Source organism: Callospermophilus lateralis, chromosome 7 (assembly GCF_048772815.1).
Source record: "Callospermophilus lateralis isolate mCalLat2 chromosome 7, mCalLat2.hap1, whole genome shotgun sequence".
Taxonomy (NCBI): Eukaryota; Metazoa; Chordata; class Mammalia; order Rodentia; family Sciuridae; genus Callospermophilus; species Callospermophilus lateralis.
In genome coordinates, this window is record NC_135311.1 from 10,569,434 (window position 1) to 10,641,522 (window position 72,089).

Consider the following 72,089-nt stretch of genomic DNA (forward strand, 5'->3'; position numbering starts at 1 on the left):
TCAAAGGACTTTTGCAAATACTGAATGTGATAATGAATGTAAAAATCTAGTGTTGTGCTTGTCCTATAGTAGGTAGGGCTTTTATTACAGATCTTATTATTATCATTATATTATTAACATAAACAGAAAGTGAAACTAGGTTTCAATTTCTAGAACAATACAAGCTATCTGACTTTTACAAGTAGACTTAAAGACAGCTGATGTTTTTAACAACAAGGCAAATATAACTTGTAAAAATCTATCACCTTCCTGCTTTAGTACCAATGCAAAACTGAATTCTGATGTTTAAATGTTTTTCTTCCTCTGGCTCAAAATAAAATAACAAATTCTTCCAGTTAATAGATATTTCAAACCTATGCAATTATTATTGGAAATCGAGGTGAAGATGGAATAGAGGGGAAAAATTCTCTGTCTCCCCCTAATTTTAGGAACTTGATGTTTATCATGACTTCAGACCTCGAAAACACAAACTACTAAGTGATTTTGGTGTTGATTTATATGTGGTCAATTTCCTATCTCTCAGCATAAGGAGTTGCATAATGCTTTTAAAATTTAGATTTGCAAGATAAAATTCTGGAGATTGATTTCAAAACAATGTACTACTGAACTGGGCACAACTGTTATTGAAACTATACTAAAATGGATTTTTATTAATCAATTATTATTGCATTACTATTCAATTATTTATACATTTTCCAACAATTTTTTAATGAAAGTTACATGAGCCTCTTTTGTTCTGTACATGCAAACACTGACTTTTCTGTTTTCTACCGGTGGCAACCCCAGTACCCTAACCTCATCTGACTCCATGCTTAATTCTGTTAGTACATAAAATTAGCTAATTCCTAGTTCAAAACAGATACAGAATTCAGAAAAAAAAAGAACAACACTGGTCAATGTATAACCAGACAGAATCTTTCTACCATGAAAAAGCAACCCAGCAAGTTTTGGAATTTGAAATGTACAAATCTTAAGCATCATGAATTTCAGTATGATCAATGCTCTTACAGACTTAAGTCATCAAAATATAAACTAAATAAAGTTATTTCCAAAATTATCTATTTTATGTCTTAGGAACAGGCTACTTATTTGCAATGTTTAAAATTATGTGCATCTTACACATAATTCAGTCAATGAAACTAAACACTTGTATAATACAATATTCCCACAGTAGTAAAAATTATCTTCTCTTAAAAACCTTGCTCCCAAGAAAATTAAATATGTATATAATATAAAAAGATTGCTGTTTTTACCTGGGTGTGGTGGTGCATGCCTGTAATCCCAGCAGTTTGGGACGCTGAGGCAGGAGGATCCAGAGTTCAAAGCCCGCCTCAGAAAAAGCAAGGCACTAAGCAACTCAATAAGACCTTGTTTCTAAATAAAATACAAAATAGGGCTGGGGATGTGGTTCAGTGGCCAAGTGCCCCTGAGTTCAATCCCCAGTACCAAAAAAAAAAAAAAAAAAAAATGCAGTTTTTATTTTCTAGACTATTTCTTTTGCTGTAAGAAACTTCTCAGTTTGATATGTTATTATGCATTCATTTTGTCTTTGTAGTCTGAACCTTTGGTGTAATATCCAAAAAAGTCTAGGCCAATGTCAAAAGTGTCTCTTCTTTTCTTTAGGAGTGTTAAGGTTTTGTGTCTGGATGCAGTTTCATTCTTTAGCAGTTGGGAATTTGCTTTTGCTAGAACTATTTATTCAAGAGACGATACTTTCCCCATTGTGACCCCATTACAAAAATTAGTTTACCATATATGTTTGGGTTGATTTTGGGCTCTCTATTCTGAATTTATACAATTATCACACTGTTTTGATTTCTATAGGTTTGTAGTGTGATTTTTAATTTGGGAAATGTGATGGTTCTGACTTTTGTTTTTTCTTTCTTAGAATTGCTTTGGTTATTCTGTATCTCCTGTGGTTCCATAGGAATTTTAGAATTGTGTCTTTCTATGAAATGTCATTTAATAGGGATTTTAATGGGGACTGCTTTGAATCTGCTAATCACTTTGGGCAACGTGGTACCTGTTTACCAAACCTATGTATTGCCCTGCCCTTCCCAGACTCTGGCAATTGCTCTTCTACATTCAGATTGACAGGGAGCCCCTCACCATCAGATAGGACTCACCACTGCATTTCTGACATGGTCTTTAGCAATGTGAAATACACTCTTCTGGTAGTATGATTTTGACCAGATTATTGTTCTCATATTTTAGACTTGTTTGAAATTTTGGTGAGTGTGGGACCAGTGTTGTGGTATCTTTTACATTCTAGTAATTCTTTTGCATTAGTTTAAAAAATGAGCAACACTCAAGATTACTTTATCTCAATTAGACATTGCAGGTTTTGAAAGAACTCCCTAATTTCTTTTTTTTATATTTATTCTTAAGTTTTTTTTTTTTAGGTGGACACAATATCTTTATTTTACATTTATGTGGTGCTGAGGATCGAAATCAGTGCCTCATGCATGCTAGGTGAGCACTCTACCACTGAGCCACAACCCCAGCCCAGACCAGAACTCTCTAATTTCAATGGAAAATCCACCCAACAGAAAATCTCTCCAATGCAGATTCTGAAGAAATCAACTCTTATTAAACTTTGAGAATTCATAAGTTGAGAATAGGAACATAGTATTAAGTTGAGGAAAGATTTTAGGTTTTTGTTTTGTTTTTTTGCTCTCTAATTTGTGGTCAAAATTTAAAGAAATATATTTTTATATTTTATTTAGAGAGAGGGTGTCACTGAGTTGCTAAGTGCCTTGCTAAATTGCTGAGGCTAGCTTTGAACTTGATATCCTCTTTCCTCACCGCCCTGAGCTGCTGGGGTTATAGGCATGTGACCACCATGATTTTTGGCTTTGAAGACTGCATGGCAGTAGTTAATACTCAGTGACTTTGATGAGATTACTGGGGTAAATAATTCTTCTATGAATCACTTGGATTCCTGGAATTCATTTCCTGATAGTTCTCCAAACCCCTGAGAAAGACTTACGGTGGTAATAGCCACCAAGTTCTTACAAGTTTAAAAATTATTTTCCTCTTTTCCTGTGACAGATATTTGGGTTTGTTAAAAGAATTCCTGAGACACACTGATTTACATGTTCCAATGATGCCGTGGAGAGACAGAGCCAAAGGAAAGGATTGTTAATTGGTTTTGGGTGAAGAAGGAAAATTAGCAGGAAAATATGTCAAATTAAAGATTCAATTTCTATTTCTTAACTTCTCTGGTTCTCATATATTCAGTTTTAGGAAATGTGATGGAGCCTGACATGTATTTTCCTTCATATGTAAAAGAAGAAAATGTGTGGAACAGAAGTAAATGGAAACGAAATAACATTCAATTGATATGAAAAAAAATACCTGGACTAAATCATGGAAATGGGAAACATAATCATTGAAATTAAAAGAAAATACAGCAGATAAGACATTCTCTATCCTGGTAACAATAAAGAGATATATAGAACTGAGGAGTATTAAAGTGGAATCTATTAGAGGTAGAGGAAAAAATTATTTTTTAAGACTAGATGAAATCATGGCATTTGCGGGTAAATGGATGGCGTTGGAGAAGATAATGCTAAGTGAAGTTAGTCACCCCCGCCAAAAACAAAAACAAAAACAAAAACAAATGGTGAATGTTTTCTCTGATATAAGGAGGCTGACTCATAGTAGGGTAGGGAGGGGGAACATGGGAGGAATAGATGAATTCCAGATAGGGCAGAGGGCTGGGAGGAAAAGGGAGTGGGCAGGGGATTAGCAAGGATAGTGGAATGTGATAGACATCATTATCCAAAGTACATGTATGAATATACTAATTGGTGTCAACATATTTTATATACAATCAGAGATATGAAAAATTGTGCTGTAAACGTGTAATAAGAATTGTAATGCATTCCACTGTCATTTGTTTTTTAAAAAATCAATAAAAAAGAATAGATGAGAAATTATGACACACACACACACACACACACACACACACGCACACTATATTGTAAACTGCAGAATCTGACCCACAGATGTTTTATGTCAAAAGAAGCTGGAAAAAGCTTAGTAGATAATTATTATAATTTTTAATTAAAATTAAAATTAAAAATTACAGTATATATAAAAGAATATATATATATATATATATATATATATATATATTTATATATATACTGTACAAAGCGGTATATGTAAAAGAATCCTAAACACATAAAGCAAAAGATGATAAAATTGTACTATACATGGAGTTCATCATAAAGGAGTAGATTTTAGCTGTTTCTGAATGGTATACTCTATGAAATAATGGATATGTTAATTTGCTTCACTATAGTATCCTTTTTACTGTAATATATATTCTCTCATATCACATTGTATTCCTTAGTTATGTGAATAAAGTTTATTTCAAACAGTGTCTTGGGAACTAATGAAAAATAAAATGCTTGTAAAACAGTAACAACTCAGTTTATGAAGTTTCCTCATCAGCAACTGTAAATTCTTTAAAGAATAAAATAGAAAGTGGCACCAAAATATGAACTCCAAGTAATCTGTTATTGAAGTATGCATATTATTCAGAGAGAAGAATTTCACTGTATACTCTTGTAAAGCGTAAAATTCAGCTAAAAGGAAAGTAAATTACAAGAATGAGGTCCTGTTATAATGACAGCAACAATGGCCCTTGGTCCTTCAGTCCAGACAACCTTGGGTTTGCTAATCAGTCCGACTCACATGTATTTAAACCTATCTGTGTCCAATTAAATGGTGGGGCAGATGCATTATCACTGAATATAGGCCACTTAACTGACAACCTGTAAAATCCCCGGAGGCTGGGCAACATCAAGCCAATGACTCTTTTTTCAAAGATTAGTTGATGCTATACATGTAGCTTTATTTCTGGTCTTACTCTTTTGCTCCTTGGATTTGTATATCTGTATTTATGCCAGTGTCATACTTTTCTATTATCTTAATTTTTAATTTGCAACTGAAAATAATTTAGATGCATTTACATAATCATATAATTAAATACATGTACAGATTGTAGAATGATTCAGCTAGGCTAATTGACTTATTTGTTACCTTTAATTACTGGGTCTTTACATTTTGAAATCAGAAAATATGATGTCTCTATTTTATTCTTTTATTCATATCACTTTAATTATACTTTTGTGGTTTCATGAGCAATATTAGGATTTTTTTCTAATTCCAGGTCATTTTTAAAATGCCATTGGAATTTTGGTGGGGATAACATCAAATTAACAAAAATTAGAAAATTTATTTGGTTAATTATGTGTATTTTAATAATGTCAAATTTTCCAATGCAGGAACATGGGGCATTTTTTTTTTTCATTTATCTTTATCTCTTTTAATTTGCTTCCTCAATATATCCTATTTTTCACCTTGATGCTTAAGTTTATACTTAATTATTTTATTATTTTTCATGCTATTGTAAATGGGATAACTTTCTTAATTTCCTTTTTATCTGATTTATTATTAGTATATACAAAAGCAATTGATTGTTTTAAAAAATATTTTTCTTTAGTTGTAGATGGACACAATGACTTTATTTTGTTTCATTTATTTTTATGTGGCGCTGAGGATCAAACCCAGGGCCTCACACATCCTAGGCAAGCACTCTACCACTGAGCCACAACCCCAACTGGCAATTGGTTATTATATAATGATTTTGCATTTTATAATTTTAGTGCATGGAATTTTCTCTGACAGGTTTTTTTGAGAAATTTTTGTGTGTAAACTCATCAAATTTTATACATTAAACAAGTACAGTTTCTTATATGTCAGTTTTACTTTAATAAAGCTGTTAATAGATTAAACCAAAGAGATTTTGAAATAAAAAAGAATACATGTATGCACATATATATGTATATATATGTATGTATGTGTGTTTATATGTATGTGGCAGTCAAGAAATCTCAGTTGAATGCATGAGTAAATGAATTGGCACATTAATGAATAAGGAGATTAAAATATACCTGTCATAAACTAACATGTTAAATGATATTGAAAGCATGCATATCATATTGTTGAATATTATTACTTGGTTTAAGTCACAAAATTTTTAAAAATGTTGTCTCATGAGTCATTTGCTTTTAGTTTAGCTTTCTTAGATGCTGTGGTCACTACTCAGTCTGTACAGGGAACCTCAGTGTTGGCCTTAGACACAGTTAGATACCAGCCCACTTATGCAACTGCCTTGCAATTCTATGGCAGGCCCTTTATTGGCTTCAGCTCTGCATGAGTTTTATTTTAGATTCAAGACATTTTCCTTCTTTGCTTGTAGAACAGGATTTTAAGATATTTATTGTTGGGGGATTTGGAGGCAAGGGCAGCAAATTTTCACGTTTAATTATTATTTATGATTTTTGTTAATGTAGGTATTACCTAAAGTCCTAGGCTCTCCCGACTAGGAGAGTTAAGAATGTAAATATTGAAAAATTTGTTCCTACTCAGATTTTGTTTGGCAAAAGTGTCATTCATGGAGAGAGGAGTCCTCCTGTGCTGCGTGTAGTGGCCTTTGTAAAATGAAGTACTGAGTGCTCTTCTGCCTGGTATCATCTTCTTGTCCTAGTGAATCTGTTGGTAGCTGGAGCCAAGCTTAAAGCCAAGCTGAGACATTCACAGTAACAGTAACGGTGGAGTGAGTGTGGCTTGGACAGGCAAGCTCTGTCCCTGTGAAGAGAATTCTAACAGCATCCTGGCACAGGGAGCAGAACTCTCGGAACCTCCCTGTATCTGGTGCCTCTGGCTTCTCATCTCTGCTTGAGTGTACCTTGCAGGCACTCATGCTAATCCCCGAGGCATCCTCTTGGGGCCAAGTGTTGCTGCTTCCTCTTGGCTGTCAGTGTAGGTGGTGGTGCAGGAGGACGTGTCCATTCCATGTCTCTGCATACCTCCCAGGTTTCGCCCCTGTGTTCCTAAGCTCTGCTCATGCAAGTGAAACCACAGCACACGGAGGAAGCTGAACCTCGCTCGGGTGTTCTATCTTGGGTAAATGAAACACTTACCAAGTAAAAAAAATACTGTGTGAATGACAGCTGATGTTAACTCCACGCTGTTGTCTGTGTCTCTTATCTAAACAGTGGACTAGCTTAGATTATATATTTAAGTCTGAGAATATCATTAAGAAATACATAGTCTGACATTTGGACAGTAGTTATGACTTTCTGATTAGGCAGTGGGAATTGTAGATGAAAGCTGTTTTTTTTCTACTGTTGTGAGCCTTTCATTTCTGGGAACAGAGAAAGCTCCATTACTTATTTTGCATAGTAAAATCAGTTAGCAGCAGACAAACCTTGATACTTGGAATTGGTTTCCACCCTGTTTCTCCAAGATGATGTGAATATATATGTGAATTTGTATTTTTTCCTCATTAGTGAAAATCTAAAAATTATCCTTAAACCAAGATGTTGGTTAGGATCTCTATTTTTCATTCAGTATATTTTAAGCATATTGACAAGACTTTCCAAAGGCATGCAAAGATAAGGTAGGAGTTAACACCTCAGAACAAACACCTAAGAAATATTGAGGGAAAATGTGGCAGGTTACTTCTACCTACAGTAATGACTTATATGGTGATAGGAACGTCCTAAATGTCGACAGAAGTTGTGAATTATTGCAAAAAGACAAGATCCTACTACTTATAGAATGTTACCCAAAAAAGCTATTTTTGACTTTAGCTCTTAGAGTTCTGCTTGTCTCATGAATATCTGTTACACTAAAGGTCAGGAGGGAACTTGGAGAAAGTAGTACAGTACCAAATGCTATTTTTACCCTCAAAAATTGTATGGTATTAGATAATTTTGTTTGAACTCTAAACTGCAGCATTTATCATGTTTGAATCTGGGATTTAGGAGGTGTTTAACATGTTTTGCCTTTAGGTAAGTGACTATCAACACAGACAGAGGAGCACACACACACACATACACCCCCACACACATACACCCCCCCCCCCCCCACACACACAGTACCAGACTTGAGTATGAGATCGGGGACACCAGACACAGAGGACCAGTTAAGAAAAAGGAGACACTGAGAATATTGAGAAGGGTTCACAACAGTGGCAGAGAAGAGGGGGGAGGGGAAGGGACGGGGTGAATTGAGGGGAGAAACCACCGAAAGAATCCTCACAGATTGGAATCTGAGCAATTATTTAGTACTACCCTCTTATTTAATAAGGTGGGCGTAAGGTTCAGGGAGGTAGGGAAATGGTGTTTCAAAATCTCACAGGGGCTCTTCTGAGGTCAGATGAAGGAAGTCGGGGTGGCCGGGGAGATGAGAGGTGGAGTAGGAGTCCCCAGATGAGTAGGAGGCACCTTTAATTCTCTGGTGCAGAGTTTGCCTGAGGAAGAGATTTGTCAGTTGGAAGAGAGGAAGTCACTACCGAGTGCTGAGAAACAGGGTTTCCGAAATGAGAGTTCAAACATCAGCCGAAAGCCAGAAGTCCTCCCTCAGTGAAATGCTGCTGCTGCTTGTATTAGCAGTTCTCTACCCAGGTGGGGACAATCAGGGAGGTAAGCATGACTGTGGCATAAACTGCTGCAGAGGACCTGGTTGAAAGCAGGGTGCCTTGCCCAGGTGCACGTGTACTCTGAGGTCCTGCCCCCTCCTGACTCCAGCCCTCTTCCACCTACAGGTGGGGCTGCCCTCTGAGGCCCTGGGGGCTCTCAAATGTGCCAAAGCGTTATGTTTCTGCAGACCCTGGGATTTTGTTTGCTGCATGATTTCTCTTTCCCTCCTGCCTCTCCCTTTCTCTTCACTCTCTTTCCTTCCTTTCTTCACAGCCTCCCAGGAGCCAACCTCATTCCACCTCATCCAAATCTCATCCTTTGTCAACAGCACCTGGATACAATATCACGGCTCAGGCTGGTTGGATGGCCTGCAGATTCATGGTTGGAATAGTGTCGCAGACACTGCCATATTCCTGAAGCCCTGGTCGAAGGGCAATTTCAGTGATGTGGAGATATCTGATTTGGTGGAGCTATTCCGGGTCTATACCTTTGCATTCATTCGAGAAATGCGGGCCCACGTCCGTGAGTTCCAGTTGGAATGTAAGTCCCATCCTCAGACCTGGCGGCTTCTCCGTTACTAGTTTTCTCTTGGTTGAGGGAAATGTTCTCTCTGGCCCTTTCCTCTTTTCCCTTCTTTGCCCCAGTTATGTGCACACTCTTCTATAGAGCAGGCTCCCTCCACACCTCCACAAAGTCTCCCCAACTCTGGCTGCTTCTGCATTTGTGATAGTTGAAGGCAGTTGCTTTGTGACCAGTCCCTGGTTTATTTCCCATGAAACTGGATCCTTACTTTGCTACTGGCTGTTTGAGTGACCTAAAGTGTGGCTCTTCTTTTTATCCATCCCTTCGACCTTCGGTCCACATGACCCTCTGCTTCTCTCTAGAATGCTATTTTGGGGATTGCATGGTATTCTTCCTTGTCCTCTGCCTCTCCTGTGCCCTCTTACCCACTACACATTCTACCACGCTCTTGATCCATTTACGACAAGCAACCCTCTCTCCATGGCTCCACTTTCTGAAAGCGTCTGAATGGTGTAAGGACTTTGGTTCATTATCTAGGATTCCAGGCTTCTATCCTCACCCAAATCCAAAATCCTTGGTCCTTCCTCCCCATTATCTCTTTATTGCTTGTTTGTAACTTTCATCTGTTTTCCTTCTGCACAGACCCCTTTGAGATCCAGGGCATAGCAGGCTGTGAGCTGCACACCGGGGGAGCCATCCTGAGCTTCTTAAGGGGGGCTTTAGGAGGCCTGGATTTTGTGAGCTTCAGGAATTCTTCGTGTGTGCCTGCTCCAGAAGGGGGCAGCAGGGCACAGCTCGTATGCGCCCTGCTCAGACCTTATGGAGACATCTTCCACATTGTGAAGAAGCTGCTGTATGAAACCTGCCCCCGGTTTCTCCTGGGTGTTCTCGAGGCGGGGAAGGCAGATCTGCAGAGGCAAGGTTAGTGCCGCTCTGTTTCACTTTCCACCACCTCTCCTAGGCCCAAACTCGTGAGTTTCTCAGTCCCTCTGCTATGGGTTAGTGTCATAATGTGACACCATCTGTACCCCTTTCTGTACCAGTGAAGCCTGAGGCCTGGCTGTCCAGTGGTCCCAGCCCTGGGCCTGGGCGTCTGCTGCTGGTGTGCCATGTGTCTGGCTTCTACCCAAAGCCCGTGTGGGTGATGTGGATGCGAGGTGAGCAGGAGCAGCAGGGCACTCAGAGAGGTGACATCATGCCCAATGGTGATGAGACGTGGTATCTCCGAGCAACCCTGGACGTGGCAGCTGGGGAGGCGGCTGGCCTGGCCTGCAGGGTGAAGCACAGCAGCCTAGGAGGGCAGGACCTCGTCCTCCACTGGGGTGGTGAGAGTGGGACCCAGGCTGGAGATGGGGGGAGGGGGTCTGCTATAGCACAGAGGGACTGGAGAAGGGTGGTGTGATGGAGAAGGATGGTGTGATGGGGAGGGAGAGGAGGAAAGAGAAAAAGGGAAAGAGGAAAAGAAAGGGAGGAAGAGAAAGAGAATGAAGCACACAGTAGCTGGCTAAGGAAAACCAGGGGTGCGGGGATGAGACGTGAAGTACCATCTCGTGTCCTCTCCCAATCGGCAGGAGGCTCGGTCTCCATTGCTGTGATCATTTGGACGGTGATGGTGCTCTGTCTGGTCATTTCACTGGGCCTTGCCCTGTGGTTTTGGCGGCATCGGTAAGTTTAAGTGTTCTTTGCCCTGCACCCTCTCACTCCTCCCACCATTCCATCTGTCTAGAGCACACTTGTCTCTATCTTTCCACCAGAACTCCCCTCTTAACCCTCATCTTCTGTGTGGAGCTATTATTATTATTATTATTTAATGTGGTAAAATCCACAGAACGTCAAATGTACCATCTTTACCATTTTTTAAGTCCACTCGCGCCCTTGCCAGCATCCAACTCCAGGATCTTTCCTTTTACAAAACGGAAACAACAAAGAACATCAATAAAGAACAAAAACCTGCTATTCCTTCCCTTCCCGAGGCCCTGCTAGTGACCGCTGCACCTTCTGTCTCTGAGAGTTTGTGTTTTCTCTGTGCCTGGGATACACAGAATCATGGAATATTTGTCTCTTTGCCCCTGGTCTGTTTGACTTAGCAGTGTGTCCTCAAGTTCCATCTGTGTCATAGAAGGTGCCAGAGTTTCCTTCCTTCTTAAGGCCCAATAATATCTCATTGCATGTATCATAACCCACATTTTGTTTATTCATTTATTTATAGTTGGGCTGTTTCCACATTTTTGTCATTGTGACTAACAATATGACAATAGTTGTCATTTTGAATGATGAATGTGGCCATACACATAACTCGTGTAGAGCTGATTTTTGGTCATTCTTTTGACAGGTCTTATCAGGAAATCTGTCAACCCTCGTCATGTCTTCTCTCCCATTTAGAATAAGTACCAAGAAGTCCAGAAACTTCAGATGTTAGCCCAGCTGACAATCAATCTCGAGATATTGCATCCAGTGATCATGGATTTTGATCAAATAATAGTCCTCGTAGTTTCAAAAAATAATCACAATTAAAAATAGTCAAAAACTGTTGATTATAAGATGGTATCGATCGTAGATTTCATCACTTAGGTATCTATTTACACTTCTTATGATTGTGTAAGTTTGGTACATTGTGTTTTCCAAGTGTTTTGTTGTACGAGTGATTCAATGTGCCTAATTTATTGCTAACAGCTTCTTCATCTCTTTCTATTATTACTGTATTAATAATTATTTTCCCTTCCCTCTGGTATGGAAAATTTGTTCTCATTCTCTATGTTTTTATTTTTGTGTGTGTGTGGTTCTGGGGATTGAATTACTCAGGGCCTTGTGCATGCTGGGCAAACACCCACCACTGAGTCACACTCCCAGTGAACTTTAACTCTTGTTCTTTTTTTTTTTTTTTTTTCTCTTATCCTGACAAGGGTGCATCGACACATAAAGTTTTCAAAAGAACTAACTTTTGGTTTTGTTGGTTGTTTCTCTGATCTTATCATTTCCTTTGTTATTTTCTTCCTCCTACTTTCCTTGAGTTTAATTTGCTTTTGTATTTTTTTTCCTAATTTTTTGATGCAGTTGCTTAAGTAACTTATTTTCAACCATTAGTTTCCCATATGTGCTTTAATGCTAAAAACTTCCTTGAAGCAGGGCACTAGTGCAAATCAGAAAGTCTGACGTGCTGGGTTGCCTTTGTCAGCTTGATGTTGCCTGTAACGTCTGCTTTTTGACACATTAGGTATTCAGAATTTGTATTTCAGAATTTCTAGACATGGAGGAATTTTCTGGTTGCATTTTAAATCACTGATTTTTAATTTAATTGTGCCAGGGAAACATTTTGTACACTTTTAGCTATCTGAAATGCATGTTGCTTCACAAACAGAGTTTGACAATGAATGTCCCATGTTTACTTTAAAAGAATGTATACTTTTCGGTTTTAAGAGTTTTGAATTCCAAATGTTTCATTAGGTCATGTTTATTAAAAATGTTTAAATCTTATTTATACTTTGTTGTTCATAGAAGTCTATTAAAAATTCTACACCAAAATTGTGGATTTTAATACACCTCTTTCTGCACCATAGTTTTGTTTTATAACTTAGAGAATGCATCATCACATGCATACATGTTTAGAAATGTTCTATCTTCCTTGTGATGCACTTATTGATTGAACTTGAATAATGCTTACTTGCCAATATAGTGATTATCTAAAATAAGTGCATCCATACAGGTTTCTAGTGTTTTTGAAGTATATCTTTTTCCATCTCTTTAATTTGTAAATCTCTGTTTTTGTCACTTGTAAGCATAATATAGGTATGTTGCTTTCTATTCACTTTGACAATTAATGAAATTAATTGACATTAATGAAATTACTTATATATTTGGTTTTAAATCTACCATCTACTCTATATGGATGTGGTGTTGCACACATGTAGTGCCAGTGACTAAGGAGGCTGAGCAACTTAGTGAGAACTTGTCTCAAAAAAAATCAATCAATTAATAAGCAAATTAAAAGGGCTGGGAATGTGGGTAAGTAGTTAAGCACCTTTGGGTTCAATATCCAGTAAAATAAATAGATAAATAAGTAGATAGATAGATTAATTAATTAATTAACTAATTAACTTTCCACCTACCGTTTTGCTATTTTATCCTTCTTTTTCTGACCCTTTTCTGCCTATTTCAGATTAAGTATTTCTCACTACAGCATTTTCTCATTTCTTAACTTGTTGATTTCATGATCTTTTAGCATTTTAATTGGCCACCTTAGAAACTCTTACACAATCCTACATGTTTAGATTTAATAGAAATTGATATTTTAGTGCTAACTAAGTTAGCACTAAAGGAGGAGCTAACTCAATGACAGAACACTTTAATTCCATTTATCCTTCTTCTGACTATGTCTTATGGTTGTTAGATATTTGAATTGTTTTTCTATGTTAATTTAAAAATCTAAATAGAATTTAAATGCAGCAAAGAATAAGTATTTAATTTTTATTTATTTGTCCTTTCAATTGTTCAGCCTTACAGGGTTAGTGACTAGCAATACTTGCTGCTTTTCATCAGATCAGGAAGTGAAACTATTCAAATTTGGATTTTTAATCACTTATTAGGGCAACTTTATTTATTTATTTATTTATTTATTTTTCTACTGATGATTCATCTTAGTCCTAGGGCCTAGGGATTGAGGATGTAAGGTTTTAGGGGTTGCAACCTCATACTGAATGTATTGACCACTGTGTGTCTTCTATGGAGGCTCCAGCTTCTAGTTATTTTCTCCTGGGTCCCATGGCTCTGCAGAAAGTTCTGCTCAGTCTCATCTGTGCTTTTGGAATTCCCAGATACCTGTAGATGAAGGAATGTGGCTCTGGATGCCAGGAACTTCCTTCCTTTCTTGAATCATGGACCTCTAATCCTTCACTGTCTTGATGACCCTCAGATATTTCAAAATAAATGATATTTTTCAAAATCTATCTTTACTAGTTATACTCAGTAAAAAAGTTTTCCCTAAATGATATTATTCACCATGACCAAATGTGAAATTTTAACTGGTATTGTAAGTCAATAACATGGTGCTTAAAAGCATCCCTGGGTTTAATCCCCAGTAAAAAAAAAAAAAATAGATTAAATAAACAAGAAAGAAAACTACAAATATGTGAGGTGATGAATAAATTATGAATATTTTTAATTTTTTTTATTTTTAAAACTATTTTTTAGTTGTAGATGGACGCAATACCTTTATTTATTTATTTATTTATTTTTATAAATAAATAGATTTTTATGTGGTGCTGAGTATCAAACCCAGTGCCTCACATGTGCTAGTAAGTGCTCCACCACTGAGCTATAACCCCAGCCCATCAATATATTAATTAATCTAATTTTTAAATGCCACAATGCATTCATGTATTGAGATGATTCATTGTACTCCATAATTAATACAACTATTATTAAGTCAAACAAAATATTTTTAAAATTTTGTGGATTTCTTCCCCCCCAAAGCCAAAATTTATTAGAATCAAGACCTGAAAAGTTTAAAGATCTAGTAATCTAAGGAGCAGATGAAAGTGATCAGCACCTTCAGGTATATCACACATTACAAGGTTGGCATCAGTGTTTCCTGGAGTTACTGAGCTCCTCTGTGATGATGATCTTGGTAGTAGCAGTTCAGGTGATACTAGCAGCTCATGATTGTCAAATGTTTCTTCTGTGATCTTCACCGAATTCCCCATTTAATCTTCACAATGATTCTTTGTGAAGTTTTCATTTCACAGACATGGATAGCAAAAAAAATCCTGGAATTGGTCTTCCCGCTCTAGTTACATCCATATAGAGAAAAACAATTTAGTTAAGGCTATTGTTTCAATTCCTATAGAAAGTTTCTCACACAGTGTTATAACAGGGATAGAGATGACTGTAGAGCTGAATTCAGGCCAAGGCTTGGGGAATCAGTGTGCACGGGAAAATTAGGGAAATGGATAAACAGAGACAGAGAAGTAAGTCACTGATATGGTCAGGCGAAAAGGTGACCTACAGATGGTATAATACCCAGGAAAAACCCAAAGTAGAAAATAAATATGTATTTGTCCTCCCAGATATAAATAAATTGTGAATATATTAAAAACAAGAAAACAGGACTACATCTTTGTTACAGAAATCTAACCCAAGACATGAAGTTTAATGTGGGCTGGCCTTTGTGCAAAGGTAAAAATAAATTTACAGTGGAAAAAGCTGGAATACAGAACCTTCACCAAGGGATCACGTTTAACACCATCAGTGGTAAGTCTTGTGGGTGTGACGGGATTTTGAGATGATGGATGGGAGGGTTTTCATATGGTACTCTCCCTTCCAATCCACACCTCAAACCAATCATGAAAGAAACATCAGACTAACCTGAAAAGATGGGCATTTTACAACATCTGGCCAATACTGTTTGCAATTATCAAGTTCATGAAAACTAAAGAGGAGAAACTCTTACAGATCAGAGAAGACTAAAGAGAAATAACTAAATGCATATTCATATCTTAGATGAAAACTTTGAGCAAATGCTAATGATAATGTTTTAGTTTTAACAAATCTACCCGTAATATAAGATGCAATCTTAGGGTAAACTAGGCGAGAGGTATATGGCAACTTTCTATATTCTCTTTATGCCATTTCTTGAATTCTAAAATTAAAAGAAATTAAAATATAGTAAAGTCTAAGACAAAAGGAGTGGTGAGGGAGAAGAGAGACGAGAGATACAGAGACAGAGAGATCTCAGGCCAGAAGTTTCTAAAGTATATTAACTGATAATGTGACTAACACATTACCTGCCAGATGAAGCAATATTTAATCTAAAGAAATTTATTCTAAGATATAAATTCAGATCATTGTAAATAAAAAGCCTTTGAGTGGGAGAAGTAGAAAGAAAAGTTTACATTACAAAGAGAGGAACATTATGTTCAATTAACCAGATACGAGAAATTTAAAATTTGAAATTCAGTAGTAAATCTGTTTCTGAAATATTTCACACTGGGCAGCTTCATGGACTCCTCCAGGTGGGTCACCTGTCTTGGCTGGAGTTGACTGGAGTAGTGGCACTCAATGGTAATGAGAAGCCAGCTTTAGGTGATGGCAACTGCGCCCCCTAGTGCACTTCACTGATAGTGCAAGGAATCAAGGAACAATAATCTTTAGTCATTGAATATAGAATATCACAGGGTGGGTAGTGTGGATGGAAAAGAATAGGACTTTGTGATGGATCCTTCAGAGTCCTCAAATGAAGAACTGCTGTCACTGTGCAGGTGTATTGGGTTTCCTCTTGAGCTGAGCAGTGTCTGTCTTGAGGATTCAGAAACAAGGGGAAGGCCTGGCTGGTTTAATATATATGCTGGGTGCGTATGTACCATAGAAAGCCAGGACAATGTGGATAAAAATTCAAAAGATACCATTTTGAGCTTAAATATTGAAAATGCATTTTCCCAAATTTAGATCAGTTTAATTAATTCAATTCAATTCAATTCTGTACTGATCATCACAGAACAGTTCAATCATGTTAGTAGATCTATGAGACAGCACTACTATAATATATGGTAACATAACTTAACACTTATTTCCTGTGGAACAAAAATGTAACAGATATAGGAAGAATTGCAGGGATTTCCATTTGGAATTTTAGCTCCAAGGGCCTCAGAGCTCCTTTGGATCATGTGGACCCTGATTATGTCAATAGCCTTGACTCTAACTATATATTTCAATTGATGACGTAAGATGTGGAGATAAGGACAGAGGGACTTGCACATGGATTTTGAAGAAATGGAAGTTCATGGACTCATTAGTAAAATCATGAAAAAAATTGGAAGTAATTCTATAAGGCTTTTGAGAATCTGAAGGTGATATAACAAGAGGTCAGGGAAATTACCCAAGTATTGTGGATTAATACTGACAAAGAGGCATTTTTTTTAATAACACTTCACTGTGCTGATCAGGGACATTATTTCATAATTCAAATGTGTGGAATTGCTATCTAAGGGAACATTTCCTATGGAACATAAAAAAGAGAAGGCCATTGACCTATAGGATTAAATTAAAAAAAAAACCCTTGAATATGTAAAGCCTCTAGAAATTAATCACAGAAAGGATATTGAGTGTAGACAGAAGTTGGAAGGTTGAAGAAATGCTGAGACTAAAATAGAGCTTCTGAAGAGGTCCAATTGTGTGAGCACATAACACTGTCCAGGCACTTACCCTCTACATCTTTATCTTAAACTCTTTTCTTTCCCTTTTGTGCTGGACATTGACCCCAGGGAAGCTCTACCACTGAGCCACTGAGCTAAATTTCCCGCCTTTATGTTTTTTTTTTTTTTTTGAAACAGTCTTGCTAAGTTTCCCTGGCTGGCCTCGAACACGTCATCTTCCTGCCTCAGCCTCCTGTGTCCCTGGGATTAAGGTGTGCACCACTGCTTCTGGATTTTTTTTTTTTTTTTTGGTAACCTTAATGAAAAAATAAAAATAGATGTTAAAAAGAAAAGACAGGACTTTATTTAAAAAATCTTTGACAATTAAAGATTTATAGGTTGATGTTATTTGATATCTTCTGTTGTTAACATTTTGTAGTTTTGTTAAATGTATTCTAATGTCATAATTATACTCCTTTTGATGGAAATACAGGTTGTCAACAGATGATTATAGCACATTTTCAACAGTAGCTGCTAAAAGATCTTTTCTCTAAGTTTTTTTTTTTTCTTCTTAGTTGTTGATGGACACAATATCTTTATTTTTACTTATATGGTGCTGAGGATCAAACTCAGGGGCTCCCGCACGCGAGGCAAGCGCTCTACCACTGAGCTACAACCCCAGCCTTTCTCTAAGTTTTATTCTGGTAGTTTTGCTGTTTTAGTTTTACCATTTAAGTCTTCAGTCAATTTTGAATTAACATTCATATCTAGTTTGAGATAAGAGTCTAATTTATTTCTTTTGCATATAGATGTGCAGTATTCTCATTACCATTTGTTGAGATGACTCTTTTTTCCTAGTGCAAATTCTTAGCATGCTTGTGAAAAGTCAGCTCACCAAGAATGTGTGGACTCATTTTTGGTCTTTTACATTAAATCTGTAGATCACTTAGGAAAGTATGGACATTTTAACAATATTGATTCTTCCAATTCATGGACGTGGGATGCTGTTTTATTTATCTGTGTGTCAATTGTTTTCATCAATATTTTATAATTTTTAGTCTTCCCTTCTTTTGTTAAGTTTAACAAAACTTAAACTAGGTTTGTTCCTTTTGTTGCTGCTATAAATGGGCTTGTTCTTTACATTTCCCATTCGGAAAATTCAGTATTTATATATAGAAACACTACTGATTTTTGTACGTTGATTTTGTATCCTGCATCCTTACTGAATTTGTATATTTAATGAGATATCATCTTTGCCTATTAGAATGGCTACTATCACTCTGGCATGGTGGTGCACCCCCGTAATCCTAGTGACTCAGGAGCCTGAGGCAGGAGGATCACAAGTTGAAGGCCAGTTTTAACTTAGTAAGATCTTGTTTCAAATACAGAATTTAAAAAAAATGGGGTGGGGATGTAGCTCAGTGGCATCACACCATGGGCTTAATACTTAGTACTGGAAAATAAAAGCTATTGTCAAGAAGGCAAAAAGATAAAAAAGATGCTGATGATGTGGGGAAGAGGGAAACCCTACATGCTGTTGTTAAGAATGGAAATTGGTACAACTGTTATGGAAAACAGTATGACGTTTTCTCAAAGTAGTAAAAATAGAAGTGTCTCATGCTCTAGCAGGTTCCCTTCTGAATTTATATCCAAAGGGAATAAAATCACTGTCTAAAGTCATATCAGCACTATGATGCTCATTGTTGGATTATTCAAAATAGCCAGAATAAAAAGTAGTTTTAATGTCCAATAACGGATAAACAAAGAAAATGTGGGATATATAAATACATAATTCACCTATATAGAATGGAATATTTTTTACCCTTAAGAAAGAAGAAAATTGTGCCATTTGTAGGAACTCAGATGAACCTCGAGGACTATTAAGCAAAATGAAACAATCAAGAAAACAGGAAAATACTGCGTGATCCCACTTATATGTGGAGTCTAAAATGTCCAATTCAAAAAACATGGTGGTTTCCAGGGATTGGGGGAAGGTGGAAATGCAGAAATGTTGGTTAAAATTTAGGTTTCTGTTATGTAAGATAAGTTCTGGGTATCTAATATTTGGCATAATTAACAATACAATATTGTGTATTTAAACTTTGCTAATAGAGCAAATTTTAAATGTTCTCATCTTTAAAAAGAAAAGAAAAAATGATAAGTAACTGTTAGGTGATGAAAATGTTAATTATTTTGGTTGTGGTGATCATTTCATTAAAGTATACATACATCAAAACATTATGCTGTATATGTTAATTATATTTGATTTTATTTGCCAAATGTATCTCAGTAAAGCTGAAAAGGAAAAAATACACATGAATAAATATTAAAGGAATGTAAACAGACACAAACCAGAAAAGAAGTAACTAAGAAATGTTTATCTTTCATGGAAATAAGACAAAAGAGGAAAAAAAAAAAAAAGCTTAGTTGAACACTATGAAAAAGTATCAGAAGGAACATTCCTTTACATTGTTACAAATGTACTAAAGTATACTATTTTAAGTCATTTGTAAGTGACTTTTCTTCCATTATTTCCTTACTTAGGAAGAGTGATCTGTCCAAAGCCACATCTTGTAGTTCTAGAGAATTTTCCAGTTTGGAGAACACAGGGGATCTGTGAACGAGACTCTGAGGACCCAGAGAATAGGTAGGAGGGGGAATTTTGTTTTGAAAGTGTTCTGTGCCTCACCAACACTGTTAGTCAAAAATGTGGGTAGACAATGATGCAATTTAGCCAAACAAGGAAGAAATAATTATACCATGGAACGTTCCAAACGTGAAAATTAATGTTACATATATATATTTTTCCTTTTGGAATTTATCTTCTGCATGATTTTAGTTAAGAATAAGTCTCACTAATGATTTTCTTAATTACTCTTGGTTTGTTAGCAGAGATTATTTCTTTCTACTTAGTTTTTGGCAGAAAGGTGTGGATTCTGTAACCTCAAAATTGAAAACAAGGAAGTGGTGGTTATTAGGGTATCTGGCACATGAGAGACACATCTCTGAGTTCAAGCAAAGGTTTATTGATAGAGATGATCTGTCAGGCTACCCTTCTGCAAGATGCAGCAGCCTGCTGGGAAAAAAACAAAAACAAAACTCCTTAAGTATATTGTCAAGTACAATGGAGTAGTTGAAAAGGAACCTGTCTGGTCCTGTGATTGTTACTTGATGTCTTTGCTGTGGTTTCTGTAGTAGGGACTCTTTCCGGGTGGGCCTAATGGGAAAGATATGCCTGGGTGGGCAGGTGCTGATTTTCAAAATGGAGTTACTTTGGCAGAGGGAAATAACAGTTATTGTCTTCACCCATAGGATAGTACAATTTCTTGTGGAATAATGAAATTGTTTTCTCCTGTAGTTTTTGGTTTTATTTTATTTTGTAAGTCTAATTTTTTTCCTAATCACTATAGTTATTTGTAGCATTAATGTTTGGTTTATGTCCTTTCAATATATTCACTATATTGTGTTTTTTGTAGATTGGTGTATATATATTCTCTTGAATATCTAGTCATGTCTACAGATGATAATGATATTATACAACCAAGGTAGAGTTGCACAGCAGTTTGAAACTAAAATAATTGGTAGAAAATCAGAAAGTTTGCAAATTAACAACCTGGACATTCAACTCAAAAATGTAAAAGAAACATGGAGTAAATTAAAAGCTATAGAAGAAAGAAAACAAGTATGAATGCAGTATTACCTGAGTGGATATTAAAGTTAATTATATAACAGAAGTTATCAAATAAGTCATAATTGTATTTATTTAATTTGGGTTTTTCTATATATACACGACAGTAAAGTATATTTTCACGTATTATACACACATAGAATAAGTATAGCTTGTTCCAATTATGATTCCATTATTGTCGTCGTATATAACATGGAGTTACATTGGTATTTATTCATAATACAAGGTTAGGAAACATATGCCTGATTCATCCTACTGTCCTTTTTATTCCCATCCTTGCTCCCTTCCCTTCATTCCCCTTTGTCTAGTCCAATGAACTTCTAATCTTCCCCACCTTGTTGTGGGTTAACTTCCATATATCAGAGAGAACATTCTATCTTTGGATTTGGGGGACTGGCTTATTTCATTTAGCATGATATTCTCCAGTTCCATCCATTCACCAGCAAAGGCCATAATTTCATTACCAAAAAATTATTCTACAATAAAATAAATTTTATTTTTAAAAAGTTAATAAAATATGAAAGTAAACTCTAGGAGGATGGATAAAGGTAATATTCAGGGAAGCCAGGGTCCACATTTCCATCGCTCAAAGCTAGGGGGCGCTCAGCTCTTATGTGGCAGCGCCCAATAATGTTCATACATTGAGATTTAAAAGGTGGCTTTTAATGGATGTAGTAATTAGTAATTCATGAAAGACTTTGTACAACTTTATGTTGGTCATTTGAAATCAAAATGAGATGAAAATTTTTGTTAAAAATGAAAAACAATGAAAATGAGACCCAAAGGAGGAAAGAACCCTAAATATACCAGCTAACAAAAAGTTGTTCTGTAGTCAATATTATAACTATTCAGAAGGTCCTAGATTCTTCTGTGACAGACAGTTTCAAAGAGGTGAATGCTATAATTGAAGTCATCTTACAAGGAAAGAATCCATCTCGCTCCCAAAGTCAACAACCTGTCAAAACTACTGGAAGATAAGTAAAGCACAAAAATAAAGACAAAGCAAACAAATAAACCTGACACCCAATAGCTATTATCCAGTTCCACTTAGGAATTTATGTACATTAAATATCATATACTTCTGGTAGAAGCCAGAAGCGCAAGAATAATTGAACATTAGAAAGATCCATTAATATAGTTGCCTATATAAAGAATTTAAAGAGAAAAAAATAAAACATCTGATTATTTTCCTATGTGGCTTATAAAGTCCTCAATAAAAATAACATATTGATGAAGAAAATTACTTTAATTCTCTGGAATAAAAGGGAGATTCTTTATATATCTTTAACCTAAGTTATGGTAAATATTCTTAATTATAAAAAAGGAAGATTTAACATTAAAATTAGGAACAGAACAAGAGTGTTATTATTAGTCAGTAAATAATAATAAAGGGCATAAATAAAGGAGAAATCATCATTATTTGAAGATGATATGATTTATTTATACAACAAATTAAACCATGGAAACTTGAAAGAATTTAGCCTTCTAGGTGGACAGAAAAGATTAAATAATAAATAAATGTAGGAATGCTATTGGGCAGAATTTCCCATTGAGCCTTATTTACTGAAAATTATATCCAGCAGTAAAACAAATTAAAGAAACACAAAGAAGAAAATCAAGATCCTTTATTAGCATAAAATCAAATATTAATACAATTAGCATATAAAATGAAAGTCAAGTTATGATGAGTTATTTATAATATATATATAGATGTAAAATGAACGAAAGAATCAAATTTTTGTTAATTAGTTCCTTTTATTTATTTTAAAGTTATTACTATTATTAATGCAGAGCATGTTTTCTATTTATTTAGATCTCTAATTTACCTTTTGTAATTTTCACCATACACATCTTACTTTTCTTTCATTGAATTTCTTATGTATTTTATTATTAGTAAAGCTTATGTGAATTAAATCAGTTCCCCAATTTCATTTTTGGAGGATGTATTGTTATTTGATAGAAATATAATTAATTTGGGCATATTTATCCTATACCCTGGTAGAAAGTTACTGGAACATTTCACTCAAAAATTTCCATATAATTTCTGTGTTTTATAGCCCAAAAAGTTACACAAAGGGGGGGTTACAGATAACAAAACTCTGAGGAGCATAACACAAGTTTACATTTTTGATGGCCCTGACATCAAAATTTAGGAAGGTTGTTAGAGTCTCAGAGAGGGTTGTTATCTGGCCAGGGCAGGCCAGGATTCATGAGGCATCACTAAGTTTTAGGAAAGGGTTATTATCTGGTCAGGGAAACTGGGCATGGGTGAGTTCAAGGCCCAGCAGGCATTCCAATCAGCTTTACAACATCAACTTATGGCCAGGCTATACAGACATCCTAATATTTTTACAAAAATATTATTATTTTTTTTAGAGAATTAGGCTAGCTATATCAATTGTATAAAAAGAAAAAACAGCAGCTACACAAACAACACCAATATATCACATGATGTAAAAATATTGACAGGAAGAGGCCTAGAAGGCACAAGTTCTGTGGGACTTTCCGCATGCAGGAAGCTATATTCACTTGATAGGAGAGTGTAAAATTCAACTTTGGTTATGCATAACATTGACTCACTTCTATGGTTTTCACTCTGAACTCTTTTCTGTATCCAAAGCTGCTGTCTTGCTCTTCTCTGTAACTGCCACACTGAGTGTCCAAATACTATAAAAATTATTTTTTAAACACATGGTGCTGTCCTTGAAATCACACACTTTGCAGGCTGTTTTGCCTTTTCTTCCCAGCTCCCTCAGCTCCACTCCCTCTTCCTCCTGTGAGGCATGGTCTTCGTAAATCACTGGCACATGGATGCTTTTCTAACACCTATCTTTCAGAACAAGCGTAAGTCAATGTGTAAGTCTTTTCTTCAGTCAACCTTTAACTTATATACAAATTAAAAATTAAAAAAAAATTAAAACTGACAGAAGCACTGATTACAAACCCTAGAGTGCAATGTGGATGATAGGTGGGAAACAAACTGTTCTCAGGACAGTTTTCTTTTCTTCACATCTGCAGAGTTATGTGCAGGACTCTGTATGTGGCACTTGTGGACTCATTGAAGGGGACAGTAACTAGAAGGCTTTAGATGACACTGTAAAGGGACTTCATTGTAATAACTGTGGTATGCAACGACTTTTATGCATTCATTGAGTGTAACCTGCCTCAGTGCTTGGGCCTCACTGGAAACTGTGAACACAGAGATGGGTCGAACATACTCTTAGCTTATACAGAACCGTCAGTCTTGTGAACAGCAAGTGGAAGAATTGATAGTGGACTCATTGGTGAGTGTAGCCAGTGCTGTATCAAAAAAATGTTGGTAGTCAGGTTGATCCCCCTACTGGTTGTTTCCAACAGGTCCCAGCATAATGATGGATGACTTCTCAGACCAACACCTGCTCTCCAGTTTGGCTCATAGAAATCCATATTCTCAAGATCTGAAGATGATTTTGATGACATCAATAGATACTGAGTATGTTCTGGCCAGCTGGAGAAAGAGGCAGGATAAGTAAGACACATAAGTTCTTCCTTGCGAAGATTATCATGATGTTTTCTCTAGACCTCAGCATTTTCCATCCACTTCAAAACAAACTAATATTGTCATTCCTCAAAGTTCAACTCTTGTTTTTACTCAAACTTTATTTCAAATGCAGGTAAGTAATTGAAGTAATTTTCAGGTTTGCAGTCCAAATGGAGGAAGGTGTGGCTAAAAGCCTGGCTTTCTGACATTCAAGTGGATGAGAGTCGATGACTCTTGTGTTCATAGAAGCAGAATAAACTAACTCCCCTGATTTGCTCCTCAGTTTACCCTGTGATGTGTATAAAATGTAAAATCTCCATGTATATAGAGAACTTACATTATAAGTGAGTTAAACCAAATGAATGCATTTGCTGAGCTTGGACAGGTAAAGCACTGGGCTCATTTCCTTGCAGCATGCTAGGAAGGGTATCCAATCCTTACTGAAAAGAGCTTAATGTATCTGCTTCAGATTCAGCCATGGTTCTCAGTAGGTGAGAACATTGATAGCAGACACCAGTCGCCTGACCTAGGGAAGGGAAGATTGCCATGAAGAGCAGAGTCAGCACTGGACATTATCTGCTTTGGACTTAGTAAGAGGGATCTGGAAAATTTCTTCCAATGAGTGTCCCACAGTTGAGGGTTCACAAAGACTTAGCATGGCTCCCCTCCATGTTTCTATTCTCCTTTCCATGTTCCTACTGCCTGAGCCAATTGGAACTTTTATAATAAGTAAGGAATTCCTTCAGAGTCCTATACACCAACAGATGTCCCAGTGAGAGAAAAGAGGCCACAATAAAAATGGAGTATAAGAAAATAATATTGAGAGTACAGAAAACAATTTCAAACACTCATGGTTTACTCTTCGTTCTGTATTTTTAGTGGATTTTGAAATAATGACTGCATATTCAGAGAAGAACATTATGACTATATTACATTGACAGTTTTGCATTGTTCCCTTGAGGAAAAGCCTTATGATCCACTTTATTATTAAGGACATAATGAGGTGACCACTGGGTAGTCCTGTAGATAATTTTAACTTGTTGGGAAACCAATTTTACTTCGAGGACTCTCAACATATACCTGTAGGAGTAATGTGAAATATGGTGTTTGGAGAAGGGAACAAAGAAAAGTTGGTATCATTGGCATGAGGGTACACAAGTACTGAGACTGCCCAATGAGTGGCGGTCGACGTCTGTAGTGACCTTCTGAAGAAACCAGTGGGTCAGCCATCATGAGGCCATTGGAAGGCAGAGGCTCCCACATTCCATGACATCTCCTACCTTCTGATTCTGTTAGACTGTTACCTAGCGCACTCAGCCCTACCTCCTCATTTCTGTCTTGAGTCCATGCTATAGACTCAGGTGTGTAAATCCTTCTTTGAAAAGTGAAGGAGTTTCAAGTGTTGTGGACTGCTGAGTACTTGTTTTTCAACAGTAAGTGAATCATGACAGCTTCTGTCTTCCCTTAGTCCTGATGAATGCTACTTCGGTTATTTTATTTTTTTTTAAATATTTGGGTCAGAAGCACTCAAACACTGAGCCACATATGCAGCCCTTTTTTTGTATTTTATTAAGAGACAGGGTCTCACTGAGTGGCTTAGCACCTTGCCATTGCTCAAGCTGACTTCTAACTCTAGATCCTTCTGTCTCACCTTCTGAGCCTCTGAGATTATAGGCGTTTGCCACTGCAGCCAGCTCTTGGATTCACTTGTTTTTAACCCATAACATGTTTGGGTTTTCTTTGCAGGTCCTGGCTGTACATTTACTGTACAAACATGGCAGAATTCTTCAGCCCTTCCCCTGATGGAGGGGCTGAAATGAACCTTGACGGAGAGCCTCAGATGAAACTTCAAGAAATCATACGGGGACTACAGGCTGAATTACAAGAACAGAAAATGAATTTCCGAGATCTGGAAGAAAAATTCATCTTATGTCAATCTACTGTGTATACCCTGGCCAACCAGTTCCAAAAATATCGTAAGTTGCAGATAGGTTTATGGTCACTAAAGTGAGGTATGATTGTCTATTTCCCCTCTGAGAAAAAGATTTTCTCCAAAATTTTTTCTCCTCTTTTCTTTCATCAAAAGGAAATCCATCATTTCCAGAAGTAAAGATATTGTTATTTTGCCTTCAGTTTACTAACAGTGGAATACTGAAACACAAAGACTGTAACAACTTTTAGTTTACAGGGAAGTGTCGGGTGGGCATAGGTTAATTCCCAGTTAGTGATTTCTACTGGAGACATGAAAATGCCTTTTCATCCTCAAGAATAGCTCAAACCTTTTTTAACAGTATTCTGTTGTACCATATCAGATCCACAGACATATAACAGCCGTGTTGGTAAACGTCTGGGACTGATGATTCTTCATTGAGTTCAGGCTTCCCCTGTGTTTGTAGTGAGTGATGTAGAAACTACTCATTGACTGACTGGACATTTCTGAATTTGATTTCAGGGAGTGGTGCAGAGGAGGAGAGTGGAAAAGAACAGGAATTACTGGCTCCCAGGTAACAATGAGTGTTAAGAGCCTGGAAAAGGATGGGTTAAATATGAGGAGGGTCCCCAGATGAACAAACCAAGAGGGACAAAGTGTCCACACAATTCACATGCAAAGGCAAACACAACCTGCTGGTATGACTGCATTCCTCAACCATGGAAGAAGTCCATCTTTTAAGGAGGTGTTTTTCTTTTCTCTGTGGTTCCTGTCTGTATCCAACTAGAAGTAATCAAACTAACTACATGTTTTTTTACCTCAGAGAATCTACATCTCCTGTCTTGTATGGGTTCATTGAGTATGAGGTATAAATCTGGTTTCTTTCTGGTTGATAAGACTTTTTGGCAGGAATGTCATAGCCTTGGTGGGGGGAAATCCACACACACACACACACAAAGTCCATTTTCTGTGTATGCTGTGGCTCATGGTTGTATCACACAGGGAGAGTGGAGTCTCTGTCCTCAGCTCTTTTCTAGTCAGTAGATTGAGCCCCTCTTCCTATCTCCTGTCATGAAGACATGTGCACCCTGCCCACATCCTAGGAGGATCATTTTCTTTCTCTTTGAAAGGAGTACCCTCTTGCCCTTCTGTGACCACTCCCTTAGGCCTCTATTTAGACCAACTGGGACTCATATTTACTACTCTCATTTAATCGTACTCTTTATCCCTCCAGTCTCAGACAAACCCCACAGGAGGAGAAAGAAATCCTGCAGGACATATTGAATGAGGGCTGTAACACTTGCCCCGGTCACTCTGAATTATCAGATATCGACCAGCCCCCCTGCTTCCGTGCTGATCTCTTGGGTGAGCATGAAGTCTCCCTTTGTCTAGCTGCAGCTCATGACTACCCCATTAAAACACAAATGCACTCCTATTAATTATACTTCTGAGGGTCCAGTGACAAATTCAGGATGGTAAACCTAGAACTAACAAGAGCAGGGAAGTTGTAGAGATTGTAACCTACTCACAGGCACCATTTATGTGTGTGCATATCAGGGCTCTGCATGACCTTATTCTTACAACCTAGGACAACTGATCTCTCCTCAGTGTTCTTACTCATGTTTGATCCTTTGATTACAAGCACAAGCCTCTAATCCCAGCTGCTCAGGAGGTTGAGGCAGGAGGATCTTGGGTTTAAAGCCAACTCAGAGGGCATGGGATGTGGCTCAAGTGGTAGGACAGTCACCTAGCATGCATGAGGCACTGGGTTCAACTCTCGGCACCATAAAAAAATAAAATAAAGATATTGTGTGTCCACCTAAAACTAAGAAAATTTTTAAAAATTTAAAAAGCCAGCCTCAGGAAAAAGCAAGGCAGTAAACAACTCAGACCTTATCACTAAATAAAATACAAAATAGGCCTGGGGATGTAGTGCAGTGGTCATGTGCCCCTAAGTTCAATCGCTTGTACCAAAAAAAAAAAAAAAAAGAAAAAGAAAAAGAAAAAGAGAACTTCGACATGGTTAATTTTGCTTAAATTAAAATGCTAGAATCAGGTGGTGGAAATATTGGTTTATACCAGAAAAGTTCTGAAAGAGGAATTTCCTTCTTCTACACTGCCAAAGTTAACTTTGAGATCCTTAAAAAAAATCTCTAGTATTGAGAAAAATGAGGCTCAGGTATTTTAATCGTCTTCATAGAGAATGAAACTGGTTCTGTTTGAGAATTGTGAGGGGGCCCAGAGCCACTAAGTCTTGGAATGAGCTTTGTGGAAGGAAGGAAGCTGCAGTTAGTGAAATCCAGAAGAACCTGGACGAGTATCCAGGGATCAGGAGACCAAAATGTATTTTGACTTTGTCCAGTTACATGAAGAGCATTCCATAAAAATGATCCACCCAGTCAGAGACGTTGTGCATGATGGATCAGCATAGCATCCCAGTCCATTTCTTTAAACTCAACATGTGAGTTCTTCCAGGTTAAGTCCCTTAGTTGCTCCCTGAATTATATATACATAAATTATGTCTTCTTCTGAGGGAGGTGTCTGTATTGGAATGAGTGAAGGGGAGTTATTTAATGACTGTACATTTCTGAATATGTTTACAGAACACCATGACAATGAGGACAGTGATAAAGAAGAGTCACTTTATTTCAGGTAACAATGAATGACCAGGGGCTAGAAAAAAATGGGTAAAATAAAAGGGGTGCAGGAAACCTAAAAGTACAGAGCATGAGGTCAAATGTAGTCAAAGTTTCTTAAAGGTACAGTAGGAGTGCTGATTGCAGTGAAGTTGTTGATTCAATCCAAGATGATGGAACCCATTAGCAAAGTTCTCTGTCTTCTTTATGGTATTGTAAGAGTGAGTCTGCTCAAGAAGAACTGAGCAGCCTTGGGCATTTCTAGATCTTAAATAAATCATATGTTCCCTTTGTAAAGGTCAAACTCAGGATGAGATCCAAAAATCATTTCTGTGCTGTTAGCCTGAGCTTATCAACAGGTATTCCGTAGCAAGAAAAGTAGATAGAACAAAAATGGTATCATGTCATAATATGGATGTGCAAAGAAGGCAAAATGTCTCTGAGACTCTTCAATTCAGGAGACTATTGATCAGATACTTGTGTCTAAAATTCACCATGCTTTATGCACAAGGTTGGCCCCTGCTATGCTTCTCATTGTGTGATCCTTATGTGACTGTACCTTATAGGCAGAGCTGTGCCCTCTTCCCCTTGAGCTTGGTATCTTGTTATCAGTACACTGAGCAATGGTGGCCCTTGGTCTCTCTCTCATACCACGGCATCTAAACTATGTCCTTGAGATGAAAATGGTTTTCTGGATCATTTTTGAAGGGAGGCACCTGTTTGGGACTCCACCCTTCAGCTTTGAATCGGGACCAGCTGGGAGACTGTAACTTCTAAACCACCATGATTTCATCTTTTGTTCTTCCCTGCCTCAGCTGTCCCAGCAGTCCGAACAGTGAACAGCAGGAAGAGGAAGACAATGACCTCCAGCTGGATGAAAAATATTTTCGGTACTCTGATCATCCTAATTTGTGTGACACACAAGAACTTGACAGAAGCTCTGTGTTACCATCACGTGAGCCTAAAGTCAGCTCTCCTGTGGATGGAACCAGTGAGTACTTTTATCCTAATTCAGATGAATACAAGTTGTCTCCCTGGTAAATCACAAATTCTCTGCACTCAACTCCACTATCTAGGCTGAGACATATGCCTGCAGAGCCAGGAGACCCATTTTGTTTCCCAGCAGGTGTAGAGGTCAGGTGGATCTGAAACTTTGTTATTTTTCTTGCCAGGTCAGTTTTTTTTTAATCCTGGTCTGCAATGTGCCAGCCATAGTTACAGGTAGGCTGGAGTTAGGAGGAAGGGATTAGAAGCACCTCACAGACATTACTACAACTTGTTCCAGGAGGGATTGGTCAGACCTCAGTCTTTAAAGGGGTTAAATCATTCCTTCTGCAGTGTCCTTGGAAATTGCATTTATTTTCTAATGATTTCCTCTCTTGTTTTCATGAGATAGAATATTCAAAAATCATATGGAAGTCTCTTATGGTTCTTGAGCGTTGACTTAGTTTCTCAACTTCCTCTGAGAAGGCTATCCTTCAATCAATCATTCCTGTTTCTGTTTCACCATACATGGCTGTAGTTTTCAACACAAAGGAGCACTAATGATTCTTTCCTCCATAGATTACATGTTGAATCATAAGTTCAGTCTGAGAGTTATGTTCTCATGTAAATTGTCAATGGCCAGTGTACATGATGGGGAACTGACCCAGTTATTCAGACAGCAGAGAGCATTTCTCTCCACAATTTCCAGGAATGTCACTCTTGTTGAACAAGAGCCCTCAGTGATAGTAGCTTTATAGAGTATGTAGAGAAAAAAATATTCTTCTTTCCTCTTACTCAAGGTAGAGTTCAACTTTTCCTCAAGATAAACTTTTGAAATCCTTGGGAGTCTTTACTTATTAAATCAGTTTTTAGGAAGAGCAGAAGTCTATGTCCTCTCACTGTATCAGAATGTTAACTGACTAAATTTATTTCCCAACCCTTGCTTTAGTCTGTGCCTTTTCAGGTGTGGCCATCTTTTTCTTTTTCCAATTTCCACTGAGATGCAATGCAAAGGTTTAATCTCAGTGTCACAACATATCAGAAACAGAAATAAAATACATGTGGTGAACTGTAACCACTGCCAAGTGATCTCTGTATACAGACTACTCCATTAAATCCTCAAGAGACACTATCCACAGTTGGTGGTGTCTCTACAGTAGTGCTGAGGACACTGAGATTCAGCATGGTCACTTGCCCCCAAATCTCCACTAGTGTGTGGTGGGAACACAGGGCCCATGTCTGCCTGACTCCTCAGCCAACATATGTTTACTGCTGTGTAGCCTTATCTTTCAAGGACGAGGCTGGGTTGGGTGTTCACCCATTCCTATTTCTGTATGTTACAAATGTTTTTGAGACAATTTCAAACAGAAACAGAGACATTGCTTCTCTGGAACAAAGAATTCATAAGGCCTTTCACATGGGTTGTTGAGCTATTAATCAATCAGTATACTTTGTCCCTGGGAAGAGCCAGTGCCTCATCCATTCCCTCCAAATAGAGCTGGACACAGTGACCTTTATACATGAATCTGAAATGAAGAAGAAGAGCATTCTAATTGTACAAATATTCATCCTGTTCACTGACCCTAATGTGAATATTGTGAACAGGACACAGCTGTAACTACAGTAGTGGTGCTGACCTCTCTACTCAGACCTATCCTCTGTGTACACAGAAAGTCCTGCAGAAACAACATGAATATGACTAAGCTACAACTTGATATTTTGTTGAGGACTTTCCCATCTTGCCCACTAATGGCATGTAACAATACTTTTAGAGTTTGATAAATGGCTCCAATAATTGCAGAGGATCTTCTACTGTGAGCCTTGAAAAATGGCAGCAGGGTTCCTGTCTGCTAAAAGCAGGCAACAGAAAACATGAAAAAACAATTCTAACCCAATTTAAAATATTTATTGCAGATGACCTAGAGGGTAGACCTGGCTCTGTGGTCATTCACAGAAGTGGTAGACAGAGCAAGTCTACATTGAGCTACAGCCACCTTGAGACTAAATTACCCCAAAGCCCTTCAGTCTGAGTTCAAGGCAGTTTAAATGTAATATCCTTGTGGGAAGGTGAGACTTTCCCAAGGGACTTCACAGATTTGGCCACTTTTCATAATAGACACTATATGTAGGAGGGGCTGGAGGTTTAGACACTGTGGAAATAAATATTGTACACAATGATTGAGGGATCCAGCCTCAAGGAACTGAAAGAAGTAGATTGAAGGGGAGGAGATTTGTTTTTGATATAATGAGACTAAATAGGATTTCATGAAAAGGAATGGGCCAGGATGTCAGGGGTTGGACATATAAAAGGAGTTCTCCTTCCCACCAAAATTATGTAATGATAGAGTGGCTGGTAGTAAGCATGGCATACAAGACCTTTGTGAAGAAACTGTCCACGTTGCCAAGAGTCCATGAAGAGAATCTTGTGTCAGTGGCCATTTTCAATCCTTCCAGGTCTAATCTCCTTTTTTTCTCTGTTTCACTATTGCTTTCCCAAACAGGTATATTGGTTTAAGATACTTTCTCCTTCAGGTCAAGAGGATCTCTCATGCCTGTTACTGAGTGTCTTCAGTGACAGATGATTAATGGTGGATGAACTGAGACTTGGGGACACACAGTACATGACAGGCAGGTAGCAGCATCTGTAGACAAAGACCTGAATGCTGGAAGACAGTGAAGCAGAGTGAGAGTCAGGGAGGAGACAGCCTGACAAGGAAGGATGGCATATGGGAGTGTTGGGATGTGATGTTGGATAACCTTGTGGAGCCAGGAATGAGGACTTCAAATGCAAGATGGGGAGTTGGAATTATTCAGGGGGGGGTAGGAATACAGTTTTCACAAGCAGACAGGGAACATGGTAAGAGCAGGACATTGAGTTAGAAGGCTAGTGAGGCTGGGCTCAGTGGTCCCAGCAGCAGATTCTCTCATGGCCAGGAGCCTGAGGCCAGCATGGGTAACACTGTGCAGCTGTATCTTCACAAAAGTGAACCTGATGGGAGAGTTGATCTTTGGGGAACTTCACAACAAGGGAAGGTAGTGAGGAGGAGAATGGGAGAATCTAGGTACCAGTGATGAGAGTATGATGAGGTGTGCTCTCAGGATGATGGAGCCAGACAGTCAGATTGAAGAAATTTTGAGAAAACTGAAGCAGATCGTGGTGAGAATGAGGGATTTTCAAGGAGAGTGTGTGGAGAACACAGTAGTGGGCAGCAGGCCCTGTTGTACCCAGTTCTTCCTGAGCCTGACCTGGATTGACATGAGGCTGCTGGAAACCTCCAGTCAGTTCAATTTCTGAGGACATCTATTCATTTCCCTAGGGACATAGAACTCAATTATATCAGGAGGAATGTCCAATTTGCCTCTGTAGTATGTGGAAAATATAAAAATTATGGACCCGATATCTCTTCACAGTTTCATACAATTGATTTACAATAAGGAGCCAGCTCCTCTGCTGCATTGCTTATAGCTGCTAACAGCCTCCAGGTGGCAACAGACTGTATATGTGTATGGATTGTAGGTGGTACATAGGCCAAAAGGAATTACAGGCTTCCGAAATGCAGAGAGGGTCCCATAAGTAGGAATGTTATACAACCACTCGACACCCCTTTCCATGATATCCCAGATTCTTTCCATGATCTTTCCTCCCTGGGGAGAGAGATCAATAAATCTTTTTATTTCAATCACGTCATTGAGTCTCAATAGAATGTCCTCTCTACAAACAGTGATGGAGTTTAATAATACTGAGAAAATAGCCTTGAACTCATTTATTTCTTCAAAGCTATCTTAAGTGGGTGATTTTTCTTCAGGCACACTCTTTTCAGGACACCTGCCTTTGTTGTTGTTGTTCTTGTTTAGTAACATATGACAGTAGAATGTATTTTGCAAATTACACATTAGTAGAGTATAACTTATCCTGTCGATGATCCTGCTCTTTTTGTTTATGATGTGAATTTACCCTGGTTATGTATTCAAATACAACACTAGTTAAGGCTAGTTAGGTCCAGTTAATTCTATTGTCTTTCCTGCTTCTCTCTCCCCTCTCATTCCTTTACTCTCCTTTGTCCAATACAGTAGATTTCTATTATTCCCTTCCCCAACCTCCCTTGTTTCCGGTTAGCATCTACAAGTCAGAACATATAGCCTTTGGTGTTTGGGATTGGCTTATTTCACTTAGCATGATATCTCCAGTTCCATCCATTTACTGGCAAATGCCATTGTTTTATTTTTCTCAATGGCTGAGTAATATTCCATTCTCTATATACATTACATTTTCTTTATCCATTCATCTGTTGATGATGTCAAATGGTGGTTTCATTCCAAGTTTTCTAAGGAATCTTCATACTTCTTTCCATAGTGGCTCCTCTAATTTTCAGTCCTACCCAAAATGTATGAGAGTACCTTTCTCACCCCATTCCCCACCATCATTTATTGTTACTTGAATTCTTTATAATTGCCATTCTAATTCAAGTGAGATGGAGTCTCTGTGTAGTTTTAATTTGCATTTCTCTAATTGCTAGAGATGATAAAGAGTTGTTCATGTATCTTTTGGCCATTAGTATTTTTTCAGCTGTGAGGTGCATGTTCAGTCCTTTGCCCATTTGTTTATTGGGTTATTTAATGTTTTTTTTTCTTTTTGGGTTTTTAGTTTTTTGAGTTCTTAATATATCCTGAGGATTGAATACTCTTGTCTGAGGTGCATGTGGTAAAAATCTTTTCCCATTCTGTAGGCTCTCTCTTCATGTTATTAATTGTTTCCTTTACTGTGAAGAAGCTTTGCAGTTTGCCATCCCATTCATTGATTCTGGCCTTCTTAGCATTCAGGCACAGAAACCAAAGCTGACATATCCATCACACTCATGATCTCTGTCACTGTACCTGAGTCACAAGCTGGTTTCCCCAACAGACAGGGACATAAGAAATGGGCATTCTGGGGGGGAGGTACTAAAGAAAGAAAGAACTGGAATAGTTATTGAGCCCTCTTCTCCTTTTAGGTGTCTCTGAGAAGGGCTGCCTCCAGCAGCCTTTGTGTGGGCATGTGAGCCCCAGTGTGTCAGAGATGCAAGCCTCAGATGTACACCTGGATGTAAATGCCCAAATGAGTAGTTGTCAGGGGACAATGTTGGATCACCAGTTAATCTATGGTGATGGTGGAGCCAGGCTGAGCCTTTCCTCTGCTATCAATAGCTGAGTAGCCAACACTGACCCTGGAAAACAGTGGATGCTCTTCCCAGGTAGGAAAGGAAAGGGAATTTGTAAACCCTGATCCACGTGTTGGTTGTCAGAATATTGTGGTGGCAGAGATGGTGGGCCTGTTCATGTTCTCTCGGTCAGACTTAAAGCTTCGATTCTCTGACACAGTGATGTGAGCTGGAGCCTGGGGCCTAGGGTTAGATACACTCTCAGGTCCTGGGCTGGCCTTTACCAAGTGGGTATCTTAGGTGCTTTTATCTCTTTTATTGTTTATTAAAATAATTTCCATAGTACCAGTTCAATAAAAATAAAGAATTTTAATGAAAGCTTTTACTCTGTAATCTCAAATCCTCAGATAACTTCTGGTGATTTGATAAATATAATTTCAAAAAAGATATTTTCATTTTATATAGAGCAATTTTTCAGTAATAGTATCAATCCTGGGCCCACAAGTCTATGTCCTGACATCCAGCTCACTTTTCTCCTTTCCTCATCTCTTTGAATTAATGTGACACCTTCACACAGAAAGTGCACAAATTGTCTCCTTGATGATTCCACGCTGAGTCCATCCTCTCCATTCATCTGTCTCCATAGCCATGTTGTCATTGTCCTCATAAGGACTCAATTCTGCTCAGATGTGAAGACTGAGTTTCAGTCCCTCCTGCCCCCTTAATCTGGGTTGTGTGCATCTTGATTCTCTGTCTCCCTCAATGTCAGCTTCTGGAGCCTCTGGTTCTCATGTCAGGTGTCACACTCATCTGACAGATGTGGGCACCCTTGCCCTCATTACAAACCTCTGAGGGTCATGCAAGAGAAGAAACACCTGTCCCTCATGTAGAGCACTCCCTGCCATGGGCTCAGTGTGTGCCACTGGTGTGTAGTTCTTGAAGCACATGTGATAACTTAAGGAGGCTCACCATCTTTTCTCCCTGCTGGACTCTCTAGGATGCTCCCACAATCCCAGTCAAGACTCAGCCTACCGGCTCAATTGGGTGATAGTGTTCTGGTGTCTCACAGGGAATTTTTGAACATCTGCTTTTCAAACATCTCTCTTTTTTTTCTTCAGGTTTCTAAATTATTTCTGACTTCTAGTGGCCAGAATATTGATATTATACAATCCCACATGTAAATGTTCATAATTATCTGTTCATCAGATGTATCCATTATATGTTAGGCATATACAGCAGTTCTATTAGTAATAATGCCTGTATATAAAATAAGTCAGTCAGAGTAAGATTTAAAATATTCCAGGGATAATTCTTCCCTAGTTCTCTACTTTCATATAGTTTTCCTTCTACTATGATTTTGCTTAACTTTGATAATCTCTATCTGACTAAAAGCTCTGTCTAGATCTGTAGTGGTATTATTGCCTTTTATATTGGGGAGCTATAGGTGTGTATAACTTCCATATTTCTTGAATATTTTCAAGAATTGGAAGCACACTTGCCTCCTGTCAAGTTTATCATGCTGGATATACCAGAATCATCAACAAAATGAAAGTATCAGTCTCAATGTCTTTATTTTGATGTGGTACTGAGGATAGAACCCAGGGCCTCATGCATTTGAGGCAAGTGCTCTAACTCCAAGCTACAACCCCAGGCCTGAAAGTGTCAGTCTCTATAAGCTACACATCAATACCTAGACTTTCTTGTGCAATGCTGCTTTCTTGATTAGGTGACTCTTTGGGGTCAATAGGTGTGTCACAGGATAATAGTTCCTGTTTTATTTTCAGAACTGAATTTGGATACTTGCATTGAACTGCAGAACCTTCCCACGCTTGAGGGTGATGCCCTTGGAGGCTTGGCTGTCAAAACACCTGGATGTGAGCTGCGTGTCCTCACTGATACCAGGAGTGTCCTGAAACAGAAGATCATGAAAAGAAAACAACTCTTCTGCAAGTGGAGAATGGCATGCAGATTCCCAGTACTTCAAGCTTCGGGTAGAGTGGTGACAACTTTTGTGGCTCTGGGATGCACTTTCCCATTTTAGCTCTCTCTATGAGGATGTAGCTCCTTCTGCTGTGATTTCTCTTCACCATTGGTTCTTTCCAAAACAGATGGAGACTGTCTGGTCTTATGTCTCTATTTTATGGTCTCCCACCCTGAGAGGCCCTTCCATCTCCACCTCCTGTTTGCATTCTGAAGTCTGCTCTGTTCCTACATCTGCTGTCCTGATATTCCCTGTAACTGCCACAGGAAAGCCCAGCCTGATTGGGGGTCCTAATCCCATGAAGAGCATCTTTCAGACACATGCCACCTTCCCTGGAATCACACACTGTCTAGGTTTTTGATCTAACCACCTTCCTTGACTCCGCTGCCTCTTTCTTCTGGGAACATGGCCTTCATAAGTCACTGGCACATGGCTCCTTTTGGACCCTCCTTGGCAAACAGGACTAAGTCAACCCTGGATTCTTATCTTGTTCACACAAAGGAAAATTGTGAAAACTGATGAGAAAGATATGACAACTGAACTTTATCTGGGCTATAGGTGGCAGACCCAAACAGGTCTGGAGTCATTTTGTCTTCACCCCTTAGCCCACTCCATTTTCCATGACTCCTTTTTCTGCTCATTCCTGATCTAAATTGTAATAACTTTCAAGATTTCCTGCAGATCTTATTCCTGTCTAGCCAAGGTGACTGAAGAACCCACAGGGGCTCTGTGTTGAAATGGGTGAAATAGCACTATGTAATGACTCCTGGATGTTTTTGAACTGTTTGCAGAAAACCATGAAAATGATGATGAAAAAGACCAAAATTCACTGAATTCCAGGTAACAACAAATAATCTGGAGATTGTAAGAAAGGGCAAAATAAGGGGTTAATGATAACCTGAAAGAATAGACCATGAAGTCAAAAGTAGACACATTTGATGACCAAATGTAAAAAAGACTACTGTTGGCAGTGGTGATGTTGACTAAGCCCAGTGTGATGGAGCCCTTTAGGAAGGTTATCTTTTATCTTTCTGGTGCTGGTACAGTGAATGTGACTGAGAAGAACTGCACAATCAGTCTTGGGCATTTCTTCCTTTTAACAAAAATCACTTGTTTATTTTTAAGTTGAATAATCAGAATTAGAGGCATACTATCTTTCTATACTATGGCCTGATAATCACAGAAAGGTATGTCATAGCAAGAGAAGCAAAAATACACTCCCTTTCTATCCCTTTCACCCCCCCAACAAAGTATTATATCAAAAAAAAAAATGGATAGAAAAAATTCTAGAAGGCACACATTCTTTGGGCACTCTATCATGTACCAGGCTGTATTTGCTGGCCATCTATATGTAAGTGTCAATATCAGTCATGCCCTAGGTTCAACTGCAGCTTTGCTTCTCATTGTATAATCCTTCTGTAGTTGTACTTTATAGATGAAGTTGAGCCTCCTTTCTCATCAGCTTGTAATCTGGCCAGTACACTGGACACTGGTGGCTCTCCCTCTCTCTCTCATACCATGGCACCTGAACTATGTTCATCAGATGAAAATAATTTTATGGATCACTTTTGAAGGGAGGGATCTGTTTGGGGACTCCACCCTTCATCTTTAAATCAGGACCAAGTGGGAGGCTGTAGCTTCTAAACCACCTTGATTTTTTTCTGTTATTCTTCCTTGTCTCAGCATTCCCAATGGTGAACTTCTGGAGAAGGAGGATGCCCTCCTGCTGGGGAAAACTTATTTTCTACCCTCGGATCATCCTAATTCCTCTACCACAAAAGAACTTTTCAGAAGCTCTGTCATTCCATCAGCTGAGCCTAAAGTCAGTCCTGCTACAGATGAAGCCAGTAAGTACTCCTATCATAATTCAGATGAATCTAGCTTCTCTCCCTGGGAAAGCACAAATTCTCTGCACTCAACTCTACTGTGTAGGCTGAGATATATGCATGTAGAGGCAGGAGACCCACTTTGTTTCAGAGTAGGTACAGAGGTCAGGTGGAACTTAAGCTTTGCTGTTTTCCTATGGCCTGGTCAGGTTTATTTCATTGTTGCCTTTTCTGTGTCAGCCATATATTTGCATGTAGGTTGCAATTAAGAGGGAGCACATTATGAGCACTTCAGAGACTCTCACTGATTCTGTCTTTAAAGTATGTCCGCTGTGCTTGGCATGGGGCTCAGGCCAAAAATCCCAGTGGCTTAGGAGGCTGAGACAGGAGAATGAATTCAAAGCCAGCCTCAGCAACAGTGGGGTGCTAAGAAACTCAGTGAAACCCAATTTGTAAATTAAACACAAAATAGGGCTGGGGATGTGGCTCAGTGGTCAAGTCCCCTGAATTAAATCTCTGGTGTCCCCCTCCTAAGAAAAATATGATGTTCACCATTTCTATTCATGATCTTTTCTGCCTGTGGATCAAGATCAATAAATTCCTTTTTTTGTCCCATGCCCTGGTGTCTCTTTAGAATGTTCCCTCCAGAAATAGTGAGTAAGATTAATCATATTTGGATAATAAACATGAACACATTGTTACTTTAAAGCCCTCTTTGTCAATTGGATAACTTTATTTTAGGAACTTTTGTATGGGTACCACCCACCCAAGAAATACCTAGGCACATGTACAAAAGTTGACATGTCCATTGGACACATGATTTCTGTCACTGTGCCTGGGTCGCTATATTGGGTCAATTTGCAGGGACATAAAAAATGGGTTTTCCAGGAGTGGTTAGCAAAGGAAGAATTGGGATTGTTACTGAACCCTCTTTTCCTTTCAACTTCCTCAAAGAAGGCCCAAGGGCCTTTGAGTGGATATGTGAGCCCATACATATCCTAGATGGAAGTTTCCCATGCACAGGTGGAGTCAAGAGCCCAAAGGAGTAGTTGTCCATCAGATAAATATAGAGATCCCTCTTGTGTGTATTACACATTGTTTATACTTGTGCTTTATCATATATAATGGATATACATGAAGTATATCATTATTATGCATATTTTTAATTCCTTAGGATGAGTTTTCCTTTCTTTAATAATGTGTTTGTTTCTCCTTTGATTTTGCTTGATTTTTATTATCTCTTTCTTCTCCAAAGCGCAACCTACCTGCACTCTGATTTTCTAGTGTTTCGCAAATATATCTGGGTGCTATTGGATTTTACAAATCCTGTCTTACTTGCACATACTTACAGAGCATGTCCTCAATGATGCCACAGGTGTCAGCAATCAGAGGATAATTACAAGAAAAATTCTGATGAGCAAGAGGAAACTAGCATGCAGATTCCCTGGCCTTCAGGCTTCAGGTATGTTGGCTCTGGGATGCACTTGACTCCTTTTAACTCTATAGAAGATTGTAGCTCCTACTTCTGCAGTGATTTCTCTTCACCTGTGCTTGTCTCCAACAGCAGATGGAGCCTCTGTTTGGTCTTATCTGTGTTTCCCATGGCCTTGTGGCCCTGACCTGCCCTTCCATCTACATTTCCTGTTTACATTCTGAACTCTGCTCTGTTCTCACACCTGGTCTCCTAATATTCTTGATAACTGCCACAGGGAAGCCCAGTCAGATTAGGGTCCCAACCTTCTGAAGAGTATCTTTCAGACACATGCTACCTTCCCTTAAATTCTATACTTTCTAGACATTTTTGCCTTCTGTACCTGACTTCCTTGACTTCATTACCTCTTTCTGCTGGGAATGAGTCTTTCCTAAGTTACTAGCACATGGATCTCTCTCTGGGGGTTTTCATATGGAACAAGTCTAACTCAAACCTGGGTTGTTATCTTTTTTTAATATTTTTTTTTAGTTGTAGTTGGACACAATGCCTCTATGTCACTTATTTATTTTTATGTGGTGCTGAGAATGGAACCCAGGGTCTTGTACATGCGAGGCGAGTGCTCTACCACTGAGCCACAAACCCAGCCCCCTGGATTGTTAACTTAAACATGCAAATTAAAGTGTCATTTTTTATTATGTTTTTTATTACTTTTTAGTTATTCATGAGAGTAGAGCCCATTTTGATATCATATAGAAGCATTGAATATACCTTAATCTAATTAGGACCCCAGGCTTTTGATGTACATAAAGGTGACATTCTCTGCATTGTTTTCCTATATGTACATAGTAAAATTATGTCAGGTTCATTCCTTTTCTTACCATTCATTTCCTTTCCTTACCATACTCTTTTTCCTTCATTTCTCTTTGTATAATACCTGGAACTTTTATTCTTCCCCTCTTCCCTCCTTAGTGTAGATTAGCTTCCAAATGTCAGAGAAAACATTTGATATTTGTATTTGGGAAGTTTGACTTAATTCACTTAGCATGGTAGTCTCCAGATTCATCCATATACTGGCAAAGATCATAAAGTTATTCTTCTTTATGGCTGAGCAATACATGTGTGTGTGTGTGTGTGTATATATATATATATATATATATATATATATATATATATATATATATCTGAAAACCTAGGTTGACTCCATAGCTTAGCTATTGTGAATTGTGCTGCTAAAAACATTGATGTGACTATATCACTATAGTGTGCTGAGGATAGCCTCTTCAACAAATGGTGCTGGAAAAACTGGAAATCCATATGTAGTTAAATGAAATTTAGTCCCTCTCTCTTAAAACTGAACTAAAAGCATATCAAAGACCTTTGAAGTAGACCAGGAACCCTGCATCTACCAGAAGAACATGTAGGCCCAACACTCTAACATCGAGGCTCAGGAACTGAATTCCTTAAGTACACTCCTAAAATTCAAGAAATAAAAACAAACATCCACAAATGGGATGGCATCAACCTGAAAAGTGTTAAACTGATGAACAACCATCCTGGATAAAAAGCTGTATTGCAAGACCAGAAGATGGTGATGTAGTAGAAAGCTGCATTACCTTGTCTCATGAGCACAGCAGCAGGAATATAGACACTTACTGAGGTTGATGAAAAAGGAATTTCACAAAATATAATAGTGTACATTCAATTGGACTAGGGAATCAGAAATTTGAGTACAAAAACAAAGAATAAGAATATATAGACGCCAACGCACCTGCCACATGGGTACCGAAAGCAGCAAAGATTCCTCACAAAGGGAGGGGAGAACACAGAGATACACAGATTGAGTACAGAAAAACCTGAGATCAGAAAAGCTGCCTAAACTTGGTTGATCCAGAGGTTGCAGTATTTAAAATCTTAGCAGTTAGAGAAATGTAAATCAAAAGTACACTGAGAATTCACTCACCCCACTCAGAATGGTAAATATTAAAAGTAAAAGCAACAGTAAATGATGGCAAGGTTGTGGGGAAAGAGATTCACTTAATACATTGCTGGTGGAATTGCAAATTGGTGCAACCATTCTGGAAAGCAGTGTGGAGCTTTTTTACAAAACTTGGAATGGAACCGCTATTTGACCCCATTATCCCACTCCTCACTTTATACCCAAACAACTTAAAATCAGCATACTGCAGTGACATAGCCACTTCAATATTTAATAGCAGATTAATTCACAATAGTCAAGCTACAGAACCAACTTAGGTGCCCTACAACAGATGAATAGATAAAGAATTTGGTATACATACAAAATGGAATACTACTCAGCCATAATGAAGAATGAAATTATATCATTCACCAGTAAATGGATGGAACTGGAGACTATCATGCTTTGTGAAATAAGGCAGTCCCAAAACCCAAAGGCAGAATGTGGATGCTAACTCACAACAAGGGAGTGAAAGATTAGAGGTTCATTGGACTAAACAAAGGGGAATGAAGAGAAGGGGGGAACATGTAATAGGAAAGACAGGAGAATGAAGAAGACACATCTTTCCTATCTTCATGTATGAATATACAAACAAGTTCTTCGTCATGTACAACCACAATAATGGGGGATCCTATTTTCAACAAGTTATAATTATTCTATGTATGTATAGTATGCCAAAATATGCTATTAAGTAAAAATAATATTTTTTAAAAGAATTTTCAATAAAAATACTGTATTCCTAGATTTGGGGTTGTAGCTCAGTGGTGGAGCACTTGCCTAGCATGTGTGAGGCATTGATTGGATCCTCAGCACCACGTAAAAATAAATAAAGTAAAAGTATTAAACAAAAATAGCTCTGCCAAAAGAAAAATACTGTATTCTTAAATATATATATATATATATATATATATATATATATATATATATATATATATATATAGTAATTCCCACCACTTCAAGTTGGGATGTTAATATATTAGCCTACATAGTTGTCTCCTTCTATCTAATTCTTGAACTAGTTTTCTATTTCAGTTTGTTTTTTCTTATTGGTACCACTGTTAAATACAAAACACCCCACAATAAGTAATGCTGCAGAGCTCTAGTAACAAAAAGCATGATATTGTCACAAAAATAGACCCAAAGAACAATAGGACAGAATAGAAGACAGAGACAAATCCACATACTTAGAGCCCTGTGGTACTTAACAAAGGTGCAAAAATATACATTGGAGAAATGAGCCTTTTTAATAAATGGTTCTGGGACAAGTGGATAACTATGTAGAAAAATAACACTAAAACCCTATTTCTCACCCTGCACAAAACTCAAATGAAAATGGATCAAACACTTAGGAATTAGACCAGAAACCTTACAATGTTAGAAAAGAACTTAGGGCCAACATTCTACATATAATTGCTGGCACCAGCTTCCTCAAAATTACATGAACTGAAACTATGAATAAATAAGTGGGACGCCATCAAACTACAAAACTTCTTCCCAGCAAAGGAAAGAAAGAAGAGTGTGAAGAGAGAGCCTACAGAATGGGAAAAATATCTTGGCCAGCTATTCATCTGATAAGGGATTAATACCCCAAATATATAAATAACTCAAAGCACTTCATACAAAAATATCCCAAATAACCCAATCAATAAATGGGCAATAGGAAAAATGAAATAGAAACTTCTTAACAAAAATTTACAAATAGCCAAATAGATGAGAAAAGGTTCAACATCACTAGCAATTAGGGAAAGCAAATGAAAGCAATACTAAAATTTTATAACCAGAATTGCAATGTTCAAGGATATACATAAAAAAATGCAGGCAAGGTTGTGGGGAAAATGTACACTTGTATATTGTTAATGGGACTGCAGACTAGTACAAGTCCAGAAACTACTATAGAGATTCATCCAAAAACTAGAGATGTAAACATCCTATGAGGATCTGCCCACTCCTTGGTATTTTGCCAAAACTTCTAAAATCAGCATACTACAGTGACAGCTACCTCAATGTTTATAGCAGCACATTTCACAATAGCTAAATTATGGAATCACCTTAATAGATAAATAAATTTTATAATTCTGACACATATATATGATATGTGTGTAAACACACACACACAAACACACACACACACACACACACACACACACACACACACTGGGGTTCTTCAAAGGCATAAAAGAAAATGAAATAATGGCATTTACAGGAAAATGGGTAGCGATGAGAATATCATGCTACGTGAAATAAGCCAAACACAAAAACTCAAAACTCGAATGTTTACTCTCATGCAGTAACTAGAGTAAAACAAAGGAAATGGGGAGGGCAGGATAGGATATCATACAAATAAAGTAAAGGGCAGTAATGGAGAAGATTGAGAGGCAGAGTGCAGAGATGGGTAAGGGGAGGCAATGCAGGTGATTGTTTTGTTGTTGTTGTTATAGATGAACACAATATATTTATATGTATTTTTAACCTGGTGCTTAGGATTGATCAAAGGGACTCAGGTGCTTGAGGCAAGTGTTCTCAACTAAGCCACAACCCCAGCCCCAGAATGAATTCTTAAAAAGTTGTTATGTGGACATATAAATATACCACAGGGGACTCCACCTTTATGCATAGGTAGAAAGAAGCAATCAAATATAAATTAATAGATGAGCAAAAAGAAGTCTAGTAGAGTAGATGAAAAAGATTTGGGAAATGTTCAGGGGAATGGGAGAAAAAAAAGAGAGGGAAGGGGGCAATCATGAACTGAAGTCAAATTGCATGTGTGTATGATTTTGTCCAAATGAAACCACTACTATGTAAAACTACACAGTTCTAATCTTATAAAAGAAATATAGGTAAGAAAATCATTATGAAACCTAAAAAGGCAAAAACAAATTTCTATGGAAGTTTGGCTATAGGTGGGAGACACATACTGGCCTGGAGCATGTGTTTTCCAATGTCATTTATAGTAGGACAGGTTTTTCTATATTTTAAATTTTACATGATCCAACTGACAAAGTGGGGAGCTGAGACATTAATAGACAAACTGGGTTTACAGGGCTTAGAGACCTAATCAGGTGCTTGGCTTTTTAGTTGGTCTTCCTTCCACTTCACTAGGCTCCGTCTCAGTATCACAGACCTTCCACACTCTCTAAAGTGGGTTTCTTTTCTTCACCTAGGGGGACCTCAGTATGTGGCACAATTCTCCTGTCCCTAAGGAAACCAGGGCTGTGGAAAAGTGCTGGGTGGCAGGCACATTTATTCCACGTGGTAGACATCCACTTGTGCCCCAGTCTCTTGCCTGCCTCTTCAGATAAGCATGTTCACCAGATTTCTCTGGCTCTCTTCAATATCCAGCCTCTATCTTGCCTCCCTAGTTTTAATTGGAGTGTTAACAGAGGCCCCACTCCCCAGCCTCTTGACACAACATTCCACTCTGTGTCTTCTGTTTTGTCTTTTGGGGGCACCAATTGTTTCAATCTCTACAATCACCTCCATGGCCATATCCTCAATCACTTCTGCTCAGGTTTCTCAAAGTCTGAGCCTTGAAATTTTCATGCCAGATATTCTTGGGTCATGTTAATCCTTACTTTCTCTGTTGCACTGAATACTAATTTTTTTCAGATAACGACCTCAAGTGTCAGATGAAAGTGGAGTATTTCATGGACTTTTTATTATGGCCTGTAAGTAAGATATATCTGTAAACTGCTAAGCTCAGTACCCAGCTGGCAGGAACTGCTCAGGATACATTAGGTTGCTGCCTTGCCCTTTTGGAGCTGCCATGGTGGGTTGGTGTTAAGGCTCCTCTTCTCTTCCTCCTGACAGGGCTTCCCTGTCACTGTTTTCCCATGTACCAGCTGAGATGCAGCAGCATGGCTCAGTCCCTGCTCTTCCTCTTGTTCCCAGCCCCAGAGGCCTGAACTGGAACCTGGCTCTGACCCACACTCCTCTTAGCAGGAACTCCTTTTATTGATAGTTTACATTTTGTTGAACTTTTGTAATACAGAGAATTTGAACCCAAGTTCTTCTGAGTGTGCCAGATCTGCCATACTCTATAGAGTGGTTTCTTTTTCTTCATTCTACCACTGAACTGCACCCTAGTCCTTGATAAATATTTTAACATATACATATTTTACATATATGCATATGTATATGTATTTTCTATATGTATGTCATTTTGTGCATATTTAACTTTCACTACAAGGCATTGTACTAGAAAGCACATAGAAAATTATACACATAGTTGGTTTATGAAATTGTACCTAACAAGTTTTTACTGGAAGTTACATTCATGTGGAATATCCATCCATCAAACATTTTTTTTTCTAAATAATAGAAACATAAAAATCTGTTAACTTTTGCTTTTCTATGTGACATATATGGGCTAATGATATGAGAGGGAAGTCCTAGCACCTTATATCTTGTGTGGTGAAGGCTAGACTGTGCATGATTTGGGGTGCAGGCTGTTTGTGATGTCCTAAACACTGGTTGTTTTTACTCCCTAGATTCAGTTGTTTCCTCTGTACTTGGGGTGTTGTCATAGATTTTCTAACTCTGGTCCTCCCCAGCTCTTCTTTCTCTTCTCCTGGCTCAGATACTGTCATTGTCACCAGGACAAATGGTATAAATATGACAACTAAAGGGATTGGACACAATGAAGGAAAATTATTAATGCAAATAGCTGTTGGTCCTCTGTAAGTGTGTCATGTGAATTTAGAAAATTTTCTGTGCGCAACATCCTTTTTCCTGACAGAGAAAGCATTGTCCATGTTCCTTGACTCTTCTGTGGCTGCCTTTCTTCTCATTCTTCCTCTTGCCACAGTTTGTCCTATTGCTCTCTTTTGGTCATTGCCCTGTACACATTCTTATTCAATTGTCTATGCCTTTTCTATACAGAAAACTTTCATGTTTATAATAGTGTCCTGAATAGCCCACTTGTCGATGAACACAAAATTTGTCTTCTGGAAAGTTCATCCTTATGTAATGATGTAAGAAAGATTATAAAAATAAAGAAACCAAAGGTGTCTATGGGCTTGACCCACCCTGCATTTCTGAAGGCTGCCTTTCTTGAACCTGTGCCTTTCACTGTCTCTGCATTGGTGAGAACTGAGGATATTATCATGAATAACAGCAGATCTTTATTATTGTGGTTTTCTTTTTCAGAGCTGGATTCAAATGATCCTTCAGGAATGAAGAACTCTCTGAAGCTAGAGGGTGATTCTCTGGATGGCTCCTTCGCCAACAAGCATGGCAGCCACATCATAGGCCACATCGATCACTATACTGCTCTCAGAGAGCAGATTGGGGAGGGGAAACAGCTGGTTGAAAAGATCCAGTCTCTCCTGAGGCCCACATGCAACTTCCTGGGCCTTGAAGCTCAGAGCTCAGAGGTAGTCACACCTGCAGCTCCTGGGTTCACCCTTTCTTTGTGCCATTTGTCCTTAATTCTAGTTTCTTCTGCTCTATTTACTTTTGTGGCCTGCATCTCCCAGTGACAGAGAAAGCATCTTCCAATTATTGTAGCCAAGCCCTTGCTTCCCTATCTCCTGATTCATTCTATGTTCTACTCTGTGGTACAGGAAGCAAACTAGATATTCTCCCTCAGAGCCAGAGATGTCTGTGCAGTGTTGCCACCATCCTCAGTAAAGTATTTGTTAAGAGTTGATGCCCATATGATGTTGAAATCAGCACTGTCTCATGGTTCATTATCTGTTACAGTCATGCTGGCCCATGTGGATTAAAATCAGTCAGATGGACAGGTAGTGAGGGATTTGCATCCTTGTATGTGGAAAGAGTAAGAACCTGGCAACGGGAGGGAGGCAATCTGCAAATGCTTCTCAGAGTACATCTCTGTTCAGAGACAACAAGGGCCAATGGCTGTGCTGTCTGAGCCACCAGAGACCCATGGATGTATAGACAGAGCCTTGCATCCAGGTAACCCCCACTTCAGGGCAAGACACAGACCCCTATTTATAAACCAACTAATGGGCCACAGGCGCAATGTGAGAAGTCACCTCTTGTGCCTCAAGTTCACTGGTGCAGAGGGGTCTTTTATTGCATGCGAGGAAGGTAAAAGGTCTGTAGAGGACATGACATGGGAATGAGCTTTGATAGCCTTATATATGGTGTCCAGGTGAGGAGTCATTCCAGGTAAAAGGAGCCACACTTCAGTCCTGGGACCTCAAAGGGATGAGCTAGGGTTTTCCAGGTTCAAGCAGCCCATGCTTTGTGCCTCATCAACAAAGGAAGCTTGAGTCTTGTGCAGGGCTGCAATGTCGTGAGCCCTGAGATGTCTCAACTTCAGTGATGTCCATGGCTCCCTCCCACCTTTCCACAGGCACCAGGCAGCAAATGTTTCCATGAGCTAAGAAGCAGTGCTCATGCCCTGCAGCACACCCTAAATGAGTCAGCCTCGCTCCTGACCATGTTCTGGAGAGCAGCTTTACCAAGCTTCCACGGCCCTGGGCTGCCTGGCAAAGTGGTAAGAGGCCAGTGTTGTCTTCTGGTATAAGCCCTGCTCTTCTGCCCCATGAGATTCTATATTCTGAGTTCCAGGGCTTTCTGAGGGTCAGAAGTTACATAGGTTGTTAGAATGTGGTGGATCTTAATGTAGCATCCTGGAGGGAGATCCCTGGTGGATGTTTTCATTGAAACTCTGATTACCTTACTTTGTCCTCACACCCCAAACCCCAAGATAATAATACAAAGAGAAGAAAAGGAAATGGAGAAGCACAGACGTGGATGCCCTGGTAATCTATAAATATCTGCTTCCAATAAATCTGAAATTTGAGCTAAAATTCAGGGGCCTTTGAAGCTTCTCCATTCCTCTGAGCTTCTTGGTCAAAGGATCAAAGGAAGTCACTGTGATCCTGCAGCTTCTTTCAGTCATGCTCCTAGAATCCCAACACACCTTTTATCTCTGTTCCAGTCTGGGGAAAATGTAGAGCCCCTACAGAATTGTCCTGCTTTTGGTGGGCTAGTCTCTGAATCCCCTCACTAGTTTTTATTTCCATATTAATATAACTGGTATGTTTGGGGAACAAATTATGCTAATTACAAGGAAGCACTTTACCATCTTCAGGTTCGTACAGACATTTTGAAATGTGAACACTGTCATCAGGTAGCCCTGTGTCCCAGACATAGTATCTCTGAAATTCCAAGCCCTTCATGGGTGGGAGAAGGGTGAGACCAAGCTTCTTCAAGGACTGATTTGGAGGTCTTGTTCACAGTTGGGAGTTGCTGTGGGTCTGGAGTCAGGGTCTCCTTGATCACAGGAATGTAGGCCTGTGCTAGTCTGATTGGGTGCTTACAGGTTCTCAACATTCCTACCTGTGGTCTTTTTCTCAACTGTTCTGAACTGAGGGATTGATAAGTTATAATGAGGGAAACTCAGTCTGCAAGTGCTCAGAAGATTATATAGAGTTCTGCTTCTAGTTGGTAGGAACCACAAAGAACTGGATATGTTTGGTCTCCAAACTGTTGTCTGAGAGGCTGTCCTTCTTCCCCAGGATGAGACAATGGAAAGGGAGCTCCTGGATCTGCGAGCCCAAGTATCCAAACAGGAGAAGCTCCTTGAGAGTACAGCTGAGCGTCTGAAGACTGCTAACCAGCAGAAGGAGAACATGGAGCAGTTCATTGTCAGCCAGCGTAGGTGCCCCTGAGCTGTGGAGCAGCAGAGGAAAGGGCTGGTCTTGCAGATGTCCCACTTGTGCTGCAGATAAACAGTGACCACAGAGGCACTGGAATGTTAGGAAGGGAGAGTCTGATGCACTGGGCCCAACCCTCCTGTGACATGAGCAATTGTGGTTGCAAAGGGAGCGGGACAAAGGGGTCAGCAATAGGCCATGATTGAGGGGTGAGAAGAAAATGCTCTAGAAAATGCATGCCCAGCAAGTAGAGCCTAGCTGGAAATTCCTTCTTTGTGGGGCTCTTTTCTTCTTTCAGTGACCAGGACACATGATGTTTTGAAGAAGGCAAGGACTAACTTGGAGCTAAGGCAACGGTTGCACCTTACACAGTCACAGAGCCTGCTTCAAATACATCACCATCTGACATCAGATCTGTAAGTGACCCTGACCTCCTTTACCTTCTAGGAGATGTCTGGTCCACCGCACAAGTCTTAGCTCCTGGATAGCCTCCTCTTAAAATTCTATCCCTTCACCATTTTGCCCGCTCCGCTTTCTACCCTGTTATTATTCTCCTCTAGTCACCATCTCTCCCCTTTAGCCCAATTTTCTCTCCTTGATGTCAGTCAAGCAAGGAGTCAGAGAAATACAGTTCAGTTGGTCATTGAGGGAAGAAACTTTCAAAGTCTCTCTGTGAATTAGTTGTCTACCAAGAGATCTTGAGGCCATATGTGCATTCTGGACTTTCCTGAACTAGTTTATGAAAAACCAAATAAGGCATAACCTTATAAATTGACTTTAGTGCACAAAATTAGGTTAAGAACAGCAATTTTATTTTAACACCACATTTTCTTTAAAAAAACAAGAAGGAAGATCCACTTGGTCTCCTGGATATAAAAGAAAAAACTGATAATGAAAAAAAGACACTTTAAGGGAAATTTTTAAAATATATATATATCAGATATTCTCTACATTTACTTAAATGCTGTGCTAATAATTCCCTAGAAATCCTATTAAGAGAAACTTGATGTGTAACTGATTGTTTTAAATATGAGACATGAAACCTTTAAACTTAGAGGGTAAATATCAGAGCAGTTGAGCCTTCTAGGAATGTTCCTAAGTTGTACCCTGAGAGCCTTGACACCCATAGTGTGATCAAGCATGGGATGTATATTAACTAGCTCTTACTTTCTAATTCCCTTTGGATCTTCTCTGAGGATTGCTTTCTTTTCTGAGCCTCTTATCACAACACTTAGAAGATTGGCTCTGTACAGCCTCCTCCTATTGCTGCCAAGTTAACCCACAGCCTCCAGTTCCTGCTGGCTCCCTCCAGTGTGCAGCCCACCCTCTCCTTGTTCACGATTTCTGGTCTCTAACTCCAGGCTTAATGTTAATTGGTTGTATGCCTTTGGCTGGCCCCTTTGCCTCTGTAAGCTACTACCCTTCATCTGTTAAAGGTGAACCTAGACTTAGATAATCTCTGAGGTCCCTGCCAATTTGACTTCTCCTTAAGAAAAATGAGACACAAACTTAACAGGGGAACTTGCCTCAATATGTCTTCTTCAGTATAGGCTGTTTCTATATGTGTATGTATCATGCTCCATCCTTATTTTCCTGGAATATGACAAGGGCCTATATTTTTCTTCAGACCACATAACATGTAGTATGAACTGGGTAATAAAAGGACAGTAGTAGGATCTGACCATATGACATGCAGTAGGGCTATGGCTGGGGCACCAGGGATTTGGGTGCGCAGGGAAGCTTATCCTCTAAGCTGGAACCTGGAATCTCTTCCAGACGCAGTGCATCCCTCCCCTTGACTCATTCTTTTTACCACCTCCCACCATGTTCCTGCCTTCCTGCATGCTTTGCCCTAATTCCAGTGTCTGGGCATCCTAAGTGGGGTCTAACAGTTTCATCTGAACAGGATTCTTTTGTTTACTTGCAGGTGAAATCCTTAAGGGTCCTTCTGTGTGCTCCAGCATTGAGACCCTTGCCTTCCAGGAGCCACAAAAGAAGCAAAGCCACCACAGGTCCCTTAAACATGAGGAAGCCTAGGCCTAACCCCCTCACCACATCTGAACAACTGTCTATCTGCTAAGGAGCACCTGGGCCCTATTCCTTCAAATCTGGTGCAGGTCTGAAGAGGTGATCAGAGATGTCTACTACTAGGGTAGTCAGAGAGGCAGAATGACTTCCTGGCAGTGATGGAATACCAGTAGTCAAATACCACCAGGCCTCTCACTAGATAAAGTGCACCTAAGAGTGCATGCTAAACCTTGAGACACTGCTTTTGAACAGCCTCAGTGACACAGCACCTGTCACAACACAGTTCTCACCTCAGCAGCTCTCCTCAGAAAATCAGCTCTGGGGAAATTGTTGCCTCCTACACAAGGGTCATGTGGTTCCAATGTAGAGCTCCTTGGCAGTTCTAGAAGCACCCTAGTGAGCAGCAGGGCACTGCTGGACAGTGTCAGTGAAACTCAGCACCTTTCACAGATCCACACCTGACCAGGTAGCTCCTCTAGGCCAAGCCAGTCTGGACTTTGCACTGCACCATCAGGTCTGACCACTTTGAGTCCATGTGAGGAAGGAAATTGATGACTTGCTAAGAGGCCCTCTCATTTATAGCCTAACACAATCTGCTTCCTTTGTTCACTCATTCTCCAAATTTTACTGCCCCCACTCCTCCACATTAAGTATGCTGTGCCATTTTGCTAACCTAACAACCCTCAGGGGAATATGAGACCGATGTCCACACCAAGCCTATGCAAAGTCTTGCATATGGCAGCTTCTACTTGTTTCTTAGTGGTGTGGGCCAGGCCCCAATTGTATTGAAGTCTCCTGTGTGTCTTCAGAGTGCTCCTAGGACATGAGTAGGTACGTGTAAATGTAAGATAGAGGTTTATTTATGTTGCTGTAGCCATACGTTGAAGGCCAACATCACTGATGGCAGGCATGGTGAAACTGTAAAAGTCTTTCAGTGGCTTTTTTTTTCTTTTAAAGCAAAGTTTGTATAAATAGTTTCTTTCTTTTTTTTTGTCTTTGTTTCCCATTTCTACATCATTCCCTAGAACAAGTGTTAAGAATAGAAAATAAAATAAGCCATTCCCAAAAAAACAAAGACTGAATGTTTTCTCTGATAAGAAGATGCTGATCTATAAAGTGGGGTGGGGGGGAATGAAGGAACCTTGGATTGGACAGAGGGGAGGGAGGTAAAGGGAGGGGTGTGGAGGTGTGAAGGATTGTGGAATGAGAGGGACTTTCATACTCTATGTACATTTGTGACTACACTACTGGTGTTGACTCTGCACCACGTTCAGCCAGAGGAAGTGCTTCGTTTGTGTACAATATTGTCATGTATAATTAATTAGAATAAATTTAAAAATTAATATTAAAAAATGATAAAAATCTTTAAAAGAATAGAAAATAAAACTGTCATGAAGAAATTTATTGGCTAATTCTGAGGCCTAAGTTTTAAAAAGTGACAATTTTTCCTCCTTGCCATTTTTCAAGAATTTCTAAGACAAGACAATTGATTCTTAAACTTTTGATGTGCCTTTACAAATTCACAGGGAAGGACATATTTTGCTGTTTGTTCTGCAGGATTAAAACTCAGGAGTCAGGATGGCAATGGAGAATTGGTTTCTTTCCATCCTGGGTTTGAGCGAGATAGAGAAGAACATTTTCTTTGACCTGTCTTCATCTGTGATGACTGTGAGGCATGGAAAGCTTTTATAAAAAGAGGACACAGTGTGGGGGAAAGGCAGGAAATGCCCAAGTGTGTATTCAGCTAGAGTGTGTTAATCAGGAACCTGTCTCAAAGTGTATGTTCCCCTTTGCAGTGCCCAAGAGGGCCAGGCAGTCCATCAACCTTCATCATCAGATTAAAGATCAAAATTAAAAAAGAATTTGAAGATTTTCATTTCAAAGGGGGTCTGTTTCACAGTCAGCTGTGGGGATCGTGGTAGCGACTCCCTGGGCTGCAGTATAAAGCACTTTAGTGGTTGTGGGAATCTATTCAAGGATCTGCCTCTTTATGTAAGTATCCCAGGTGATACTGATGCAGACACAGTTTAACAAACTGATGATTCTGATACAGGTGGGCCACAGATGACAGTTTAACACACATCATGCATGTCATTGAGTCACAATAAATTTATTTAAGAACCTTAATTGATAATGATCATTCCATAAATTTTGGAATAAAACATTTTTATATAATCCTTCAGAAAATTTTTGTGTTCTTTCTCCTTGCAGAATTAAAATAAAACTATTAGTCTATAGTTATTTCCTAGAAATAGTTAAAAATTAACACAATGACAGAACAAAAACTTATAATCATTATCACAAAACCACCACCATTACCAGCAGCAACAACAAAAAACCTTCAATAGACCTCCCTGTGTAGAGACATGGGCACTCCCTTGGGAAGATATGAAGTCAACCTGTGCTTTACACTTGAGTGTTTTAAGTATTTGCATGAATGATTTTGGCTTTGAAATACAGAGGAATTTGCTGGCAGATTTAGCTGAATGGTTGGAAACTGCTCAGACCCATTACTGAATCTAAAAATAATGTAGTCAATGGTAAGGACGTGCCTGTATAGTTTCACAGGGAAGGGCATATTTTGCTGGTTAAAAGATACTATTATGTATTTTAAGCGCTACAATAGGTAGCACTTTTCTGACCCTGAGTTTATTGCTGCAAGCCTGCAAATTTCCTTCTTTTACTTCTGAACTTCAAGGGCTGGTATCCTTGATAAAATAATCAATGGTCACAGGACAACTCAAATATTTCTTCTTAGTAAGTCAGCTTACTATGAAGCAACTTTACCATGACAACTGCAACATATTACCTCTTGTAAGTCTGAGACTGGTGGATACAGTTCCCAGCTACTTTTGGAGAAAACTTTTGAAAGCTATTGTATTTCCCCATTTATGATTATAAGAAATAATTCAAAATATCTGTTTGAATTAATAATTTTTTAAAAGGCAACAGCAAAAGCTGGAGTTGTAGCTCAGTGATAGAGCATTTGCCTGGCAAGTGTGAGACACTGGGTTTGATCCTAGCACCACATAAAAACAAAGTCATCGAGTCCATGTACAACTGAAATAAATAAAAGGTGACAGCAAAATATCCTTGAGGCAGATTCTCCAGTATTTAATTTTTTATAAATATATTATATCCCTGTTGTGGCAGAAACACAGCTCATTCTGTAAGAAATAAAAAAAAGGAGTGGGAGGCTGGTGCAGTTCATAAAGTTCAGTTCATAGAGTGCTAACCTTTGCAAGCACAAGACCCTGGATTCAATCCCCAGCACCAGGAAATTAAAAAAGAAAAGGAAAGGAAAGGGGAAAACCTCAGTCATATATGACTACCATTGTCTTCCAAGTTTTTCTAATTCAAATAAAATCCATGGAGAATTCTTTGAGGAAAATAGAGTGAAAGTCCATAAAGGGAGACAGAAAAGCAAATAGGACAGGTACCTATTGTAGCACTTAAAATACAAAATACTATGTTTTGACCTGCTGTCTTAAGACCTTCAGAATTTACAGAAAATTCATCATAGGGTTAGGGTTAGGGTTATGAAATAATACTTGCCACAGTCTGGCTGGGCACAAAATAACCGAGCCGCCACACAGCCTTGTAGGTTCAAAACAGGAATTCCTTTATTCTCTGCACTCCTGCAAACGCCACGCAGGCAGCCTTTTTCCAAGACACATCACACACCAACCAGAAATCCCTACTCTGGAAATCCCTCCTCTGGCACTTCCCCAACCAACCAGAACTCACCAAGAATCCAGCAAGAACTCCAAAGTTGCAGGCCAAGTGGGACAGCTGGGGTCTAATATACAATTGAATACACAGCTTAACATAACCATCATCATCTCAATGGCTTGCTGGCATCACTTCTCAACCACTCCCTTCTGGCAAAAATGCCATGTGTCATGGAGACTCGGCTGTGGCCCTCAACAAATACTCTATTTTTTATGGTGAAGTAGAAGAACCTGGAGAAGGAGGAGGAGGAGGAGGAGGAGGAAAAGGAGGAGGAGAAGGAGAGGAAAGAAAAGGGAAGAGAAAGAGGAGGAGAGAAAAAGTTAAAGAATGAAGAAGATGTGCTGTGTCCTTGGAGATCTGCAGGACTATGATTATCCCATCACCAAGAATCGCCTCCGAACTTTCTGTGATGCAGAATGGCCCACCTTTGGAGTCAGCTGGCCCCTTGAGGGCACCTTTATCCCCAGGTGGCATGGGCTGTAACTAATGCCACTCTTGGCAACCTTGGCCATCCAAATCAAATAGGATATATCCTACCCTGGGCAGAAGCAACAACTAATCCACCCCCTTGGATGAAGGTTTGAATGGTCAGGAATGGACAGGGAGGGCAGGCCCTAATTGTGACCAGAAAAGTTCCCCAGGAGCCCTCAATTAAAAACTCTGTTTTACAGGACATTCAGGAGGATTCCCCCCTCCCACATACACTGGGGCTACTATTTATCTTCCTACTGCTGGTGCAGGGACAATGGAGACAGCTCCAACAATTGCACCACCACTTCTCTCCCCCTCCCCTGAGCCACTGCAACCACCTCATTTCACCACTCCTTCTGATACAGCTTCGCCAAATAAGCCAGCCTCTATCCTACCCCTCCCCATACCCAACAGGGTTGCCCTTATGGAAGATCTGACTCAATCCCCTCCCTAGACAGACCCTCAGGCACTGTTTCTATTTCTATCCCAGAGGAAGAGGTGACTCCCACCCCTGTACTTCCTCTCCATCAGGTTCCAGAAGGTCCTTATATATAGTTTTCCACAAGGGATCTCTACAACTGGAAAAACCAGAGTCCCCCATTTAGCGTGGATCCAGGTTCCCTGATTTCCCTGGTTGATTCTGTCTTTTTTAATCATCTCCCCACCTGGGATGACTGCCAACAGATTCTTGAGACCCTTTTCACTACGGAGGAAAGGAAGCCAATCCTGGCAGAAGCAGCTAAAGCCTGCCTGGAAGAAACTCTCTTACGAAATATGAGAAAACAGAAGTAATCAACTTGGCTTTACCTAAAAGAAGACCAGACTGGGATCATGGAACAGCTGAAGGTAGGAGAGCACTCAGTGATTACACCAGGCTCTATTAGAGGGTCTGAGGAGGGCAGCTCGTAAGCCCACCAATCTTTCTAAAGTAGCAGAGGTGAAACAAAACCCAGAAGAATCACCTTCAGCATTTCTCGAATGGCTCCTAGAGGCATTCCGTCTATATACTCCTATAAACCCTGAGGACCCACAAATCTGAAGGTGATTAACCAGGCTTTTGTAGCTCAGTCAGCCCCAGACATCCATAAAAAGATTCAAAAGATAGATGGCTTTGCTGGGAAGAACAGGTCAGAATTATTGGAGATAGCCCAAAAGGTGTTTGAAAACAGAGGCAGCCGGGATGATCTACTGATAAGGAAAGTAAATCAGGCTACAGTAGCTGCACTAAGGTCTCCTGATGTTTTCAATTCCAGACAGATGCAGGCTGTACATGGCAGAGGCAAAAGACAGACTCCCCTCCGAATAGATCAGTGTGCTTATTGCCGGGAATATGGACACTGGAAAAATCAATGCCCCCAACAAAATCGAAAAGACTTTCTCCAGCTGCAGACCGGAGTCCCTCAGCCAAAATCAGCTGTAACTTTAGAAGAATAGGGGGACTGTGGCTCTTTCAAACTAGGCTCCTGAGAGCCAATGGTAACCTTCACAATTGGGAGCCAACCTGCAAATTTCTTAGTGGATACAGGGGCTTTATATTCGGTGTTACACAAGCCCCTAGGACCTCTCACTAATGAAACTATGGAAGTACAAGGGGCAACAAAATTATAGATGGACCACAGATCGGATTGTTGATTTAGGACAAGGAAGGGTGACTCACTCGTTTATTGTTATCCCTGAATGCCCTTTCCCATTGCTGGGACGGGACCTTCTAAGCAAACTTCAGGCAAGTAGATCATTTTCAGGGGAGATGCCTACACTACAACTGGGGAGTCCTACAAGAGCCCTAACTATAACATGCCCATTAAGTGAGGAATATCTGCTCTCTCAAAATCCTATCCAAGCTTCAGAGGGAAAATGGAAAAAAAATATTAATCCAAGAAATTCCTACAGTTTGGGCTGAGGATAACCCTCCAGGGTTAGCTAAACATGTGCCACCAGTCGTAGTCCAACTAACCTCTGGGGCTATGCCCATTTGGTTAGACAATACCCCATCAGCTCTGAAGCCAGAGAAGGCGTCAAAACTCATATCAGACGTCTCCTAGAAGAGGGAATACTAATTAGATGCCAGCTTGAAACACCCCTTTGCTGCCAGTCCAAAAGCCTGAGACTCATGATTACAGCCTGGTACAGGACTGAAGACAAGTAAGCAAATGGGTAAAAACCATACACCCAACCGTTGCAAACCCTTATACCATGCTTAGTATGTTGCCATGGGAACATAGAGTCTACACACTGTATTAGATCTGAAAGATGCATTTTTCTCCATTCCATTGTCAAAACTGAGTCAGCCCATCTTTGCATTTAAATGGACTGATCCCGAACAGGGGATATCAGGACAACTAACCTGGACTTGACTACCTCAAGGAATTAAGAACTCCCCCACCATCCTTGAGGAAACACTCAACAAAGATTTGAGCCTCTTCCACAGTGAGTACCCTGAGATAAACTTGCTCCAATATGTGGATGATCTTTTACTAGCAGCAAGGGATGAAAGGGACTGTTTAAGGGCCACCCAGGGTTTACTGAGAACCTTGGCTCAATTGGGGTACCAAGACTCCAAAAAGAAAGCCCAAATCTGTTCTCCTCGAGTTACTTATCTAGGATATGAACTGAGGGAAGGGAAAAGGCTGCTATCCCAAGCCCACATAGAGGCCATAATGAAGATCCCAATCCCAATCCTAACTACTAAAAGGGAAGTTAGGGAATTCCTGGGGGCAGTGGGGTACTACTGCCTTTGGATACCTGGATTTGCTGAGATTGCCAAGCCTTTATATACTGCAACTGCAGCGGGTAACTCACCTGTAGTTTGGACTGAAGAAAATGAATTAGCCTTTAAAAATCTAAAAATGGCCTTGGTACAGGCTCCAGCCCTAACCCTCCCTGATATCTCTAAGCCCTTCCATCTGTACGTTCATCAGAGAAAGGGCATTGCAAAGGGGCTTCTTACCCAAAATCTAGGGCCATGGAAAAGGCCAACTGCCTACATTTCAAAAAGCTGGATCCAGTAGCATCAGGATGGCCCCCTTGTTTATGAGCCTTAGAGGCTACTGCACTTTTGGTGAAGGAAACAGACAAGCTTACCTTAGGGCAGACTCTAACTGTGACTGCCCCTCATGCAGTGGAAGCTCTATTGAGGGATGCCACAAATCACTGGATGTCAAATGCCCGCCGCACTCAATATCAAGCTCTCCTCCTAGACAAAGACAGATTAACCTTCAATAAATCCCTGGAGATCAATCCAGCAACAGTATCCACCGGGCTCCCTTTTTAAGCTTAACATAAGAATATTTCCCTGAATCTCGTGGGTGAGCTGAGTATTTATAGATTCTCTACCTACTGGATTACCAAACTACATCTCTGTGTTCTTTAGATCAAAGAAAGCTTCCAAATACATAGCAATTCTGGATGTTGAGAAACTTAAAAAAAGGAATGTCCAAAAGAATATCATTTCAACAAAACACAGAACCCTCTTGCAACACCCCTATGCCATGAACCATCCAAAATTTTCCAAATATAGCCTGAATCCCATACAAATGGGATATAGAATATACCTCTATTAATATTCTTTAGAAATATATGCTGATTCCTATGGTTTCATATTTTTAGGGAAAGCTTAAAATAAATACATCAAATTTTCTTGAATTATGGGATGTCTACTGTCAAAGTGAGAATAGAGTTAGACCTGAAATCCCTTCCCAGAGAATGCATGTCTACATGTGTCTTTGGGATGAGCAAAGTCATAGAGGACATTCATATTTTGACTAATTAGGAAAAGCAAATGGGGTTTGAGGAAAATTTTCATGGCCAGAGCCTTATCTAGGACAATGCATGAAAGTGATATCTAAAAAGTGTTAGCTAAAAAGTGTTATCTAAACAGTTAAGCTATTCATTTTCTTTTCTTTCTTACTTTAGTTGATTATTTTTAAGGTTTACAGTTTGTGTTACCCTTAGTTTTTTATGTGCTGTATTAAATTACCTAATTAGCTAAACTGAAATACATTTGAAGAGGAGAATGCTCTTAAGATGTCAAGTTTATACAGAGGTTCAACCAACTTCTTTTCTTGGATGGGAAAACTGAGCAAATAGTGAAAGTTAATAACTCCATGTTGTGTATTTTCCAGTTATCCAACAGGGTTTATGATTACTTATCCAGTGATCACTGATGCAAAACTCTTATCTTCAATGAGACATTGAGGCTACTCTTTCTCTGTTGGGTTCCATCTCTTTCTCTACAGTCTGATCATCTAGAGGCAGGCCACTAGGGTACAGAGAGGAAGGTGGAATTTTTTTTTATTAGACCATTTTAGTTATGCATAGCATTTGAGTTACTTTTTGACAAAATGATATATATAAGAGAAAGGTGGAATTTTAAGGAATTGTTTGAAGTAGTAAATGTTAAAAGTCAAGTCCACAGGGAATGACCTCTGTGAGAATGAAGACATTCAAGTATGGTCCTTCCAGTTTCTGGTCCAATGTATTTAGTGAAGGTGTAATTCTCATGTTTCACATTTGAGTGGACTTTCCCCTTGACTCAGTTTTTTTGATCACAGAAATTCTTGAACCCCTGATGTGATTCAAGTTAACTTCTCTAGCCCCCTATCTAATTTTCCCCCTAATGCAAATTATGCTTCTCGACTTCAGTTTTCTTTCTGTCCCTCAAATATGTTAAGCCTTCTTCTTGGCTTGTGTATCATCTCCGCAGACAGCCCTTTCCTGATTAGAGTTAAACTTGCCAAAGACCTTTCAGTGGACTCAGGGTGGGGGTGGCTCAGCGGTACAGCATTTGCTTGGCAGGTATGAAGCTCTAGGTCTGATCCTAACACAGACCCACAAAGAATGATATACAAGAGTTTTTAGTAACAGTGATCTCTATCCAACGGGCCATAGAAATCCAGGTACTGCTATGTCTCCAAAGTGATGCTGTCACTGGAAGATGTAGAAGATAGAGAACATTGATATTGTTCAAAGGTGGTAAAATGTTCACTCCAAGTTCTCTTTTTTATTGAGGTTATTATCTTTCTGTGTATAGCAAGACCCAAAGATATATACATTAACTTAGGAAGGAGGGAGATTATTCCTTCAGTACTTTATCCAAGTCTGCAGTACTAAGAGTGGCAAGCTTCATTACCAAAAAGGTGATACTTTGGAGTTCTCTACTTCTCTATTTTTGTGAATTCCAGGAAATCTCCTAGGGAAACAAGATTGTTGTGTTGCATCTCTGAACATAATAACTTAATGCATTCTAATTTGCCTTCTGACAAAATATTGTAGAGAGAATTAGGTATAGTTTGGGCAAAGCAGAAATATACCTCCTGAGGAGATGGATCTGTGTGTTCTTCCTGCATGCATTCTTCCTTTTCGTAAAATTGAACAAAAGGATTAAAATACCCTGAGGACATATGATCATGTTGTAAGAAATACCAGCTTGACAGAATTTGGAAAACTTATTTTTGATCCATGAAATTGTCAGAAAAGTCTACATCATCCCTATACTGTAGACTTTTATGCTGAATAATTTTATTACAACTCCTGAGTGAGGATCTGGTACTTGAGAGCAAAATGTATTGCTAAATCAGTCCAGAAGGGTGGTATTGCTTAGTATTGTTAAAAATATCATTATGGTTCCTACCTTGGAACATGGAAATTAATGTTCTAGAGAATCAGGGTGGTTTTAAATAATTATGGATAATAGTTTCCATTCTTTTTAAATTTTTTTTAGTTATACATGGACACAATATCTTTTTTTGTTTGTTTTTATTTTTATGTGGTGCTGAGGATCAAACCCAGTGCCTCACATGTGCGAGGCAAGTGCTCTGCCACTAAGCCACAACCACAGCCCAGTTTCCATTCTTATCAGGTGTAAAACCAACATGGTAATGTGTTTTGCCGACAGTATCAAGATCTTACTGTGTTGTGTTGTGAAATATGATAGAAACCACAAAATTTGACTTTGAAACAAGAAATGGAGTGAGGGTTCATTTGTTGCTGGAAACTTTCTCCTGAAATGGCATAATTGTTGGAGGAGGCTGCAGAAGAACAGGAAGACTGGGGCCCAAACTCAGAAGAACATGGTAGCCATATTCACTCAGGACACCAGGGCCCTGGAGGATGCCTGTGTGATGTTCTCTGACTAATGAATGAGCCAAGCTGAGGATGTGGAAGACCTGATTAAGTGGAGCAGCGTAAACTGAAACTGAGATCTGGGCCTCCCAGTGCACCACCTGCAGATGAGCCAAGATACAGATGCAGCACCTGCCTTTGGAGCCTGTGTTCGAAGGCACCAGCACAGCTAAGGCACAGGGATGCCTTTTCAGACTTCCCACAGAGTGGACCTAGAGATTTTTAGAATTTAGACTTTACCCTTTATTGGATAATCAGTTTATCAACCTTCCTCATTCATCATTTTCCCATCCTCATTTTCTTCTGGAAACGATCCTGTCAATTTGCTAGTTTATTAGGATCAAATATTTCTTTAGATTGTGTTTTTATTCTTCTTGAATAGCCAGGTACCAGTGCCTCCTTATTCTCCCTTTATGATGCTGCTCCAAGTGTGAACACCACTGTCAAAATGTAACTCAAATTACTCACCCCTTTATCGGTAATATAGTGATGATCACATATTGAACATCAGCTCAATTGTTAAACCAAATAAAAGAAGTACTGATTTTTTGGTTTAAGACTGATCAAATAACAAAAATAATTTGAGTGGTACTTCTGTAGCCCAGTCTTATAGTGTGGATGTGAGGTGTCCCCAAAACATCATGTGTGAGACAACGCAAGAAGGTTTAAAGGAGAAATGATTGTGTTATAAGAGCCTTAACCCAATCAATTGGTCAATTAATCCCCTGACAGGTCTAACTGAATGGTAGCCGAAGGCAGGTAGGGTCTGGCGGGAGGAGTGGCTCATTGGAAGCCTGCCTTTGGGGTGTATATGTTGTATCTGGTGACTAGAGTCTCTCTCATTGCTCTCTGATCATCATGTGAGCCACATTTCTCCACCTCTCTCTTCTGCTAGGATGTTCTGCCTCATCGGAATCCTGAGGAATGGAGCTGACTGCCTAGGGACTGAGACCTCTGCAACTGTGAGTCCTCAAATAAAACTTCTTCTCCTCTAAAATTGCTCTGGTTGGTCTTTTATTCACAGCAGGAAAAAAAAGCCAACTAAAACATCCAAACACAATTCGACATATCTTATATATATATATTAACTGGTTTAATCCTGACAAGAATTCTAATAATTTACTCTTATCCCCTTTTTATAGATGAGGAGACAATCATACAACTAGCATTGTTCCAAAATTGCTGCTTTAAATAGTGTATTACTTACTCAAGAATAATTACTGGAAGCCTATAATATTAGTCAGCTTCCTATTAGCAGAAGAAAATACTTGAGAAGTTGAAGAAAACACTTAATACCAATTTACAAAGAGGAAAGTTTTTGGTTTGGCACATAGTTTTTGACATTTCAGTCCATGGTTGGTTGACTTCATTGCTTTGGGGCCTGTGACAAGGCAGAATGTACTGCCAGGAGCACAGAGTACGGTGGCTCGGAAGCAAAGGGAGAAAGGAAGAGAATGGTATCCCATGATCCCCTTTGAGGGCCTGTTGCCTGTGGTCTAGGATCTCCCATGAGGCTCTGCCTTTTAAAGCTTCCCACATCTTCCATGAGTGTCAAGCTGAGGACCAAGGTTTTAACACATAGGCCTTTGGAGGACATTCTTCATCCAAATTGTAGCACTCACCAAGTTACAGATGCTATTATAAGTAATGAAATACAGCAGAGACTCAAGAGAGTATACTCTATGTTCACAGAGCTTACACTGATAGTGGAGGGGAAAGGGGAAAACTTGTAAGTAAAATATTATATGTAAGGTGATGGCATGGGCAAAAATAAAGAACTGAACCAGAGAAGAAAGGATAATTATTAAAAAGATGAGCCACTCTGAGAAGGAATCATTTGAGAAGAGACCTCAAGCAAGAGCAAGAAGCAAGCTGTTCATACCTGGAGGAAGGGCATTCCAAACTAGGGAACTAGGAATGGAGTGATATCATACTGGGAATTTTCTAAAAGCTATGAAAATGTCAATAATCGAATTTGAGTAAGTGAAGCAGAGCATGGTAGGAGATGAGGTTGGTGAGTTGGAGTCAGGTTGTTTAGAGACTTTGTAGGTCAATGCACAGGGATTGAAAGTCATTGAAAGAATCAGATAAGTGTGTGGCAAAGGAGGAGAGTTCTTAGAGGAAGAGAGAAGATTAGTGGTTTCCAGGAGTTGGAGGAGGAAATAGGGATACAATAGTTGAGGGGTACAGAGTTTTAGTTATGCAGGAACAAGTTCTGGTCATATGTGATACATCACGGTGTCTGTAACTCAAGATTTCAATGCACGCTTAAAATCTGTGAGAGGGTAGGGCTTATTTGTTCTTACCACAAACAGAGACACAGACACACAATAGTACTGCTTATAATAATTAAAGATGTGGGAAGAAATGTTGGGAGGCAATGGAAACCTGTGTGGCCTTGAGGGTGGTTATGATCTCACAGGTGCATACAAGTCCTCAAACTCACTGGGTTATCTACAAGTGGTGCACAGAATTTCTCAAGTCAATGATACCTCAACATACAATTTTTATTAAAAAAGATGATTTCTTTAAACACAGTATCACCAGGCCTCATCATCTATGACTTCAAAATGAGGGAAAATTGTATTTATGCCAAAATTACTGTGACACCAATCCGCTCATATGCTTTAGAACACACTCAGCTGCCCTAAATATTTTACCTGTGCTCATATCCCAGCTTTTTAGCAAGAGTTCCAAACGTCACCTTCTTTGTGTTTTACTCTCCAGTGTATACTTTCATTTACCAACTCTCTGCTGCCCACAGTGCTGCTTATAGCAACCCCATAATTGCTGTTTTCCATGGTGAGAAGGTGACATCTATACTGGGGATTGTTACCACCTCCTTCACTCAATGCTCAGAGCAGTTCTTAGGTGCTATAATGTAGGGACACTCCATAGAGAGGCACAGGGTATGGGTTACTCCTCAGTCCTCTGCTTCATTTGATGGCAGTTCAAGGAGCAGCTTTGCTTGTGTTTACTCTCTTGGAGCCTCTTGAATACAGTAGCACCCACTTCAGACTCATTTGTCTTGAGATTTAATAAAGAATTTCCTTGCCTCTCTTTCTTCAGGTTTAGTTGGCTGGCCAACTTCCTTTATATCAAAAAAGGAAATCACACAACTTGTGAAGGATTTACATAAAATAAATTTGAACTAACCATGTTTAATAGACCTTATATATAATATATTATATTATATTATATTATACTTATAATAAGATTATTATTCTTAAAGATAATCCCCAAACACTAATAGCTACACCTTAGTTTCCACTAAATAGCATATGTGTGCCCCTGCACCCAGGTTCTTCATTTAAAGGCAAAAGAAAAATTTCTCTAGGAGAGGGAGTAGATTCCATTTCTTGTGTCAATAAAAAATTAGGCTACCAAAAGTCTTCAAATAAATACTAACAATTATTGTCAATATACGAAGTAAAAGTATTTCATTTTAAAGCCTACAGTTTTAAAATGTAGGAGTACATGTTTAATTTTTATAAATTTCAGTAAATAGAAATTTTATATTCATACATCTTTCTATTATTTCAGGTTAATTTAGATGCATGTCTGTTAGCAGGTAAGAATAAATATGTGGCTTGTCATAAGCCAAGTAGTCACAAATAAAGAATTCATTGAAAAAAGATATTAGATATTGTTAGCAGCAATGATTATCTACATAATAATCAAGTGAACCCAAAGAGTCCCACAGTTAATCATCATGGAGAGTCTCTACTGAGCAGAACACCACTCACTGGTTACCACCCCACAGGAGGATTTCAACATGGAGGATGGCAAAGGTCATCCAAGAGTGAAATCCTAGATTTCTGTCCACTGCATCTTGGTGTCAGGGTTGCCAAGAAAATGCAACATAAACATTGGATTGGGCAGTGTTTTTTTGATATAAAGGAGAGACAGAATGAGATCAACTTCTTCCAGTACCTCAGTCCCCCATAGCCAGTGGGTTCCTTCTAGCAGCTGAGGTAGAACAATCAGAAGGCACACACCCCTCTTGTGCTGCAGCAGAGGGCCCCAGGCCTCTCCCCATTGTATTCTGAAATACTTGAAGGTGGGTATTATTTTTTTAAATATATATATATATATATATATTTTTTTTTTTTTTAAAGAGAGAGAAAGAGAGAGAGAGAGAGGAGAACTTTTATTATTTATTTTTTAGTTTTCGGCAGACACAACATCTTTATTTGTATGTGGTGCTGAGGATCGAACCCAGGCCACACGCATGCCAGGTGAGCATGCTACTGCTTGAGCCACATCTCCAGCCCGAAGCTGGGTATTCTTGAGGGTCACTGATGCCCAGGCTTAAACAGAAGGAAGAAACCTACATTGAGTTTTCAATTAGGAAAGACATACCTACACAAAGCCAAAAGCCAAGCACAGGCAGTATGAACTTGTTCTAAGCAGCTTTTTTTCACTGCTCTGACTAAAATGCCTGAGAAGAACAATTTTAGAGGAGCAAAAGTTTATTTGAGGGCTCATGGTTTCAGAGGTCTCTGTTCATAGGTAGCTGGCTCCATTCCGCGGGGCTTGAGGTGAGGCAGAACATCATGGCAGAAAAGTGTGGCAGAACAAAGTAGCTCACCTGATCATCAGGCAGCACAGAGACAGATTCCACTTGCCAGATACAAAATATATCCCCAAAGCCATGCCATCAATGACCTATTTTCTCCAGCCACACCCTACCCACCTTCAGGTAACACTCAGTTAATCCTGCCAGGGGACTAATCCACTGATTGGTTTAAGGCTCTTGTCAACTAATCATTTCTCCTCTCACGGTTCTTCCATTGCCTCAGACATGAGCTTTTGGAGGATACTTCATACTCAAACCATTGCAGAGCTCTTTATCTCTTAGAAAGGATGTGTTTCTGCTCCAAAAGTCGTTCTTCTAAAAAATGTTTTTATTAGTGCATTATAGGTACACAAAATAGCAGGGTTCATTTTGATAAAATCATAAATGCATACAACATAATTTGCTCATTTTTATTTCTTGGTACTCCCCCTTCTTCCTCTTCCTGTTTCCTGTACTTCGCTGGTCTTCATTCTGTTTCCATTGGTGCATGATAGTTATATACAACAGCGGAGTTCACCCTGTTGTATCCAGTCCTGCACACGGCATAATGTGGCTCATTTCACTGTGTAGTTGCTTCCCTTTTTCACCCCTCCTCCCTACCCCACAGCCCATATCCTTTCTCTACTCCACTGTTCTCTTTTTTATTTTCATAAAATCCCCCTAATTTATTCCTGATTTCTTTCTAGCTTCTGCATATGGGAGAAAACATTTTGCCCTTGATTTTCTTAGTCTGGCTGATTTAATTTAGCATGATGTTCTCAAGTTCTCCCATTTAACAGAAAGTAACAAAATTTCATTCCTATTTATGGCAGAGTAAAATGTCATTGTTTATATATGGTATATATTTTTTCTTTATCCATTCATCTGTTGACAGGCACCTAGGTTGGATCCATAACTTGACCATTGTGGATTGCACTGCTATAAACATTGGTGTGCATGTATAACTATAGTACACTGCTTTTTGTTCTGTTCAATAAACACCAAGGAGTGGATTATCAGGGTCATATGATGGTTCTATTCCTAGTCTTTTAAAGAATCTCCATATTGCTAAAGCATATTAATTGGCTAAATGATGCAGTGTAAATACTATGTGTATGAGACTTTCTTTCCTAATGGTCCTCCCTCAATCCTACTCTATCCACTGAAGCAGAAGATGAAGTATATTAAATCCACTAGGACCTCTGCCACTTTAATTTAGAGGTGGATTGGCGTCCTAAGATGCTCTCAAACAATTTGTATGGATTTCATTTGCTCATAAAACCTCTTTGAGACAGCAGTTAACCTGGGTCACAAAGAGAACCAGACTCAGGATGATGGTCAGTCCTACCTGGAGGATGTTCCTCATCCAGAGACCCCAAGTGCCTGGCACAAGGGAACTAAAGAGGTAATAAATGAGTCTTAAAAAGAACCATGAGTGTATAACTGAAAACTATCTGGTCTGAGCATGTATCTTCTTGAGCTTTGTTTCTGAATTATTGTTAAATACAAAACAACAGATGTTGGCATCAAGAAAAATACCACCCTCTTCTGCCAGCATGTTCTACAGTTATACATCAGAGTCCTGAGTTCTGTTAGTCTTGGAGAGCTCAGGAACAGCATAAGCTATCTCTTCCAATAGTCAATGACAAGTTGCAAGCCATTTTTTTTCTAGAGCATGTGAGGCCACACAGACCACAGTAGAACCAGCTTATCTTCTTGGCAGGGTATCCTTGGAAACACAGCAAAATCAGAAGTCTGGATTCTTCCAAACTTTGCACCCTTTGACCAACATGTCCCTCTGCTCTGTCCACCACCTTCTTCAGTCTCTGGTAGCCATGACCTTGCACACTACTCCAGTGAGCTTGATTTTTAGTCTCCACATATAAGTGGTATCATGCAGTATTTGTGTTACTGTGGATGACTTATTTCACTTAGAATTAAAGAGTGTGGTCTATATACACCAAAAGAGACTGCTCAGTCTTTACAAAGAAGCAGCTTCTGTCATTTGGGACAACATGAATCTTAACCAATTTTTATGACTTTTAAAATATCACTGAAATGGGGACAGGAAAAGGGAGGAATGGTGGAAAAAAATTACTAAATTATGCTATTTACATATAGAGGTATAGCACAGTGGATTTCACTTTATGTATACAGCACTAATTTTTAAAATCTATAAATAAATAGAATACTAGTTAGAGGAAGGGGAACAGGGAGAAGGAGGAGGGGAGAGAAGGAAGAAGTACTGATGACTAACGGAGCAAATTATATTGTATGAATGTACGATAATGTCAAAATGAATTCCAATATTATATATAACTAATAAAAACATAAAACATTAAAATACTATCATTTCCCTTCTGGTGATATTATTTAGGGGAAGCTATCTTGATGAATACAACTTGTTGTAGCTTTTGAAAAATGCCATCCATCTGAGGACATCTGAGAGCTATCAAGACAGTGAAGAATTAGAGATCTATGAGCTGGAAAAGGAAAGCAGTCCTGAGAGGCAGCACTCAGTGTCCAGAGCCAGATTTGTTCAATTAGAAGTATCTGCAAATTGCAAAGGTATAGCTAAGACACAAGAGGCCAAGCAGTATATTCAGCAGGATCATGGGAACAAGAGGCAAACTTGGAATTTGAGGCCTGCATAGGAAGAGAAGCTGTGGTGAACACAACAGGCTTTTAGATATTATCATAAAACTCTGCATTCTCAATCCCTAGGCCCTAAGTATCAGGTGAAACATAAATGGGGGGGAAAAGAGCAGCCCTCATAAGTGATTGAAATCCAGATTTGAATAATTGCAGTTCCTGATCTGTTTAGGATCCGGAAGCATTGCTAGTTTCCAAACCTAACTGTGAAGCAGAGCAATTGAAAGGGGAAATAAATCTTTACCACACTGATTGTGTTCAATCATCCTGATTCGGCATACAGATTTCTAAATACACAATAACCAGAGCACCTAGTCAGGAAGTAGATAAACCACTGTAAAATGTGTTAGAGTCACTGAACTAGCAGAAAGTGGTAACATTCAATTAATCTTAGAATGTATTGTTTATAATCATGTGGAAGTTTATAGGAGGATCAACAAAGGAATAGTAAACAGACCATGAAGCCAACAAGTGAATAAATGAAAAAAAAATAATATAAACAGAAATGTTTGACCCAAGGAGGGAGAAAAGGCAGGAAAAGGGATAAACAGATGGCAGATGATGGCTTTAAACCTAAGGTTAGCAGTAAATTACATTGAAATAAGTAGCCTAAATAATTAAAAGACAGACATTGTCCAAGTGAATAAAAAAACAGCATATGTATACATATTTCTTTTTCAAAAGAGAGAAGTAGCAGGTGTAAATAATGGTTTCAAAATTTAAGAGAGTTGAGGGAAGAATATACCATGATTTCATGAACCCCAAAGGAACCCGATACAGCCACATTGACTTCTTACAATCATCTTATGGATAAGGAATCATTATTCAGCTAAATGCAGAAACACAAAAGAAGAAACAATAGAAAAATGTATATTCTCTTCAAGTAAACATGGAACATTTATACCGAAAATGAAATTTGTCCATAAAACAACATGAACAAATTTCAAAAAGCCAAAAATATGCAAAATATTTTTCTGACACAGTGGAATTAAGCTGGATTTGTGATTAAAATTATAAAAAGAAAATGTTCCCTTGTCTGAAAATTCTAAATAACAAATATAATACAACATACAACACTAAATAACAAATATAATACAACATGCTGGGTATAGTGGCGCATGCCTATAATCTCAGTGGCTCAGGAGGCTGAGACAGGGGGATCTCAAGTTCAAAATCAGCCTCAGCAACTTAATGAGGCCCTAAGCAACTTAGGGAGACCTCGTCTCAAAATCTAAAAAGAGGGGTGGGGCTATGGAGGTTGCTCAGTGGTAAAACATTGTTGGGTTCAATTCCCAGTACTAAAACAAAGCTAAACACACACACACACACACACACACACACACACACACAAAGAAATGGAGAATTAGAAAATAAATTAAAACAGCAAAGTCTGTGAGCACATCAAACATTCTGAGGTAGACTAAAGCCCTGGTTCAAGGAAATATTTAGCTCTTAAAGTAAATATGAGAAAAGAATTGTGAAAATAAGTTATGTGTGAATCTACATCAAGAAATTAGAAATAGGAAAGTCCATGGAACCCAAAGGAAACAGAAACAAGAAAATAACAAAGAAAATTATATGATCATAGAAAGAATGAACAAAGTTACAAGTTAGACCTTTGAAACCCTACACAAATTGATAAACCTTTGTCAACATGAGAGAATAAATGTTCATTATCAGATAAAAGTTACATAACTACAAACACTATAGATTTTAAAATAGTAAAAGGGAGATATGAGCCAGATGTTATAATGAATTAGGCAATTCGAATGACTTATCAAAATATCTGAAGCTTACCAAATACACAAATCTGAATACATATTCTGAATAGAGTTATTTTTATTTTTTAAAAAATGGACATAAAATTTAAAACTTTCCTATCAAAAAAAATTTTTCTGAAATTTCACTGGTAAATTATAGCAAATCTTTATAAAAAAATAAAAATAAAAAATGAGCACTTACAAACCATCCCATACTCTGGAGAATAAAAACAAAGAAACATTTTATAGCTTCCTTCATATAGTCAAAAAAAAACCCTAACACCAAAGTTTGAAAACAGAATTGTAAGAATTAAATGAACAAAGATGTAAACAGAATTGTAAGAATTAAATGAACAAAGATGTAAGACACTAAATAAAATATTTTTACAGAATATATTCAATGCACTTGCAGAGATTGCACGAAAAAAGATAAGTTACAGAAACAAAATTTTGTTTCATCATTTTAAAATCATTACAGGTAAGTCACAAAATTAACTTGACAAAACTGTCAATTCAACAAGGCAGAATATATACCTAATAAATGATGAAATGTGGATAGTTTCTATTTCTGATACAATATCAAAGTAAATTTACAGTTCTCATTATTTTTCAGATGATATCCAAATAGTGATATTTTCTTGCAAACTATTAGAACTCAGATGTAATGAAAACGATGATCATCTCATGAAATATAAGGAGATTGAGGTGGGGCTGACATCTGAAGTTTCTGGGCTTTATGGATTTATCACAGATGGGAGATGACATCATAAGTCCTCCCTAGATGTCCTGATATGACCTGTCAAGAAAACAAGCAAAAAAGAGTTCAATATAAGAGATGTGTGTACATCCATATTCGTAGTGACATAATTCACAATAGTCAA

At 38.8% G+C, this 72,089-nt stretch overlaps 2 protein-coding genes across 2 annotated transcripts in view; one reads left to right on the forward strand and one right to left on the reverse strand.

Moving 5' to 3' along the window:
• The first annotated feature begins 8,449 nt into the window (after positions 1-8,449).
• Positions 8,450-11,443, forward strand: LOC143404666 (T-cell surface glycoprotein CD1b-like). The gene is made up of 6 exons (XM_076862835.1): positions 8,450-8,504; positions 8,775-9,041; positions 9,666-9,944; positions 10,067-10,348; positions 10,595-10,688; positions 11,356-11,443. The coding sequence occupies exons 1-6, from the start codon at positions 8,450-8,452 to the stop codon at positions 11,408-11,410; spliced, it is 1,032 nt and encodes a 343-aa protein (XP_076718950.1). The 3' UTR covers positions 11,411-11,443.
• A 60,542-nt stretch (positions 11,444-71,985) lies between these two features.
• LOC143403866 (T-cell surface glycoprotein CD1b-like) overlaps positions 71,986-72,089 on the reverse strand; it is a 3,038-nt gene continuing 2,934 nt past the window's right edge. Inside the window, exon 6 of the mRNA XM_076862148.1 lies at positions 71,986-72,004. Coding sequence (XP_076718263.1) covers positions 71,986-72,004 — 19 coding nt within the window. The remainder of the gene's footprint in view (positions 72,005-72,089) is intronic.

Coding starts and splice junctions, on each gene's coding strand:
- LOC143404666 (XM_076862835.1), top strand. CDS start 8,450: ATGCTGCTGCTGCTTGTATTAGCAGTTCTCTACCCAGGTGGGGACAAT. Junction 10,349..10,594: donor CCTCGTCCTCCACTGGGGTG/GTGAGAGTGGGA, acceptor CCCAATCGGCAG/GAGGCTCGGTCTCCATTGCT. Junction 10,689..11,355: donor CTGTGGTTTTGGCGGCATCG/GTAAGTTTAAGT, acceptor TTCTTTTGACAG/GTCTTATCAGGAAATCTGTC.